Below are 63,094 nucleotides of genomic sequence, written 5' to 3' on the forward strand. Positions count from 1 at the left end.
TTGTGGGTTCGATCCCCAGTTGGGTTGCATGTGAGAGGCAACCAATCAATGTTTCTCTCTCATCGATGTTTCTCTCTCTCTCCCCTTCCTCTCTCTAAAATCAATTTTTTTTAAATGAAATAAAAATAAATGAAATACTAGACCATGAGCATCAAGGGACAGTACATCAAGAACTTCCCATTATAAACTGGATTCTATCAGACCTGCCAAGTCATAAAGCCAGGTGCAGCCAGCAGTATTTCATTGTAAGATGGAAATGGTAACTGAGCTTGGTTTGCTAATGGGTCAGCTTGGTATGTGGGTGGAAGCTGAAAATGGACAGTGGCTGCCTGACAGTTACACCCAGGAGCTGCCTTGAAAGACAGTAGGAAGCCAGGGAAAGCAAGAGAAAAATCTTCCCAATGAGCAGAGCTGCAGGTGGTGCACCTGGTTATGGAAGGAGAGCTATATGCAGGAGAGTATACATTCCTGGGCCGTGGCCAGTGGTCTAGCTGGCTGGTCAGAGGACTGGAAAAGAAAAGTCTGGAAGACTGAGGGCAAGAAAGTCTGGGAAGAGGCATATGGATGGACATTTTAGGAGTAGGCACAAAGCATGAAAGCCTTTTGTATCACACATTAGTACCCACCACAAAGCATCTACCATAGAAGAAACCTGAACACACAAGTAGATTAAGTGACTCAGCCACTTTGTCATTGGCCATCCTGGAACTGGCTTAATAGGCACATCAAGGAGTTGGTCACAATGGCAAAGACGGAGGCTATGCATAGGCCCAACAGCATGGCCTCCGTGTACCATCGCTATTCTAGCTACTGCTACCTCTGAATGTCCAATCTGCCAGCAAGAGACCAATGCCGAGTCCCAGATATGAGGAGATCAACCAGCCACTTGATGGCAAATCAACTATATTAGGCCTTTTCCATCCCGAGAGAGCCAGCAGTTCATCTTCACAGGGACAGAGCTCTATTCTGGGAATAAGTTAGTTAGTCTTTTCTGCCCACAGAACCTGAGACAGCACCAATATCCAGAAGTTCAGACCTGATCATCAGGTATGGAATTCCATCCAGCATGGCTTCCAACCAGCGCGTCCATTTCACAGGGAAGGAAGTTAGGGAGTGGGCCCATGATATTAGGATCAACTGGTTATCTATATACTGCACCATTTGGAAACTGCCAACCTCAAAGAGCACTGGAATGGCCTACTGAAGGCACAACTGAAGCACTAGCTTCAATAATCTGAGGCAATAATATGCAAGGATGGGGGAGTGCCATCCTTCAGGATCTAATGCATTAAATCAGAGACCTGTATGTGGTACTGTGTGTCCCTAAGGAAGAACACATAGGCCCCAAAACCAAGAAGCAGGAATGGCCACAGTTACAATCACTTCCAAAGACCCATTGAGGGAGACTGTGCTTCCTGATCCTTGAACTCTGGGTTCTGCAGGGTTGGAAGTGCTGGTCCCCAGAAAGCGCACTCTCTTGCGAGGGAACTAAGTTCTATAGGTCCCAGTACCCTGCCATCAGGGTCATTTGGACCACTTGTGTCTAAGGACCAGCAGACCAAAAAAAAAAAGAGTCACCATCTTGGCAAGATCATTAAACCTGAACAGCAGAAGGTGGCAGGGCTGCCTTTATACATCAGGAATGGGTAAAACACATGTGAAGCCCCTGGCTTCTCAGCAAAATTACTGATTCCAAGTCTAGGACAGAAGATGTACAAGAAGAGCCTGTAGCATCTTGAAATACCAGAAAGCAACCACTAGTCATCTCAGGAGCCAACTTAAAGAGGCTCCCAACAGCCAAATAAGAACAATAATAATAATAATTGCAATGGAATGAAACCATCAACTACATTTAAACCCGAGTTCATCATCGTATTTTTTTAAATGCCACCTTCTGAGGATAACAGGGAGCCAACTCCAGTTCGTTATCTTAAAAGTTGAGTAAATAAAATTACACACTTAACCTGCTTTTCCTATACAAACTCTGAGAGATCAAATAGATGAGGGGCAGCATTTCCTAATAAAATTATTTCATCTAATAAATTAAAACAAAACGATAGGTTAGAATATCTCTATGTTGCATTGCCCCCACCCAAGTAAATTACTTACAGGATGTAGGCATTGAGCATCAATGGCTGCTAACATCAAAAAAGTAAACACCATCCCTCACCGGTTTGGCTCAATGGATGGAGTGTCTGCCTGTAGACTGAAAGGTCCCGGGTTTGATTCCAGTCAAGGGTACATGCCTGGGTTGCAGGCTCGATCCCTGGTGGAGGGTGTGCAGGAGGCAGCCAATCAATGATTCTCTCTCATCATTGATGTTTCTCTCTCTCTCCCTCCCTTTCCCTTCCTCTCTGAAATCAATAAAAATATATATTTTTTAAAAAATATATATTTTTTAAAAAATATATATTTTTTAAAAAGTAAACACCAGACATGATGTGCCTCCTGATAAATGAGCATAAGACCATCTAGAGTTCATCAAACCGGCAGATCAGGTCTCTGGATCTAGCTGCTCATTTGCAGAAAACGCAGAGATGATGGAGCACAGTAAACTGCACCCTAGCATAAAATTAGCAAAATCCAGACTGGAAAACTACAGATCAATGGCCCAGGTTCTTCAACAGATAAACTGTAAAAAAAAAGGGGGGGGAGGGTGTGTGTGTAGAAGGAGCCCTTTAGATTAAACAAAACTTAAAAGCTGTATCAAGTTTTTTAAAAATGAGGCTGAAAACTATAGTGTGTAAGGATACACACTTGGGTGATAAAACAATAAAGAAACTTGCCGTGGCCAGGTTTTCTCAGTGGTTAGAGCATCAGCCCTCGGACTGAAAGGTTGCGGGTTTGAGTCCGGTCAAGGGCATGTACCTCAATTGCAGGCTTGATCCCTGGCCCTGGTCAACCAATCAATGTGTCACTGTCATATCAACGTTTCTTTCTCTCTCTCTCTCTCCCTTCCTTCCACTCCCTCTAAAAATCAATGAAACTGTCATATCAATGTTTCTTTCTCTGTCTCTCCCTTCCTTCCACTCCCTCTAAAAATCAATGAAAAAAATATCCCCGGGTGAGAATTAACAAAAACAATAAAGAAACTCAAGTAAGTGATTATTACTATAATGTCAAGAAGTTGAATGGAGGGAGGTAGCTGGGACTGGGATGGGGAGCAGGGGAACATGGAGTTCTGGGGAGACTGGTAAAGCTCTATTCTTGACCTGTCTGTATGCTCCCCTGTCTGTCTCAGACTCTTCTCTAGCACTAGACTTCCTATAATCTTCACTATCTAGCACCTTCACAGCTCCATCCATGCCTTTGCTCCTGCTGTTCTCTCTACATGTATCTCACTCCCCCACAGCACTTGCCTCTCAGCTCCTTAAGGACAAGAGGTCTGGATCTCAAGTCAGGAACCAGAACAGGGCTTGGGTGCTCCCCTGTCTGTCTCAGACTCTTCTCTAGCACTAGACTTCCTATAATCTTCACTATCTAGCACCTTCACAGCTCCATCCATGCCTTTGCTCCTGCTGTTCTCTCTACATGTATCTCACTCCCCCACAGCACTTGCCTCTCAGCTCCTTAAGGACAAGAGGTCTGGATCTCAAGTCAGGAACCAGAACAGGGCTTAATACGATAGGTTAATTATAACCACCAACATTTATCAAGCACTTAGTATACACCTTATCCTATTGCAAGCATACAGGTAGAGCCATTTAGTCCTCACAACAACCCTATGATGCAGGCACTATTATCATTCCCATTTTATAGATGACTGACATTCGGGAGTTATGTAGCTTGCTCTAGATGACAGTAACAGAGCAAGGATTCAACCTAAGAACTTTGGCTCCGTAGTCTTAACCACTGCCAATGAATTCACTTATTCCACAGATTCTTATTGGTTACCTACCATGTGCCAGTTGCTACTTAGTGAACAAAGCAGACCATGTCCCTCCCTTATAAAATACACATTTAGAATTAGCAATTAATGAGTATAATGATTGTGTTAGGAAGGAAAATAAAACAAAATGAGGGGGTAAAAAGTGACTGACCTGTTGGTATTTTAGAGCAGTCAAGGTAGGTCTCTCTGATGACATCTGAGCAGAGACCTGCATCAAATAAGGGAGTAGTGGTCAATGGAAAAGCCACAAGCCTAGAGTGAGAGTTCTGGTAACTACAAACTGCTTATGAAATAGTGTGGCCTTAGGCAAGTGATTAAACTCTGAGTTTGCTTTCCTCACCTGTAAACCAGGGATAATCTACAGAGTTGTGAGGAAAGAGGTGTGTGTGTAAAGCATGACTTAAGGACACCTCTGGCCTAGGCCCATAAGAGCCATAACATAGATGAGGTCCATGCTGCCCTTCTCACCCAGCCAGAAATCCCCCTTCCTGCTCCAGAAGCTCCACTTCCAAAAAAACCTGAAGACTCCCCTTGGCCTTCAGTTAGACAGCTGTAGTACAGCCCACTAACGCCCCCTGCCTGCAGGATGCTGCACTGCAGCTGTCTTAGGAGCCTCCAGTCCCCTTGGTCATCTCTTTAAAAAGCCTTATCTGGCACTCACCACCTGCCAGACACCAGGGACTAAATGAACAAGAGACCCTCTCTGCCCTCTAGGCGCTCAGGCTAGGAAGTGGCCCCAACATTAAGGCAGCAATGAAAAATGAAGGAAATGCCAACATCGAAGCAACTATAGGAGCACAATGAGGGAATGATCAACCGTGCCCACAGGAATTAAGGAAGGCTTTATGATGGGTGACTCCTAAGTACACCTTGAACAATGAACAGGAAGTGGGCACGAGGGGAGGCAGAGTGAACAGCACATGCTGAAATCAGGGAAACACAAGAAGATATTGGTTTGAGGTGTTCTACCTGATCATTGCCTCCATAAAGCAGCTTGGTTGAAGAGCTGGTTCCCAACACTCTCATAAAGCTACACCTGCCATCCCAGGAAAAGTAAGCCCCTGTCTCAAGAAAGAGCTTTTTTCCTGAGGGCTGACAGGATCTCAAGTGGCCTATGTTCCCACCCCTACCCCTCAAGAAATGGCCCATCCTGCCTGTCAAGTGACGATCTTTGCAACCTTGGCCAGGTGTTTGCCCCTGTCTAGCCCAGTGATGGCGAATCTTTTGAGCTCGGCGTGTCAGCATTTTGAAAAACCCTAACTTAACTCTGGTGCCGTGTCACATATAGAAATTTTTTGATATTTGCAACCATAGTAAAACAACGACTTATTTAAATGCCATTTAACAAAGAAAAATCAAACAAAAAAATGAGTTTGGAGGTCACATCTGACACGCATGTCATAGGTTCGCCATCACTGGTCTAGCCTTTTTCTTTGTAGAGTAGGAAAATAACCCCCGTGTGCATCCCTCTCAAATAACCATGTGAGTTAACAGCTGTGAAAGCTCCTAGTGCTGCAGCGGGAAGGACCCAGGAGACACCACCCCTCAGAGGCATCCTGGGCAGTCCACAGTCCTGAGCCAGCGAGCCAGCGGGGAGAGGGGAGAGAAGCGATGCTGCAGCCCGGTCCTCAGTGGTGAGACCACACTGCACCCTCTGCCGCCCACTGCTCATAAACCCCCATAAAAATCAGGGACCATGCAGTTTTGTTTCAGGTGTTTTATTAAGTGGGCCATACTGTAGCTGGTTTCTAAGTTGCAAAACAACATAAATTTAACAATAATATAGCCAGTTAGAATGTGACAAGCTTTTTCTTTCCTTAAAAAAAGAAAAAAAGAAAGACTTAAAACACACAATGGAGGGTTAAATAAATAATATGGGGGGAAAGGAAAACCTGTTAAAACATGCTTGTTTACTTCTGCGCAACTGCGTGCCAAGAGGAAACGTGATTTTTCTGCATAATGAAACATCTTAGCATGTCTTCTTCCCAAATAATACTGACAAAAAAAAAAGAAAAGAAAAGATGTGGACTGACTTGTCAGTGCTTGAAGAGGCACTACTAAAAATCCCTTTGATTGGAGCTGAGGGCTTCCACTCAGCACACCTGTGTGTGGCCCAGGAAAGCCAAATATCCATAATAATGTTAATATAGAAAACATTAGTTAAAAACGATGTGGAATGGCCTCACTGACGCAGCAGGGCAAGGAAGCAGAACTCCCCTGCACGCGGTGCCAACCTCAGTCCAGGGAGGCCGCAGGCTCCCAGCACGCGGCCACAGCGAGGGAGGGCACCAGCTTCAAAATAAGCGGCACCAACCTCGTCTCCCTCTCCCTATCACTCTTTCACATGAAAGTGTGTAAAAAGCAAATCAGCAAATAAACTCTAAAATAGATTATTTATTCCAAAAATCCTCTAGTTTTCTTTTTACAGTGAGTGTACATCTCCGTCTCCTGCACAACTCGCTTAAGTCCTTGGGGAAGACGGGTCAGAGCTGCAGGGTGAGTCTTTCTCAGTCCTGTTGCTAGCTGGTGCTGAGAGGTCAGATGTCGATGCCCTTGACCAGGGACGTCTCTAGCGTGATATTGAACTCCTGCAATGTCTGCAGCACGCGGATCAAGGAATTGACAAGAGTGTGGTCTTTGATCAGCGCCACATCCTCATACATGTGTGCGGTGATGGGGCAGTCAGCCAACAGGGCAATCCAGTGGTGTAGGAGGTGATCTCTGGCAGGGCAGGATCAGTCCAGGTGGGTCAGAGGGAAAGAAAGGGAGACAGTTAGTGCAAGGCCAAGGGGAAACCTTGAACAAAGTCTGAAGCTGGAGAAGTGGATAGCTCCCCACAACCCCCTTTTTCCTCCAATAAGGGCTTGGGAAAGAGGCCTTACACAGCAATAAGAGACTCCTACTGAGGGCTGCCCTGCCCCAGGACACCAGCCCAACCCGACCCAAATCAGCCCTGACATCTGCCACCAGGCCTGCTCCTCTTTAGATAACCCCGCCACCAAACAGACACCAAGTCCAGTCAGCACCACTACATCCATCTCAACAGCCAGTCTCTAACCAATAGCAGCCAATCCTTCCTCCCCACAGCTACCACCACCAGGAGTGATACTGAGAGCTAACATCCACATAGAGCTCGGCATGTACCAAGCACTGTTATAAGGTATTTAACCGTCATTCCACCCTATGATATGATATAATGCCGTTAGTGCTGTTATAATCCCTACTTTATACAAGAAGAAATTGAGGAGCATAGAGGTTAAATAGCTTCTCCAAGATCACACGGTTATTAAGTGGCTGATGTGGGATGTGAATCCCACACCAACTCCCTGCCTTTTGTGCCTGAACAAACTATTGCTTTAGGTTCATTAGGGCTTCATGCTCTCACCTGACCTACTAGACTAGCCCCTAACGATCTTGCCCACTCTCATGCACACCATCCATGAGATCAAATTAGTATCATTTCAGTCCCCTGGTTAAACAACTCTATCCTAACAGGGAAGGATCCTCTGGCTCAGGTCCTTAGCGCCTCCTCCCTGAAGCCTTCTCTGATCTTTCTCCTCTGTATTTCCAGCATACCGTATAATATAAATGTGTACCTCTTGTTGGGCTCTCACAACCTCCTGCCTTGTACTGTATTTAATTGGGACAAGTAAACTTCCACACGGTAGAGGCATGTTTCATTCAGCTCTATTCACACCATCTCTATTCCCACCATCACGAGGCCTGGCACATTCATATGTTTGTTGAAGGAATGACTATATATACTCTTTTAAATTTCTCCAGTGGGGTGGTTTTATTCCTTCCATCAACATGTGGCTCTTGGGCCTGGTTGGTATGGCTTATTCATTGAGCTTTGACCTATAAACCGGGAGGTCACAGTTCTATCCCAGTCAGGGCACATGCCCGGATTATGGGCTTGATCCCCGGGGGCGGGGGGGGGGGGGGGTGCAGGAGGCGGCCAACTGCTCAATGATTCTCTCTCACATTGATATTTCTCTCTCTCTCTCCCTCTCCCTTCCTCTCTGAAATCAATATATATAATGTATATATATTTTTAATGTGGCTCTTCTTCCCCAGCTACACACACTCTCACCCCCACCTCCACAGATCCCCACCCATATGCATGGTACATAAAGGAAATTAAGGGGCTCTAGGAAGTCCTCTAAGGCCTCACCTGCCCAAGAATGCCTGGTCATCAGCCACTCCCCACCCCTGCACCACACTAGGACTCCAGCACCACTTCCAAGGCTGGCTGCTATGTACTCTGGGCTTGAGGCTGCAGTACCTGGCTCCCAAGCACACCAGCATCTGGAATTTGCCATCCTTGCCAATGTTCCGGGGAGTATTGTTGATAGCAGTGACAAATCGGCAGAAATTCCGGGCCCTTGTATGCCAATTTTCCTCAGGAACAACTTCATTCTGCTCCAAAGTCTCATAATAGGTTTGTGCTTTTTCTGTGAAGAGGAGAAAGCTTGCCGATGACAAAGCCTCTTAAAGCCGACCTGTCTCTGACTGTCCTGCAGGCCACCAGCCGTGGGCATCTCAATGTTGATGATGTAAGTAACTTAATGAGAATAACATGAGTGTTCTAATGTCACTCATCACCTTTCAAAATGATTCCTATATTCCTTATCCTTATTTTTAAAATTTACGTGGCCCCTGATATAAAGATGCTACTTTCTCTAGTCTTAAGATTTCTAAAAAACTCTTGAAGGAGAAGCTCCTTGCATAAAAATTCTCTAAATGGGCGCAACACAGGGCTTGGGCTGGCCTTCTAGATCTCCAAGACAAGAGTGTGAGGACTCATGACTAAGCCTGTGCTATACAACAGATGCTTAGAGAGAACCTTCTCCATCTGGTTCTCAGGAGGTGAGGGGTGAAGGTGGGGAGAACTTCTGTCATTACCTTTGGGGAAAGGCAGGGCAAACAACAGATCTGAGAGTTACCTGATTTGGCTTCTGTACCTCAGACCCCAGGGGTTAGCACCCACGTTATGCTGGTGAGTCCCCATGTCTCTCCATGCTTTCCCACCACACATCCTAGTCCAACTCACCCAGGAAATCCCAAATGAAGACATTTTTGAAGAGACGGGGCGATTTAAATCCATGCTGGAAAGCCTGTTCCAGAGCCGAGACAAGGCCACACTCTCCACAAAGCAACAGCGTCAGACTGCCTCTCTAGTAAGGAAACGGGAGAGTGACAGGCTTGCCTCAAGCTGCCCTCCCACCACTGCATCCCCAAACCCACAACCCACAGCTAAGAGGGCAGCAAAAGACAGGCAGGGACCTTGTCTGTTCCCCTAGCACCTGGCACAGTGCCTGGCTCAGAACAGCTCTCAGTGAATAGCTATTGAGTAAATGAATAAATGAATAGATGATGAATGTGGGTTCCCACCAGGGGGACAAAGCCAATGTGGCCATTATTCAGGGAGACGGGCAAATCCTGAAGAAAATAGGAATACACACTGTTCACTAGAGGCCCCAGGACTCTGTTGGGCCATTAGTGTGTAAGGAAAACAGGGTAACCCAAGCAGAGATCCCCAGAGGAAAAAATCTGCTCAGTCTCAAACTGAGGCACACACTCTACACTCCAGGCCAGGGGTGGGCAAACTTTTTGACTCGAGGGCCACAATGGGTTCTTAAACGACCGGAGGGCCGGAACAAAAGCATGGATGGAGTGTTTGTGTGAACTAATATAAATTCAAAGTAAACATCATTACATAAAAGGGTACGGTCTTTTTTTTTTTTAGTTTTATTCATTTCAAACGGGCCGGATCCGGCCCACGGGCCGTAGTTTGCCCACGGCTGCTCCAGGCTGTCCAAGCACATGGGCCAAGAACAGTATTATTCTCTCTCACTCAATGTAAGGCCCTGGGCTGGAGGACAGGAAGGCTTACCTCTTTCTCAGGCTTATGGAAGTGCTTCACGATGCCATTGACTGCCTCCCCAATGGACTCCTGGATCTGCCCAGTGTTCAGCTCTGATAAAAATCAAGCAGACACCCCTCACCAATCTCAGAGGCTAACAGTGCTTAGCTGCCTGAGCAGGAAACTGAGGACACCGTGAGGGCTCATGGGAGAGGTAGGGCAGCCTGACCTTGGCAAAAGTAGCTCTCACCCACCAAACTTTGCTGAGCTAGCTCTTCCTAAAATCTTGGGGAGGAAAGCAAAGTCAATACCTTCGAGTTCTGTCTCTAAGAGATGCTGGTAAAGTTTATTTTCCATTTACCCTGGAACATTTGGCAACCAAAAGAGGGCCAAGACTTGGCTGTGAAGCCCAGGAACCAGGAAAGAGAAGGCCTGGCAGTAGACCCCTCACCTCTCTAGGATCACATACAAATAGTACGGAGGCCCCAGGCCAGCCTCCAAAAGCACTCCCTCTCCTTACAGGCCTCTACGGAGAGTGTTAGATCCCCTGAGGCTGCTTTGGTGGCAGAGGTGGTTCCTGAGGCAGCTCACAGGCTGGGATTTGGGCTAACATATCAGGGCTCCCAGAGATCTGCCCACATTTCCCAGGCTGGGTAGCATGAGGGCCCAGCCTCTCTTCCCACTTACTAGGCTTGTTGTTGGGTGAGATGGTAACAAGCCTGCGGATGACGCTGGGGGACTGCTGCAGGGGCGGGGTCCGACACGGCCTCTCGTCCACCTCGGGCTGGGATGTGAGCAGCTCTCCCACTAGGACCCGCTCCAGGCTTCCGTCGTCCATGCCCTTCCCCAGCCACCGGCCGCAGGGGAACCTACAGGTGGGGCAATGGCCTGTCAGAGCTGCCAGCTCCTCCCCTGCCTGTCCCCCTACTTCTCAGAAAGAGCCATCAACAAAGCCATCCCTGAGGATCCCTCAAGGGCCTGCTCATCCATCCCATGTGCACAATCAGGGAGTGATGGGTGGCCTGGAATCTGTCACAGCAATGTCACACATCTTCCCTTGATAAACCCTCCTCCTATTTTTTTTTCAGGTGCATGAGCAGAGCCAAATAGGAAGTTGCCCCAGCCTATCACAGCCTAAACAGCCTCCTTGAGAACTCCACATACCCAAGCATCAAACACAGCCCCTGGTGGTACCCTTGCCCCAGCATTTTAGAGCACAGCTGAGGGAACACTTACTTGTAGGTATGTCCTGTGATCTCATTCCTGACCATCACATACTCCACCAGCCATTTGGCATACAGCCCAGAGTTATCATGGCCTATCTGCACAGTAGTGAGCTTCCCCAGGTTCTGGCACTATGAGAGAACAGCCAAATAGAGAAGATGAGGTAGGAAAAGGAAGTAGGAAAAATTAGTGACACTCCTTGGAGGCAGACATCTGACTGGCTGCCTGCAACCTGGCAGGGACAGAGCTCATGGTTCCACCTGTCACCAAAGCCAACAGTACAATACCATCTCATGAGGGGCCGATGGCTGCTACCTACAGAGAGAACAGGGCCCAGGAGCCCGCAGCTCTGGAAATGGGATAGCAGTCTGAGGTCCAGAGGTCTCTGTGAACATTTGGGCCCAGCAGCTGAAAGAACTCTTGGGGATTTCTCAGCACACCATGGACAGGGAGGTATGAAAGTTCAGATGGGTAAGTGCTTTCCAGCCAGAGACTATTTAGACAGGGCAGGCTCCCCGCTCCTTGGGTCAGCCCTTGGCTCCGATCATCTCAGGACAGGAGAGCCGTGCTGATACATAACACTGTATAGAGCAAAGCCTCCAAAAACCTCTGCAGAAAGCTCCAGAAAAGCAACTGTTGCAAACTCAAGAGCTTAGAGTGTGGTTCCCGGACAACACGTACCTCGAAGGTCATCTCCAACACGTTCCTGGGAATCTGCAGGATCTGTGTCTCACCCAATTCTCCCGAGATGCAAATCCATGGGTTGGCAGTGAACATGGAGCCCCCCAGCTTCTTGCTCGGTACAATCAGGATGTGGTAGGGGATCACTGTTTAGAGGAAGCCACAAAGGCATGGAGGAGGATCAGGAATCCCTCCCATACCTGAAAGGGCCTGACCTGCTCCAGGCATGCTCACATGATAGCAGCCCCAGCACAGCCAGAGCTGCAAGTCACCAGGAGCTAGTCTCCGGCTGGCTCAGAATATTAGCCAACCCTCCCATCAATCTCACTCCCCCTCGGGTTACCCCAAACATCAAAGATCCAAGCCCATATGCAGGCTCAGAGCTAAGTCAACCTGTTCCTTAAATAACATCACCAACTCAACATTGTACTGAATTGCTTTTCAGAGCACTTCCATCTATCATCTCTTGCACTCTAATAACAATCTCAGGAGAGGACATGCAGGTATTCCGTTGCCTTTTCTGAGGCACTGAGAGGGAATTCGTTTCCCTTGGGTCTCCTAAATTCTAGTTCAGTGCTGCTTCTACTGAAGCCTACAGCCCTCTTCTCTGAGAGGGATGACGGATGTCATGTAGAAACAAAAGTGCACGCTGTAACATTCAGCTGACCATTTGGGACCACAGAATTTCCATCCTAGAACCATGGCCCAATTTGTCTGCAACCTTGTGGAGAAGGCCCCTGTGCTAGTAAATGCTGCTGTGACGGACTCAAAGCCTTACTTGGCCACATTTTGGCACTGTGCCAAGGTTGAGCTGATTCCTCTAACCCTTGCTGAGAGCCTGGAAAAAAAAATAGCCACTAGTACTCAAAATGGTAGCTTCAAACAGCTCAGTTAAGGAAGCTCTGCTGAGTAGTTTGGTGGCCACTGAGGTGTGGATGTGATTTTATGTTGCGAGATCATAGGCAAGCGTGGCATCATTGACTCTAACGTCTGAAGACCAATCTTTAACATCTGCTTCTTTTTGGTCTATTATTTGAATGTTCTTGGACCATGAGTGATCAGAACGGTATTTGAATTTAAAAAGATATGTAACAAAAGAGTCCACACCACACCACTGAGGCTGTTGAGTCACTGGCCAAACAATTAGTCATGGGACAAATTCAGAGACGACCCCCCACCCAACATCCTGGCACCAAAGAAAGATGAGGCTCCAGGGGCCGCCTTAGACTATTCTGAACCCTCTTCCTCACTCTGCAAATAGGGAGACTGAGGCCCACAGGAGGGGCAGACTCTGCTCACAGAAACATAATGAGTTAGGGTCTGGACCCAAACCTTCATGGCTATGTGGAAGAGTTGCTTGTCCCTGGGGGCAGTTCTGAAACCTTCTGTGATACTGAATAATGACTCTCTCAGCCCAAAACCAAAGGGAAATTTCTTTACAGGTATCTAGAGGGCAGTGAACTTCCCCACCACACCCAATCCGATCCATCACCTGAGGCTTCCAGGGCAGTGCCTAGAACAACAGTGACAACACGATGGCCAAAAAGACTGAGCTCCCCAGTTCAGAGCAACAATAAGCAGCTTTGGAGAAAAACAACCTCCAAGGAGGGCATTGCACCTCTCTCCCACAGAAGCAAAAGGCAAATCAAAAGTACAAGTGATCATCTTTTTTCTTAAAAAGGGGACAGTGAGTTAGCCTCAGGCAGGCTCATGAAGACAGGAACTAAGAAGGCTAGTGGGGAGCACAGGGCTACTCACGGATAGTTGTGAAGACATTGGTGAAGCAAAAGTAATCGACGGCATTGAAAGAGAGGAGGTGATAGAGGAACTGCTCCTTCTCGTCATCACAGCGCAGGAAGGCATAACGCTTGTACAACTTTCTGTCGGAGAGGAAGCAATACATCAGTCTCCCAGCCAAGAGGAGAGGAAAGAGACTAGAATTACTCAGTTCTGGAAGGAGCCAGCTAGGGGAAGAATGAGATGTCAAGCCTTAAGTTCTTTAGAGCTCCCTGAAAAAGGAACAAAGCCAGTTACTCTAACTGAGGGCTAGAGGGAAAGTGGCTTAAGCTATAGCAGGAACAACAACAACAACCAAACTCTACCCTGTGTCCAAGGGTTGATGTTACTACAATGTAGTGTCAGAGGTCTTGGGATCTCCTTCCTTAAACTGAGAGCCCAAATGCAATTTTCTCTGGGAAAGACACAGGCCCTCTCAGGCATCTTGCTAGGGCTTCACCTAGTGTGTGGTGTTGGAGGAGCAACAACAAGAGATCTGCGATCAACACTCATTCCCAGGCCAAGTCTCAGATCCCAGCTGACCTGAGACCCACGAGTCAGAAAACTGCTCTGAATGTGAATGTAAGCCAGGGACCCTTCAGAGACAATAAAGGGCAATGAAGGGAATGAGCCAGGTCACAGACCAGGGAGAGCTATGCAGACCATGTCCTTCCCCTTTTCTAACTTTCTCCCATCTCCACCCCGCATCCCCACTGCTTACTCATCAAAGACCAACTCCTTTGTCTGACATTGCAGGCCTTCTGCAACTGCTCAGCAATGATACCTTCTCCAAGGAGAGGGGACACAGAGAGCCAAATGTACAGGCCCTCAGCACAGAGGAATGCACACACACAAAAAACAAAAGAATGTAACTATCCTGGTTGCCAAGACTGCAATCATCATGGCCAAAGAGGTATGGGATTCAGTATACCTGTCAGGTTCTACCTAGTCAGGTTTATAAGGTACTTTCAATAGATACTTCACCAAACAAGGCCTACTATGTGCAGGTGCTAGAGAGGAAAGCACCTACCCTCAAATACAGTCTAGGTGAATTAATCAGGTAAAGGCCACAGTATAAGACTGCCCATAATGAGTTGCCAAATGCAAGGCTCTCTGGAAATTTAAAGAGCCATAAGCTTCAATGTTCCTAGAACAAGAGGGGCCTGAAGGACAGCACAAATTTAAACAGGCACATAGGAAGAGGATAGCAGAATGTGGAAACCAGTTTGACTAGGGTTGAGGGCTCAGAAAAGTGATCAGTTAGCAATGAGCCTGAAAAGTTAGGCTAGAGTCAAATGAAGGAAGGCCCTAAATATTTAAGCCAAAGGGCCCTGCCAGCATGGCTCAGTGGTTGAGCATCGACTTATGAACCAGAAGGTCACAGTTCAATTCCCAATTGGGGCATATACCTGGGTTTCAGGTTCAATCCCCAGTGTGCGGAGTGCAGAAGGCAGCTAATCAATGATTCTCTCTCATCATTGATGTTTCTATCTCTCTCTCTCTCCTTTCCTCTCTGAAATCAATAAAAATATATTTAAATGTAAAATATATTTTTATATATTTAAGCCAATATCTGCAAATCTGCCCTACAAATAATAGGTTCCTACAACTTGCCCTAGAAGTAAAGGTCCAGAGAGGAAGAGCAAGGACTTGGTTACTGTGGGCTTGCCCTGGGCCCAGGAGAGAACAGAAGAGATAAGGGTATATATATATTTTATAAGTTTCCTTGTAATTCTCCAATCCTTCAGGAAAGAGACAGAAAAAATGCCTGTGATATACAAGTCACCAGAGTGCATAGAGAGGAGGAGCCCCCAAACTCTGAGGTAGCCAATGAGGACCCCATCCTTCTCACTACTCTATGAGAAAGCCATTTTGGGCATGCCGATTGGGAAGGTAGGGAGAACAAATACAGCAGAATTATTCTTCTGCAGATAGAAGTGGAAATGCTTCAAAACCTTCATACACAATTTGAGTTTAGCTGAATACAGCAGTGATGACATACTGACTACCCCCCCTTCCCACACAGGGGTTTCTAATCCCCCCAGCATTCCTGAGAGCCTGTTCTACTCCAGGTGGAGTGGCCTTACTTGGTGAGCTCATGGTCTGAGAGAAGCTGCTTCAGGTGTCTGGAAAGTAACTTTTTTTCCATGGAGAGTCGCACCCATGCTCTGGCCTTTCCCACGTCAGTCTTGATTTCCCCGATGTTCTGGATATGCCTGAAGGGGAAATGGGAAAAAGTGAGGGTGGGTGGGAGATGAACTCACTACCAATACCTCCCCCGTAAAGCCAAAGGAGACCTAGAGAGACAGCTCTATCCACCCCTGGGAGAGTACATCTCTCTTATTCTATAAATCCTGGGCTTCCATGTAGCTTTGCCAGATAGGCACGCCTGGCAAAGGATGGGGGTTGGGGGTGACAGTACAGCTCTCAAAAAAAGTCAGGTTAACCCCAGAGCCCTTAGGCCTGGAGATACTCTGATATAATTCTCCAAAAATGTCAGGAAACCCACCTGCTCTATAAACACATCATAAAGCACAAGACCAATGAGAAGGGCTTCCTGGTTAACTGAGATGCTGTGGAAGCACGGGTCACTGAGACCCTGCTCCATAACGCGGACACCTAAGCAGCAACTGGAAACAGGATTTCAGTGGCTTATTATGTCTGAGCCCACACTGACCTCATATCCTGAATGAGGGAGATTCTCAAGGGAGACATGACTGAGCTGGCATCGGATTTCCTCCGTTCTGAATCAACAAGTATTCCTAGAACAAAGAAACTGGTCATTTCTAAGATCGGACTATCCAAATAGCTAACTACCCTTCTAATCTAAAATCACATATTTCTACAGGAAACAGTTATTTTTCTTTAACACTTTGAACAATCATTTCATAATATTTATTAAGTACACACTAGGTTTCAGATTTAATACTTGTATGCATATTATCACATCTAATTATTTAATAACTTATGAGATAACCAAAGAAGGTATCATAGAGGGAACCGAAATTCAGACAGGTTAGCTGCTTTGCCCAGTCACCAAGTGGCAAAGTCAGATCCTTGGCTCCTAACCCACACATTCTCATCATAATGCATAGAAGGTAGTGCTTCCACTTGGAGGCACTACTTTTGTCCTGCTCTTGCCTCAAAATAGGCTACAAAAGAGCCAACAGGATGTGTAAAAAAACACATGTTGCAGAAAACCAGACCTCTAGATATAATACCTTTATATCTGCATATCTGGCCCAACGTTTAAAACTTACTACCCTGATTACTCGGCTGTTGAGAATTTTCGGCTATAGTTTATCCCTTAGCAATAACTTCAATAGTCTTCCTGAGAAGACTCTCATATCCAGAAAGTGAACCAAAAAACTCTTAAAAGGCTACTTAGGAAGCTCTTGTACCTCATTTTCAGTCAATTATTCTCCCCACTTTCAGTGCTAGTTGAGGTCAACGAATTCAAGAGCAAAGACAACTCTGAGTTCATGCCTATCTTTTAACCCCCATTTAAACTGATCTTTATCATTAGGATAAGAACATCCAAGAAAGGTGAACAAACTCCTGGGCAGAGAGAGAAGAATGAAAGAGGTGTGAAGAGGAGATGTTGACAAGAAGTAGAGGAAGGAGGAGGACTGTCCTGGAAGGGACACTGTAGAATGGTCTAAAGAACACAAGATTAGGAGACAAGAGAACGGCTCTTAATCTGGCCTCTTCTATCAATTCACTGGGTGATCTCTAGTAAATTCAATTCCTCTCTCAATCCCAGTTTCCTCCTCTTGTAAATAAGGGGCTGGACTAGGATGATCTCTGGGGTCCCTGATAACTCTGATATTTTCATTAAATCAGAAACAGAAAGGAAGTGTAAGGAATTATTCACACCAGGCCTTAAGGTAGGACATTGCAAACAGGCTCCCTTACTTGATAGGATAGATCATCTCAATGCCCATCTAAGAGAAATAAAACAAAAGACTCTGAAAACAGTTTGCTCCAAACACAAGACATTAGTACCACCCAAATTCATTTAAAACTTAAACTCATTCTAATGAGACATACCTTGCTGATATGTCTTCTATTTCACTGATCAAAAGAGTACATAATGAAAGCAAACTCCATGGCTATGGCATGCTCTGTGGTTCAAAGGACCCGGGGGCTTAATATGTAAAGAAGAAAACATCACAGACCAAAGGCTTCAGTGACCTGAATCACTCCTGCTGTTCTCTCCAGTGGGGGATGGAATGTGGGGGGAGGGCGTTCTCCCCAATGAAGCGGAGACCGTCTTACCTGAGGTACTGAGGCTTCCGGATGTGAGTTTTCTCTGTCGGTTTTCCTGATAATGTAACAGGTGGGACCACAAGGCTGACTTCCCCTGGAACCAATACAAGGGGAAAATATCTATCAGTTTAGATTTCAGAGGCCAAGGCATCCAGTGGACAGAGACAGAGATAATTTAAACATATAGATTCCAGCTTTTGATAAAAAGTACCTGTACAGCAGGTCCTCAAATAACATTTCATTCAATGTTATTTTGTTGTAATGTTGATGAGATGTCACAGAAACTTAACTCTTGTTTATATAAATTGGCCTATGGTAAAACTGGTTTCGTTGTACATCATTTAGCTTAAAGTCTCAGAATCTATCAACAACGTTAAGTGAGGACTTACTGTACCATTTCTTACCTCAGTGTACACCAGATGCAATGTATACACATATACATACCCTGCTACTAAAATCCTGGAGAAACATAAAAAACAGAAAAGAGAAAAGGTCCCCACTGGGAAGGAGGAGGGCATGGTCAGAAAGAGATGTCAATGAACCAGTGGATGAGAAAAAGTCAAATAACCTCTAAATGGTTTGCTGGTTGAAGGTCAGCTTAGGTAGAGCATGAGTTTTGCATAGAGAAGCTGATATCCAGTCTACAAGATTGTACGATAGCTCCTGAATTTCCTAAAATACTGACATTCCTGCCCTTAGTGCAGGCTGGGGAGAATAAATCATCACTAAGAGGAGGATTTACTATTGAAGGTATAGTTGAAGAAGCCTGCGGGAAGGTAGGCTGTTACTCTACTGCAAAGCTGAGATATTGCAGTCAGCATAAGAGAACCTTGGCATTTGCAGTTGAAATTATGGGGTGGGGCAAAAGTAAGTTTACAGTTGTGAGTACACAAAACACAGTTTCTTATTCTATTATTATTTGTTAATTATTGTATTATTTCCCATATGAACAACTGCAAACCTACTTTTGTCCCACCCTGTGTTTGAGTCATGTAGTAATTAGTCATTTTATTTTATTTTATTTTATATATCTTTATTGGTTTCAGAGAGGAAGGTAGAGGGAGATAGAGATAAAAACATCAATGATGAGAATAATTGATTGGCTGTTTACCCCCATGCCCCCTACTGGGGATCAAGCCCGCAACCCAGGCTTGTGCCCTTAACCAGAATAGAACCTAGGACCTTTTAGTCCCCAGGCCAATGCTCTATCCACTGAGCTAAACCCACTTTCATCCCTTCTTTCCCCTCCAGGGCTCCAAGTGCCGACAGCTCTGGGCCACACTATGGGCTAAGGCAGTGGTTGGCAAACTGCAAATATCACGTGCGGGCGCACACATACAGTGCAATTGAAACTTCGTGGCCACACTCAAGGGGCCAAAGAGCCGCATGTGGCTCGTGAGCCGCAGTTTGCCGACCACTGGGCTAGGGCACAATTAGTCATTTAGTAAGACACAAATCTGAATAGCACTTGCAAGCCTGATCTAAGGGAGCAATTTGCCTATGGAGTGAGTGAGCCCAGCTAGCCCCCCAGCAACTGCTTTGTCTCTTCTCAGTCATCCTTCAGTACAGAGACTCTCATTATGTGATAAAACCTTTATTTCAGATTCATGGTGAATGTTCCTATACAGTTGATACAATATAAATGTAACATAATGTTTGTTTTAGTAGAATTTATTATAATAGTTTTATAAATAACTTTAGTTCTGCATTTTATGAAAGTAATAATAATGATAGAAGCTACCATGTCTTGCTTAAGGTGTGCTATGAACTATGTTAAATGTTTAAAATATAACATTTTATTTAATGCTCCCCAAAATCCTATAAGGTAGGTACCCCTACCCTCATTTTCTTTAGAAAAGAGCAAATTGGGGATCAGAAAGATTGTAAGAGATCACACAGCTAGTAAGTAGAGTGTTGAAATTCAAGCTTAAGTCCATGTAACCACTACTCTTAATAATGACACTAGGCAGACTGCTTCTGAAAGGGATCATTTACCTTTGAAGTTATACCTTCTGAAGAAAATTTTATGCTCTGGGATAAATTTTTCCCTTGAAAATGTCAATAACCTATTTTGTTTCTACCCATCACTTTGATCTATTTGGGGGGAGGGGGGAATAAAGCATCTGAATGAGAGAAAACCCTCATCAATGGATCAGCAAGCTGTTATCATATGTTTGCTGTATATTTGGATTTCCTACAAGATTTAACCAGCTTAAAACAAAACCCAACTTCAATGGCGATTTAAAAACACACACACACACACACACACACACACACACACACAAAAACATACACATTAAAACTAGAGAAGGCCATTTTTTTTATTCATTGAAATACCAAAACTTTGAAAAAATAGAGGTTCAACAAAAATCAATGAGACTTACAGCTCCCATACACTGTTACTGTTATATTAATAGAATATATGTAGAATACAAAAGCTTAAAATAGCCATGCTCTTTAAGATAGTAATTCAACTTCTAGAAATCCATTCATCCATTCATTTATCAAAACCATTAGAGTAGGCTCCTAAAAGGGCGGGGACTTCGACTTACTCATCACTATAGTCCTAGCATCTAGACTGACTGGAAGGCAGCCTCCCTTATAGGACTGTGTGGATGTGATACAAACTAAATATAGCTGGTCACCTGAGAGCCCTCACATGCCATGCTGCTGAAGAACCAAAGGCAAGAGCAACACCAGGCCACTGTGCCAGAAGGATGCCCGGGCTCACAGTGATTATACTAGCCAAGGAGGGAGGGCAAGGGCAAAAGTGAGAGAGTAGCAGCTGGGCTGAAGCTTAGTAAGAGGGCACTGGGGTCTTTCTAGTGCAAAAGACATGAATTACTCTTTTTCCTCTTTTGCAAAAGGACTGATAGAGACTGCAAGGTTCAATATAGTCTGACTACCCATTCAGGGATGTGGTCACATGACACATAGATAGCACCAGATTCTCCAAGAATGTCAATGCATAAAGGGTGAGAAACAACCCCTTTTCACTTACCAGTCCCCAAATGATAGTAATTATAAAACTATTATGAAAAATCAAACCTCACCTCTTACTGTCAGATAAATATCCTAGAGCAGGATACCCATCTCCTTGGAATATGTCATCGACAGTGAAAGAGTGGTGAGGATTTGCTGCAGACAGCCTTCCATGCAGACCAACACGGCTAATAAGAAAATTTAGGAAGCTAGCAGTAAAAACTGCCGGTTGGTTCTCCCTACTTTATAAGTAGATAAAATAGGCAGTTGGTCAGTAAGGTGCCCCCAGGAAGAGGGAGATAAGATAGTTCTCTGAGAGTGAATTTGGTCACAATCTGTGCATGATCATGCACAGTCTGCATGATGGAGGAGACCAGGTAACCAGGTATAACCTTTGGATTGGAACATCACTGAGGACTGTCTCAGCAGAAGAAAGGTGCTCTACACACAGACCACGAAAATGGAGATTTAAGGAGCATGCTGTAGGAGCCCAACAGAGATAGTCAGGGTCCCTCAGGACATAAGTGCCCTGCCACAGGCACAGGCCCTCACTTCCCTCCAGTGACACTTTAGTGACCCAAAAGCAGAACTCAGAAAATGGAACCTGAACAAAAAAGCCCCCATTTATGTTGTACTGGTTTCTCACCAAACAAGTAGCCTCTGTCCATCCAAACTGAGAGAGGGATCAAATGAATCCCAAAAGAAATCCCCATAATCTCTTGTAGAATATGTTGCCAAGCCTCAGAGGACAGGTTTAGAACATGTGATGATAAGGTTATTTTTTTTAAATGCCTCAAGATTTTTATGGCAAATATTAAAAAGTTTTGAGGGCATGTTTTATCAAAAAGTTCAAAGAGCTTACTTAACCATAGTGTCAGGCTTGCTAAACTTTAAGAAAAATGATAGAATGATTATGTATATTTTACTTATTTGTTTACAAAGAAAAGGAAAGAGCCCTGGTCAGTGTGCTCAGTTGCTTGAGCATCATCATACACACCAAAAGGTTGCCGGTTCGATTCCCAGTCGGGCAACATACCCAAGTTGTGGGTTTGGTCATGGGTCAGGGTGCATACGGAGGCAACTGATCAATGCTTCTCTCTCATATCAAAGTTTTTTTCTCACATCAATGTTTCTCTCTCCCTTCCTCTCTCTAAAATCAGTAAAAACATATTTTTAAAAAATAAAGGAAAGAAACAGAAATCCTTCGTGTAAAACCTAGCATAATCATAGCTGTCATATGTTACATACCCACCACGTGCCAGGTACTTATTTTTATTACATCTAATTATCATAACAACCCTGAAAGGTAGGTTTTATTAATTCTGTATTTTGGACAAGGAAAATTACTGTCAAAAACTGCAAATCACTAGAAGTCACCCAGTGGAGCTAAGATTCAAATACGTCTTTCTGACTCCAAAGCTCATAGTGTTGCTACTACACAACAGGACTCTCAAAATTGTAGGAATGTGACACACAATCTTTAACATTTTTTAAAAAAACTGTAATCGCAATGTTGTTTATAATACTGAAAAATCCAAATAACCTAAATGACCAATGATAAGGGTTTGATTCAAGTATGGCACATCTATACAATAATACATTAATTAAAAACGAGATTTTAGAAGAATAATAACCACAAACATTTACTAAGAATCTCCCAGATACCAGGCTTTGAGCTTAGTGCTTTACATGAATTATCAAATCCTCACAAGAATCCTATGGAGGTGGGTACTTTTAAAATTCCATCATACATATGAGGAAACAGAAACTTAGAAAAGCTAGGTACCTTGATCAGTTTCATAAAATTATTAAGTGGGAATCAAACCCAAGTCTATCTGATTTATAGTCTGAGCTCTTAAATACTGTAATATCATCTAAAAATTAGTTAAGGACATGGAAAAAATAATGAGGTAAAAAAAAGCAAGTTATAAAACATTATTTACAGTATAATCCATTTGGATTTTTTAAACAGCTTTACCAAGATATAATTCATATTACCATAAAATTCATACTTATAAAGTATATAATTTCCTGCACACACAAAAAATCTGGTTTCTAATATATTCAAAGAGTTGTGCAACCATCAACAATACTTAATTTTAGAACATTTTCATCACCCCAAACATACCCATTAGCAGTCACTCCCCAGTCCTCCCTCCCTCCCACCTCTGGCATCTTTTAGTCTTTCTGTCTATGGATTTGCCTAAATGGGTCATACAATATGTGGTCTTTTGTGACTGCTTCTTTCATTTACTATGTTTTCACAGTTCATCGATGTTGTGCCATGTATCCATACTTTATTCTTTTTATTAAATAATATTCCATTATATGGATAGGCCACACACATTTAGTTTATGTATTCATCAGCTGATGGACATTTGGGATTTTCCACATTGGGCCTATTTGGAATAATGCTGCTATGAACAGTGTGTACATGTTTTTATGTAGACATGTACCCATTTCTCTTGAATACATAGCTAGAAGTGGACTTGCTGGGTCACAACACTATGGTTAACATTTTGAGGAACTGCCAGACCATTTTCCAAAGTGGCTGTACTATTTTACATTCCACCAGCAATGTATGAAGGTTCTAATTTCTCCAAATCCTCACTAACACTTTATCTTTTTTTGTTTTAGTTATCCTAGTGGGTGTGAAAAGTTATCTCATTGTGGTATTGCTGGATTTTTTTAATACACACCTATATATGGGTATACTAGTATGTGCACAAAAAAATGTTTTGAAGGGCAGATGTGGTAGACTGCCTCCAAACCATGAGAATGGAAACTCCAGAAGGGAAGAGATCTTGGTCTGTTTTTGTTGTTGTTGTTTTTGTTTTTGTTGAGAAAGAAACATCAATGATGAGAGAGATTCATTGATCAGCTGCCTCCTGCACACCCCCTTCTGGGGATTGGGCCTGTAACCCATGTATTGGCCCTAGAGCAGAATCGAACCCAGGACCCTTCAGTCCGCAGGCCGACACTCTTATCCACAGAGCCAAACCAGCTAGGGCATCTTGATCTGTTTTGTTTACTAAGGTTATCTCAAGTGCCTACAATAGTTCCTGGAATACTGTAGGCCCTCAATAAATATTTGCTGGATACTTATATATAGTTTCTAATTTGTCCAAAATAAAATTGCTTCTGATAATGTTTCAAGTTCTTTTCAAATTAAGAAATGCATAAAAGTAAAAGTCCATCTTGACTTTTCAAATTAGAGTATTTTGAAATAAGAACATTCTCTGGGTATTAAGCAGTAAAAATCAAACTTACTCAACTTCTCTCAGATCTTTAGATAGTTAAGCTATCCACACGTAAAAGAAATGTTAATGACAGACCTTTATCCACTGGGAATGCACAGCTAATGAAGGACTCTTAGGGTACTAGTATGTTTGGTACTTCTGGGCTTCACGTTCCCTCTTTCTCTATGCTCCATCTCTAGGGCCAGCTGCCAAACAGGATCTATCAGTATGGCCTTAAGCTCTATTTGCAGGACAGAAGCACCACTTTTAAAATGTCTGACAAACACACAGATTTATGAAGTTTATTTTTAAACAAAATAGTTTAGATCCTATTTAATTGTTTGTTTACCTATTTCTAATCTCACTCCATGCACACTATGTACCATTCTCCAAAGCCAGCCAGCTGGAAGAGTATGGGAAAACTAGTAAGTGAAAACAAGAAGATAGTTTGCACAGCAGAAAGGGCTCTACATTCATTACCTGTTTTACTTGGAGTCCATGGCTCCAGATCCTTTCCAAGAGGTCACAAAGGCTGGCAATCAAGGTGTTCTCTTCCACCCCTGTGATGTTGACCTCTCCGTGGCCTAGCTCCACAGCCTCTCGGCCCATCTTCTCCACCAGCATTCTCTTGGTCTACAAGGAATCAGTCAGTAGGATTAGACAACCACAGTGAACAAGGTCACATGCAACTGGAGAGGGTTGTGGCCACCTGCACATCTGTTGGGCTGGGAGGGACAAGATAAGTGAAACCCAGATACATAGAGTATATTTCTTCTCCACCATACAGATATAGGTCAGGTCATGATGAAACGCATTCTTTAAAAGTTTAGTTAAGAAGATAAGAACATAGCAATTACTGTATGACGCTGAACAAGTGATTTCATCACTCTGGATTCAGTTTTTACATTTATGAGATAAAAAGAGTTGAATAAAACCCTCTGGTCATGCTCACTTCATACATTCTGACTCTCACTGCTTAACTGATCTCATTAAACAAAACTTCAAGTGCACAAATACTGCACTTATATGGGGTATCTAAAATAGTCAGACTCACAGAAGCAGGAAATAGAATAGTGGTTACCAGGGGTTGGGGGGAGGAGAATTGTTGCTGGATAGATATGAAGTTTCAGTATGCAGATGAGTAAGTTCTAGAGATCTGTTATACAACATAGTACCTATAATTAACAACAGTATTATGCATTTTAAAATATCTTAAGAGAATAGATATCATATTGTGTTCTTATCACAAAAAAACCAACAAGTGAAAACCACAAAAGAACATAAAATTTTGGGAAGAAACCGATATATTTAGCACCTTGATCATAGTAATAGTATCATGGGTGCATGTGTATATCCAAAGATGTATACATTAAATGTGTGCAATTTTTTGTATATCAATTCTCAATAAAGTTTTTTTTTAAAATGACTGTCTTTGTAGAATTGAGAAAAACACCCCATAACAGCTTAAACTGAGTAACACTCTTTAGCCTGGCACATAGTAGGCATTCATAAATTCTTGTGTCTAGACATATGAAATCATTGCTATCAAATTAAAATAGAGGCAACATTTTCATGTGTGTAAGACAAATCTGCTGAAGACAATTCAACTACAATGATTTCAAAAAATGTTAGATGTCTAAAATTAAAACTGTATCTCTCAGTTTTAAAGAATACATATTTTATCAACAAACTGTGCTTGATCTTGATTAATGGTTTATTTTATGTAAAACAAATATGCCGCCCAGCCAGTGTGGCTCAGTGATTATCAACCTATGAACCAGGAGGTTAGGGTTCGATTCCTGGTCAGGGCACATGCCTGGGTTGTGGGCTCCATCCCCAGTGTGGGGCGTGCAGGAGGCAGCCGATCAATGATTCTCTCTCATTGTTGATGTTTTTCTCTCTCTCCCTCTTGCTTCCTCTCTGAAATCAATAAAAAAAATTTTTTTTTAAAGATGAGAAAAAAAGAAAAAAACAATATGCCTAATTCCAAGTTAACAGGATCTTAAAATTCATACTATCCCATTATATTAACAATATTTTTAAAACCAAGAAAGAACAGTCAGAGCCAAGCCTTGGTCTCACCTTGGCTGCCAAGGGAAATGGCACACACACAGAGGCGTCCACAGCTCACCTTGTTGCGGCATTCCTTCAGCAGGCCCTCTACAAACTTCCAGTTGGTTTGGGCAATCACTGACGGGGAGAGGTTGGACAGTTTGGGCTGGCGGATGGTGCTGCCCATATTCCTGGCTTCTTGGATGTACTTCTACAGCAAACAGAAAAATCAAAGACTCTATCCATGCACACAAAAGACAGGCGACCAGTACTGGTGAGTGCCTGAGGAGGGCACTACCACCCAGCGCTTTCTCACTGCTTCTTTCCAAGGCTCAGATAAAGTTGGGGCAGAAAGTTTAAAGTGTAACTCTGTAGCCCTGGCTGGGTAGTTCAGTTGGTTACAGCATTGTCCCTATTCCCCAAGGTTGCAGGTTCAATACCCGGTCAGGGCACATATACAAGAATCAACCAATGCATGCATAAATAAGTGGAACAACAAATAGGTGTTTCTCTCTCTCTCTAAAAGCAATCAAAGATTTTTTTCCAAATGCAATTCTATATAAAAGGGAAAACCTGAGAAAATATGAATTCTGTTTTCTCTGATGTAAAGCACTTCGTAACTGCTGTAATTACCTTTTCTTTAAAGATACAAAAAAACATAGCTGCAGCTTGTATAGATCAGTTTGTCAACCCAAATCTCAGAGTATTACTGAAAAAAATCATTTTACCTACTAAGCTGGGAGGAATTTAACTCTTCTGCCCATATCAAAGATAACTACTGTTGTCATCATAAAGTATAACAACCTTGCACAAAACAACAACTGCATTTTCTGCAAAGTGCTGGTGATTCTCCACATGCTGTTTGTTTTAACACAGAATGCATATAAATGCAGAGAACTGCACACTGACATCCTCTCAGTATTCCAGGTCACAACAAACACTTTTACCCCAGGCTTCCTTCTTCCCCCATATTTATCCCAGTAGAACATTTCTGTCTGGCCCCTCAATCTGCCCTTACTACCAATCCCCAAGGTTAGGCTTCAATTACTACCTGGACTACTGCTACCTGCCTCCTAATTTGCTAGCTATGTAGCTACTTCTAATACCTCCTTCCTCCAAACATTCTGCCAGTCTTCATTACACAACAATCACCAAGCTTTTGGTCCTGTATTTCCTCTACTTAAAATATTTTTCTTTGTCTCTATAACAATCCTATCATCCTCCAAGGCTTCAAACAGATTTTGACTCCACCAAAAAGTTTTGTTTGATGACTACCCCAGGTAGAACTGACGTCTGCTTTCTCTAATCGGTGATCAAACACTGGCTTGCCTCTTATATGACCCTTTAACAAGACTCTTCTACTAAAGTTATTTGTGTACCTGACTTTGCTCCCTTAATAAACTGGTAGTCCCTGAGCACAAGGCTAACTTCTTGTCATCTTTATATTTCAAAGTGCTTACGACAGTGATTTTGACCAAGAAAATGTGCTCAATAAATACTGCTGAAAGAAGTAATCTGAAGGTGAGGTGGAAAACCCAGGGGAGACTTTAAAAATAACACCAATACCCAACACCCCTTACAGCACACTCGCAAAAACTCTAAGCACAACTGTATCCTATAAAGCAGCAGTTAAAAATTTATAACCATACCTTGTGATTTTAATATATTCCTTTAAAATATAGCAAAGGCAAAATATGTAATTTTCCCATTCACTGAGGTGCCAACCACATATGAAAACAATGCGCTTTATTGGGTTTTATATGTATATAACACAATTTGCAAGGTATTTTCTCAAAGAGAAGTTCCTGAAACAGGTTTCTGAAGGTTAAATTCCCATTTTCACAACTTCTCTGCAACTGAGTCAGGCAGGCAGGGTTTCCAACTTGAGTTTTATAACTAAAAGCTTTACTGGGAACAAGTTATAGTAGAGCTGAAAACTCAGCCTCTAAGCAATGAGGACTCAGGAGGTCAATTCAAGAAGCCTCAACACCCCAGGCACCTGAAGATAACATTCCTCTCCTTTGCTCCTCAAAGAAAAAAAAGTCAAGATTATCTGTTTTAAATTACGATACATAAAAAATAGGGGGAAAGTACTCCCTCCTCCCAGGTTCAGATATTGACAGCATTAACCCAAGTTCAGCTTTTCTTCCTTCTAATTCTAACAGAATTAATTCTTCACTACCATACCACACACAAAAGAAGCCTCACAAATTTTAAAAGGATTTCTCCCAAGTCTCAGGCTCTCATCTCCTGAGGTTCTGTCACACTCCCCCAGGAGTATGATGTATGAGGAGTACTGAAAGGACAGTGAAAGGCTCTCTTCTAAGACTGCCATCATTCCTGAGTCGGCTGTAAACAGGGCCTGGCTCAGAGAGAGGACCTACATGGTTAGTGGCTAGCTGCCATGTGTAAAAACATCATACATCCTGGATTTGTCCTAACCTAGGCCCAGTATCAGGTATCAGGAACTACTCTATTATTAACCCTTCTTTATGGGGAGAGGTCTCTAAATGTGGAGTAGAGGCGACCCCAACAGTCTGCACAGACAATCTCTGCTTAGACCCCATCCCTGTAAGTAACTTCCCTACAACAAATCCCACTATAATCTATAGTAGGGGTAGGGAAACTTTTATCTGCCAAGGGCCATTTGGATATTTATAACATCATTCTCAAGCCATCCAAAATTATCCACTTAAAACTTAGCTGCTATATTTGGTCAAACATGTAATTAACTCACCCCTAATGCCTTGACAGGGCCAGACCAAATGATGTCATTGGACTTATACAGCCCGAAGGCTGGATGTTCTATAGGGGTGGCTGCTTTGTTTTTTGGCCTCAAATAACCTTCTTGGTTCGGTGGTCACTGTACTGTTAGGACACTTGAATCAGACCAGAGGTCAAAAAAATAGGAAAGAGAAAGAGAATGTAGCATGATAATAGGCCCATTCCTTGTCAATCATAAGGTGGCCTACCTCTCTCTGGTCATTGTCTAAACGCAGGTGTTCTGTGTGCTGCTTCTGCCGATCTTTCCGCCTCCACTGGGCAGGGGCATTCCTTTTTGTCCATCTAAAAGAATCAAAACAGGCAATTAACAATATCCCAGTAAAAAGTAAGGTCAGCCCTGGCCGGTGGCTCAGTGGTTAGAGTGCTGGCCCACATACTCCCCATGTTAAACTCAAAGGCTAACACGGGCCATAAAACAAGGTTTAAAGTTTATGTGGCCACAAAAAAAAAAAAAGCAGCAGTTAATGTTAACATAGGTTTATTTTGATAGAGACATACTGAATACAAAGGGCTGAAATAAATAATTATCATAAAATAGAACATTTTAATAAAAATTGATATTTTTCTTGAACATTAACTTACCAGACATTGAATAACTGCACAAATTAATAAGCGTAATGCAAATAAACCTATTTTTCTTGTTCTCTGAAAGCAAAATATCTCCTGTTGCGCACACCAAACAAGTCAGTACAAGACTAATGACATGGCAATCGGCTGCTAAAATATTCGCTGCTGCCTTAGCCTGTTTGGCTCACTGGATAGAGCGTCAGCCTGCGGAATGAAGGGTCCCAGGTTCGATTCCGGTCAAGGGCATGTACCTTGGTTGCGGGCACATCCCCAGTGGGGGGTATGCAGGAGGCAGCTGATCGATGTTTCTCTCTCATTGATGTTTCTAACTCTCTATTCCTCTCCCTTCCTCTCTATAAAATATCAATAAAATATATTTTTTAAAAAATAATAAAATAAAATATTCACTGCTAATATTAATGGAGAGAAATGGTGTACCTGTGTGTAAGGCATGTAAGGGAAATGAATGCAACACAATTATAGTAATCAGTCATTAGCAAACGTTGTAGTTCATTTATATATATAAAAGGCTAAGTGACCGACCATACATCTGTCTGACCAGCCGGTGCATATGACATGCACTGGCAATTTAAAAATAAACATTGACTCGTGCATGCGTGATACATATAAAGCTCTCGCTGGTGCCAATCGCACACGTGTTTCAATCTGTCATTGTTGATCCTGAATTTTGTTGTTTAATTCGAAGACAGTTTCCTGTGATGCCAGCATCTGCAATGACTATTAATAAATCACAAGGACAAACTCTAGACATGTAGGAATATTCCTACCTAAACCCGTTTTTGGACACGGTCAGTTATATGCTGCTTTCTCTTGAGTTCGAAGAGCATGTGACATTAAAGTTAAAGTTGTAAATACTTCATCACAAGGGAAATTAGTCAAGCACTCTGAAAGTGTTTTTACTCCTAATGTGGTATACAGAGAGATATTAGAATAAGTTTAATCAATTTATCAGTCATTGCTTTTATCAATGTTTTTGTATCATGTTTTTCTTGTTTTTATATCGTGTCTTTGTTGTTATAGCATGTTGTTATAGTTTATTTGTTAATCAATTTATATATTATTTTCATATACATTTTACTAATTTTCTTTCATCTCTGACACTTCTATTACAGAGAAAGGGCGAATAGTGATATTAAAATATTTCTTCTAATTAATTTCCTTTCAATGTGCATGAATCTGTACACCGGGCCACTAGTTATTAATAATTATGTATAACAGGATATTGTAAAAATTAAGTTACATACCGTTATATTGGCTGGGCTGCGAGTTTGATATGCTTGCACTAAAGGGTTGTGAGTTCAATTCCCAGTTGGGGCGTGTGTGGGAGGCAATCAATCAATGTGTCTCTCTTACACCTCCCTCTCTTCCACTCTCTCTAAAGATCAATGGAAAAAATAGCCTCTGGTGAGGATTAACAACAAAAAAATTCTTTTTTAAAAAAAAGTAAGGTCAACTGACAGAAGAAAACTGGAATGTCTAGGGACCAGTGCTGGGCACAGAAAACCACCAAAGAGTCACCAGAGATAGCTCAGAGACCTTGGGGAAGAGCAGCTTAAAGATCAATGAGTGGGCAAGAAAAATAACTCCCCAGGGAACACAGACATATCTCTCTTCAAACATCTACATCAAGTTCACATGCAGATCCAAAACTATACTCAGCTCTGTCTGAGCTTTGTTATATCCATCTCCAAACGTAACTAAAGACCAGTAATCCTGCTAAGTTACCTACTTCCAGTTCAGACTCCATTTCAACTACCACTTACTAGAGATAAAATGCCAGTTACATGTTGTATGGGATTTAGTCATGAGATCATTTCAACCATTCTGCAGCCTGGCTTTTTGCAGGTCCTGGGCATGTGGAGCTATCCCAATTGCCACAGTGGAGACAGGAGCTGATGATACTCTGTCACCCATTTTCTTGTTCAAAAAGTGAAAAACCTGGAGAGTTTTGGTCTTCTCCGTATTTGCTTTATAAAATTCAGGGGTCTTCTACCAGCTCAGGCCCAGATACTGGATGGTTAGGGAGCTGAATCAGGGAATCCCGGGGTTGACTCACTTGTTGCTGGCAGGCCCAATGGAAAGCACATCAGACTGCAACTTTGGGAAGAAACCAGGTTCATACTTCCCTTGTCCAATCTTCATGTCAAGTAAATGGGGGTGAACCGCAGTATGGTCTATTTTTGCCAGACGCAGCTCAATTGCTTTCTCTGGATAAGAAAAAAAAATTCAAACTTTAAAAAAATATATCATATTCTGGGCCATATAACACTCAATAAATTTAAAACAATTTGAATAATACAAAATATGTCCTCTGACTACAATAATCATTAAGAACATCTTAAAACTGAATAACACACTTCCAAATAACCCAGCCATCAAAAAAATCAAAAGGGAAATAAGAACTGAATAAAAATAAGAACACAAAATATAAGAATTTGTAGTATGTCATTATTACTTGAAAGAAAATTTATGGCACTAAATGCCTATCTTAGAAAAAGAAGAAAGGTCTCAAATTAATGACCGTGGCTTCCACCTTAAAAAACTAGAAAAAAGACTAGCAAATTAAATTCAAAGTACAAGAAAGGAAATAATAAAGGCCAGAGTGAAATCAATGAAATAAACAGACAAATTAATAAATCCAAAAACTGTTCTTTCAGAAGATCAGTAAAACTAATAAACTGCAAATCAGACTGATAAAAATAGAAAGGAAAAAAACACAAATTACCAAAATCAGTAATGAGAGAAGTGACAGACTCTACAGATACTAATACAGGACATACTACAAAAAAAACTTAATGCCAACAAATTTGACAATAGGTGAAAGGGACAAATTCCTTGAAGGATGCAAACAGCCAAAGCTCACTCAAGAAGGAATAGCTCATCCGAATAGCCCTATTTTTTAAACTGAATCTATAGTTTAAAATCTTCTCACATAAAAAAACAGCAACAACAAAAAAACCCTCCAAGCCCAGAGGGCTTCACTGATGAATTCTGCCAAACATCTAAAGAAAAAGTAGTAGCAAGCTCTCTGGGAAACTGAAGAGGAGAGAATACTTCCTAACTTTTCTTTCAGGCCAACATTATAGTGACACCAAATCAGACAAGATATTACAAACAAACTATGAGCTGATATCCTTCATGAGCATAGATGCAAAAATTCTAAACAAAATTGTAGTAAACTGAACTCAATAATATACAAAAAAACAATACATCATAATCACATAAAGACTTTATCTCAAGAATGCAAGGTTAGTTTACTAGTATACCTTTAAAAATCAATAAATTGCCATATTAACAAACTAAGACTAAAAACCACACAATTATCCCAATAAAAGCCTTAACCAAGAGGGCTGTCATCTTAATGAAAGAACTGAATTGAGAGCTGAAAGGTAAAGATAGAAGGCTAGAGAATGTACTCAATGAAGGCAAATAAAGGCAGGACTTTGTCCAAACTGTCACCAGTTGTATCTTCAAAACTTAGAAAAATGCGCCCTAGCCTGTGTGGCTCAGTTGGTTGGAGAGTCGTCTCAAAGCAACCGATCTCTCTCTTTCTCTCTCTCTCCCCTCTCTCTCTCTCTCTTTCTCTCTCAGAATCAATGAACATATCCTCAGGTGAAGATTAAAAATAAATTTAAAAAGCTATATGTTTAAAACCTATAAAAATGCTTGACATGTTTATTCATTCAGTACATATATTTGTGAGCACTTACCATATGTTAAGCATGTAGTAGGTATCTATCTACACTAATAGAAGAGAAACATGCAAATTGGTGTCACTCCGCTATGCCCACCAGCCAATCAGATGAGTATGCAAATTAACCCAACAGAGACGGCGGTTAATTTGCATACACAGGTGCAGAGCGAAGACTGAAGGCTCTGGCCTGAGTGAAGACTGAAGACTGAAGAGGCTTGGCTTCTCCGCTGCGGCTGCAGTGGAGAAGCCAACCAGCCACGGAGCTGGAGGCTTGGGTTGCCCCCAGCAATGGAGGAAGCCAAGCTTCCAGCCCGCCCTGGCCGCCACTCAAGGGAGAGAACAACAGCAGGCGCAGCCAGGAGCCTGAGAGATCAACACAGGGGCACCTGCTCCAAGCCTCCACACACAGGGCAACTGCTCCGAGCCTACATGGTGCGGCTGGGAGCAGGCCCCCAGTGGACACACACACACATGCGCACACACACACACACACAGGGTGCCTGCTCCGAGCCTCTGTGGCGTGGCTGGGGGCAGCCACCAGTGGACACACACACACACACACACACACACGGGGGCTACTGCTCTGAGCCTCCTACGTGGGTGGGGGCAGGCCCCCAGCAGACACACACACTCACACACACACGGGGCGCCTGCTCCAAGCCTCTGTGGCACGGCTGGGGGCAGCCACCAGCGGACACACACACTCACACACACACACATACACACACACGGGTGCCTGCTCCAAGCCTCAGTGGAGCGGCTGGGGGCAGCCACCAGCGGACACACACACTCACACACACACACATACACACACACGGGTGCCTGCTCCAAGCCTCAGTGGAGCGGCTGGGGGCAGCCACCAGCGGACACACACACTCACACACACACACATACACACACACGGGTGCCTGCTCCAAGCCTCAGTGGAGCGGCTGGGGGCAGCATGGGCCCCCTCCAGGAACGGGCCTAAGCCGTCAGTAGGACATCCACTGAGGGCTCCCAGACTGTGAGAAGGGGCAGGCTGGGCTGAGGGACCCCCAACCCCCTGCATGAATTTCATGCACCGGGCCTCTAGTTTATAATATTTAGTAAATGAATGAACAATATATACAAAATAGCCACAAGAACACTGAACATCCTATAAGAAAGGGAACAAACTACTTAATCTGCACCTCAAACTGAGACTATTCTCTAGCTATACTCATCTAGATGGGGCTTCTATGAACAAAAAGGCCTTTTCAATCATGCATGTAGCAAACCACTTTTTAAAAAATATATTTTTACTGATTTCAGAGAGAGGGGGAGAAGGAGAGAGAGAAACATCAATGATGAGAAAGAATAATTGATCAGCTGCCTCCTACATGCCCCCTACTGGGGATCGAGCCCACAACCTGGCATGTGCCCTTGACTGAAATTGAACCCAGGACCCTGCAGTCAGCAGGCTGATGCTCTATCCACTGAGCCAAACCAGCGAGGGTTAGCAAACCACTTTTAACATCTATCTGTCATAAATACAATGCTAGAAGTTGGGGCAAGAAAATAAGTAAATACAGTCTCTGCTCTTAAATTGTTCCCTATTAATGACAGCTCAAAAGAACAGAGATTACAGAGGGGAGGTAAGAACAAAGCACCACAGGATAGAGGAGGAATCCACCAACTCAGCCTGAGGGCATCAGAGAAGGCTTCACAGAGGAGACATACCAGGTAAGTTTTTGTGGCAAACACTATCAACTGCTTACTCATAACTCATTTGCTCCTTCTTTCTTGCTAATAAAACTCCAACATTGTTCAGGGTAATATTACATCCAATTCACTACTCCCTTTCAGTCTTTCTTGCACTTAAGTATAGTCACATAACATGGTTCTGGCCTATGAGACAACAGAAAGCTTTGGCTGATAGCAGCCTCCCCTCTTCTTACCCTGAATATGAACATAAAAGGCCTCTTGTAGGCCAAGCCAGTGTGGCTCAATTTGGTTCAGCACTGTCCCATTCACCAAGATGCAGGTTTGATTCCTGGTCAGGGCACATGCTCAGGTTGCAGGCAGGGGGCATGCAGGAGGAAGCTGATTGATGTTTCTTTCTCTCTCTCTCTCTCTCTCTCTCTCTCTCTCTCTCTCTTGCACTCGCGCGCTCTCTCTCTAATAAAATGAATAAAAACATATTTTTTAAAATTCCCAGCATGAATATAAGTCGATACACTAAGGATAGCTGGGTAAAGACAGAACCTCAGTTCCTGATTACACTGTCGAGCAGCTGAACCAACACCAGCAACCACCAATTCCTGCATTTCTTGCTAATCTGGGGAAAATATCTCATGTTTCTAGCCCACTGCTAATTAGATTCTCTTCTCTATTACCTAAAGCAGGACCCAATCCCAATTGACACAGTGTTAAAGAATGAAAAGAGCTAACCAGGCAAAAAAGAAAGGAAAGAGCATTTCAGGCTATGGGGAAAACTTAAGCAAAAGCAGAAACGGAAAGAAGCTGGCATGTTTAGGAGCAGGGACACATTAGTGACATAATCCAAGAAGCTAGAAGTACAGCAACAAGGAGGCCTCACCTGCTTCATCCACAGTGGTACACTTCTGGTACATGGATGTGCGGAGAGTAGGCGTCCGAACATTCAACAGTCTGATCTTATCTACTCGGGAATCAAACACCCGGAGCACAGGGTCTTTATCATCATCATCATGAAACATAATTTTATTGTCAATGAAAGAAGCAAACATCTGGGTCTCCAGGAATCTTGAGAGAAAGGGCAAGTAGGGCTCAGGCTGATCTGATAGAAAAGATGCCTGGTGAGACAAGGAAACAGACAGTCATCCATCAACAGAGAAGAGGAAAAAGGGAAAAGGGTATGTCACCTTTAACCAGCAAAGGCAACATACCCAAAGGATCTAATGGGATAATTCTCTGAAGCTTCTAGGTCTTTATGAAAAGCCAACAGCAAAATCTCTTCATCATTTTTTTTTAAACAATGAAGGTAAATCACCTGATAGTAAGAACCAGCACTCTGTTCTAAAGCAACAAGACCTTGCATTTTATCAGCACCAGAAGGATCATGAACTTGTTTCCCACATTTAATCCCCACATTTAATCTTGAACAACATAGGTTTGAACTGCACAGGTCCACTTATACATATATATTTTTCAATAAACATACAATTGGCCCTCCATCCGTATCCCTAGATTTTGCATTTGTGGAGTTAAACAACTGCAGATCGAAAATACTGTTGGGAATCCATGGATGTGGTGGGCTGACAGTATGCCTTTTTCTACATCATTTTTAAACTGGCCGGTGTGGCTCAGTGGTTGAGCGTCACCTATGTACCAGGAGGTTATGGTTCGATTCCCGGTCAGGGCACATGCCTGGGTTGTGGGTTCGATCCCCTCCCCAGTTGTGGGGCATGCAGGAGGCAGCCAATCAATGATTCTCTCTCACCATTGGATGTTTCTATCTCTCTCTTCCTCTCTGAAATCAATAAAAATATTTAAAAATAAGTAAATAAAAATAAAAATGGGACTTGAGCATCTGCAAATTTTGGTATCCACGGGGTCCCGGAATCAAGCACCAACAGATACCAAAGGACATCTGGAGTTTTGGAGGAGTCAAAAGTTATAGACAAATTTCTGACTATGAAGAAGATTGACACCCCTAACCCCCACATTGTTCAAGGGTCATCTGTATTATGAAAGAAAAACTCATTATCAGTTAAATCTTCATTCCTCACCCTCCTCCCCAGCAGATTACACTCACTTTATCAAAGTTTTGCATCTGTTCCCTGTTATTAAACCAGGACTCCTTATCCTGGCTGGGCTGAATGACAAACACCTCATAATCTGCAAACATCTGAGTGAAACGATTTGCAAAAACTTCCCGGATCTGAATGTTTAGCTGATAAATCCTGAGTTCTTCTTCATCACACTGAACTTTAAGATCCTTATTGCTGCTGGGGTCTTCACGCACTTCCAACTATAAAAAAAGAGAAATGACAATTGAGAACACACAAGCTTTACCTTTTATCCCTAAGAAATGCAACTGGTTCGTTCCTCTTCCCTTCCCCCTTATCATTTACTTTGCAGCAAATGGAAATGAGGGAAAAAGAGGAAATGGGAGGAAAAAAAGAAAGGAATTCTGACATGGAGAAGAGATAAATGAGATGTTTCACTTGCAGGTACCCAGTAACTCAGTGAAAGTAATCATTATGGGCAGAGAGAGATTCAGCAATAGAGAAAGGTGCAACTTATCTCAAGGGTCGGGGAAAGAGGGAATCTGGAAGTCAGTACGAAAATGATACTGCAAAGCAACATGGTTAGATTCTAGCTCTACCTACATCTCTTTGATTTTCTCCCACATAACACTTTCCTTATCTTTCTCCCTAAGAATTTTTCCTTATTGTGTTTTTCTTTAACCTTTTTAATACATCTCAATACTTCTCTGCTCTACAACTGGCCATGATTTTTTTTAATTTAAGTATTTTTTAAAAATATATTTCCTTATTGATTTCAGAGAGGAAGGGAGGAGAGAGAGATAGAAACATCAATGATGAGAGAGAATCACTGATTGGCTGCCTCCGGCACCCCCCGCACTGGGGAACGAGCCTGCAACCCAGGCATGTGCCCTTGGCTGGAATCGAACCTGGGACCCTTCAGTCCGCAGGCTGACGCTCTATCCACTGAGCCAAGCCGGCTAGGGCCTGGCCATGATTTTTTAAAAATATTTTCAATTAGAGTTAACATGCAATATTATTTTATATTAGTTTCAAGTGTATAGCATAGTGGTTAGACAATCATGCACTTTACAAAGTATTCCCCTGATATTTCCAGTATCCAACTGGCACCATACATAGTTACTACTAACTGGCCATGATTTTTTTAAAATATCTGCTCAACTAACTAAATAAAGCAGGAAAATGAAATGTTTCACACTTCATTAAGAAATAGCCCAGCAGTCGCCGAAACCGGTTTGGCTCAGTGGATAGAGCGTCGGCCTGCGGACTGAAAGGTCCCAGGTTCGATTCCGGTCAAGGGCATGTACCTGGGTTGCGGGCACATCTCCAGTGGGAGATGTGCAGGAGGCAGCTGGTCGATGTTTCTCTCTCATCGATGTTTCTAACTCTCTATCTCTCTCCCTTCCTCTCTGTAAAAAATCAATAAAATATATTTAAAAAAAAAAAAAAGAAAGAAAGAAATAGCCCAGCAAACCCTGGCCTGTATGGCTCAGTTGGTTGGAGCATTGTCCATGCACTGAAAGGTCCCAGGTTCAATTCCCAGTCAGGGCACATAGGACAGGCAATAGATTAATATATCTCTCTCACACCAATATTTCTGTTTCTTCTCTCTCTCTCTCTCTCTCTCTCTCTCTCTCTCTCTCTCTTCCTCTCTAAAAAAAATAAAATTAAAATAGCCCAACAAAATGATTACACTGGCACATTTTGCTTATATGTAATTTACAAATATAATTTAACAATGAGGATAGGGGAGGGTGAAGAGATGGGTAAAAAAACTGATAGTCTCATCAAAGTCAAACAAGGGAAAGCTAAGTACATCCCTGGAAAGAGCATAGGACTAGAATTCAAGGGGACCAGGGTCCTCAACTCAGCCACTTACTAGGCCAATGTTAGGCAAAGCACTCAGGCTCTCCTCGATTCCTTGAGTCAAAAGAGAGATAAGCCCTTGCCGGTTTGGCTCAGTGGACAGACTGAAGGGTCTGTCAGCCCGCAGACTGAAGGTTCCTGGGTTCGATTCCAGCCAAGGGTATGTACCTCAATAGCAGGCTCAATCCCTGGCTCTGGTTGGGGCACGTGCAGGAGGCAACTAATCAATGTGTCTCTCTGACATCGATGTTTCTCTCTCTGTGTCTCTCCCCCTGCCTTCCACTCTCTCTAAAAAAAAATCAATGGAAAAATATCCTCAGGTGAGGATTAACCAAAAAAAAAAAAAAAGTTAAAAATACCTGCTCTGTATGCTTTAGGCTGCTGAGAAAGAGGGCTGAACACAGAGATTACCAATATCATCTCTCTGAGTCAGTCTGCTGCGTGTTCACATAGGATGAGAGCAGACTCTCTTTAATGCCCAAGTGAGAAAGTACCCAGATTTAACCCCCAACTTAGATTCCAGTAGCTTTTATGAGGATAATATTTTCCAAAGCTGAATCCAGTCTCCCAAACCAGAGCATTCTTTCACTCTGACAAATGTGCCTTTTCCTGAACTGAGTGCTTTCTCACCCCACAACTTATTTACCAGGACAGTACCCTAGCACAGACCAAACCTGTCACAGATTCATACACAGCATCTTACCTTTTCCAGGCTCACCCCAGTCCTCTTGACCAAGGCTTGCAGCCGGGCGATAGTTTCATTCTCCTTGAGGAGCTCATAGGAATGCAAAGGGGAGCCTGCAATGTTCCCATTCCTCTTGTCAGAGACAAGCTCAGAGGCCCGGAGCCTCTTCAGCTTGGAGGCACTCTCACTGCAATGAAGGTTCCCTTCAGGGGGAATGCCAAATGCCATGAGAATCTCAGAGACTTCCTGGACAAACTCCAATTTGTTGGGAAACTGAGGCAAGTCCTCCGGCAGCTCAATGAAGTGGTTGTCAATATCCACAAAGCAGAGGTTAGCCTGGCAGTCAAAAAAAGGATGAGGAGTGTAAACAAAGCACTAAGAAATAGTTTTAGGACGGATAATGAACAAATAGGAAAGAGAAAACATCTGACATGGGCACATATGAAGTACGGTATAAAGAAGATGGGGCTTGCCCTAGCTGGTGTGACTCAGTTGGTTGGAGCATCATCCCATACACCAAAAGTGATGGGTTCGATTCCCAGTCAGAGCACATACCTAAGTTTCAGGTTTGATCCCTGGTGGGGCTGTGTACGGGAGGCAACCAATCAGTTTGATCAATGTTTCTCTTTCTTTCTCTCTCCCTCTCTCTTTTCCCCTCTCTTTAAAAATCAGTAACACACATCCTCAATAAGGGTCTTTTTTAAAAAAAGAAGATGGGGCTCAGGAAGAAAACAGACCTAGGTTCCAATCTTACCCTGCCACTTTCTAGGTGTATGATCTTGAGAAAGTTATTTAACCTCTCTGATTCTGCTTCCTCAGCTATAAAATGGAAATAAAGAGATAAAATCAGAGTGGTAAGGATTATTATCCTGAAGTCTCACAAATAATGCTCATAAATGTTTAATTCATGAATTCTTACAATAGTAAAAAGAACACCAGGAGTAAGTCAAAAAGTCTAGGTTTCAGACCTGACTCTGTCACTATCTCTCTACATGACCCTGAGCGGACCATTATCTCTTTCTGAGCCTCTGTCCTGATTTGGAAGATTTAGTGGCTGCTCATGATGCTTTCTGTGCTTCCTTCTGGCTTTAAGATTGCTTCTGGATAGAGAGACGCTCATACATTGCTGGTGAGGTGGGTAATCTAGACTAACAAAGAACAATTTGGCAATATCTATCTATCCTTATTTTACAAACAAAACTGACACAGAGAGATAAATTTGTCCAAAGTCACACAGCTGGTAAGTAGTAGAGCTGGGATTTGAACTCCACTTACCCTGACTTCAGTCATACCCTCAAGCTCTTAACCATCCACTCTTCCCCTTAGTGGTCATATATATTTCTTGTTCGGTTTAACTGAAATATTTTATAGTTCCTGTCCCTGTTGGAATTGTCTTGCAACTGTAAATCAGAAATGCCTATTACTTTGTATTTATCTTATGTCCATGAACCTGTTCTAGCCAAGATAGGTGTCATTTCCTTCATTGAACTGCACTGCTGTTTAAAAATTTGTCTCTTTCATTCATATAAGAGGAATATTACCTATATCACAGGTTTGTTTTGAGGATTATAAAACAATAAATGTCAAAGACTTAGCACAGTGCCAGGCCCATAGTACATAACAAATGTTAATTAACATTGTTAATGTAGAATATAAAACTTCAATAGATGTATAAATACAGTACTACTAGATAGGAAAATTCCATAATAAAAGATGCTAATGTTGGTATCATCAGATTTCTTAATTTTGCCACTGAAATGAGTGAATTTATACTTCTGATCCCTAGGAAATTTTAAAATGTGTATGTTTTATGTAATACTTTTCATGTTTTTAACCCGCTTTTCTATTGGATTACTTATCATCATTCTTACTGATTTGTAGTTCTGTATTATCTGCTGATGCTAATACTTTGTAGGTTATATGTGTTACACATATCTTGTCATAGTTATCTTTTCATTTTAAGATGTCTTTTTCTTAATTTATAAAATCAAATTTATTAATATTTTATTTTATGCTTTCTGTATCCTATTTATGAAGTCCCTACCCAGATGTCAGAAAGGTACTTATTAATATTTTCTTCCAGAAGATTTAGAGTTTTGCTTTTGACATTTAACTTCTTAATCCATCTCAAGTTTATTTTGTTATGGTGTGAGGTAAGGATCCTTTTCTACTATTTTCCCCTTTGAACAAGCAATTTTTCCAGCTCTGTTATTAAGCAGTCCCTCCTTTGGCATGGTACCTCTATTGTATAACAAAGTGATGGTCCATTGATTTTTTTGTTTATCCCTGTGCCTATTAAGTCTTGCATTCTAAAAGAAAGGCAGGAGGATAACATAAGTCCAGCTTAATATAACTATTTCACAAACTCTCAATCTATCAAAACTATGTTTTAACATGTCTGTGCATGCATTCATTCAATAAACATTTGCTCAATGCATAAATTACTCTGCCTACCAATCTATAACTAAAAAAGAAAACTTTCTTATATCCATGATCCAAAGATTAGGATAAGAATCACTTTAAATTTAGCTTTCTAGAGTATCTCACAAAATAACAACTTTAAGCCCTGCCTAAGTTAAAAGGCCAATAATGTTTAAGATCTAAAAATAGGCTATTTTTGTTTATTCTATTAAGACTTTAAAATTATAAATGCTTTCAGAACAAATAATCTAAAAAGACAGTAAAGACAGAATTAAATTATCTAGGCATAAAGATAACCTACCTGCTTCCTTAGCCCTGTCCATACAGCTAACAGAAGAAAGCACTGTGACCCACCAAAGACACAATGCATGTACCCCATGGGTTCTCCTCTTTTTAGAAGAAAAAAAGCAGTTTGTGCAATAGGAAACACAGAGGTAGCTAAAAAATAATTGCATCCGCTCAACAATGCTTGGTTGGCTTTTCTCCCAATGCTGTGAACCAAATATAGAATGTCTGTAAAGAATTTTATGAACTCCAAATGCTATATCCACACATTGAAGATACACTCCTGATCAGAGGTGGCTAGAGGAGAGGAAGCCACTCAGGCACACCTCACAGATGCAGAGTAAGATAGGTGCCTATGAGTAGATTCCACTAGCCATTTTTTGCAGAGTTGGCTTAAAGGAGATAAAGATAAGAAACCAAAGTAAAAAAAAGGAGGCCATTCACTTGCTAGGCTCATAGAATAGCCTCATGCTATTTCCTGCCAGCACAGGGAGGGCTCTGACAAACAAAAGTGTGCCTCAAACTCCTCATGCACCCCTTTCCTCAGCTGAGACGAGGAGTACTGCAAAACAGACTGGCAGACAAAAGTATTCTGTAAGAGGCACTAAATCCAAGTGATCGGTTTTCCTCAGTTAACCTCCTGCCTTCTTGGGAAAGGCCATGTGAAGACTTAACTGCTCTGAGGTAGTGACCACATAGATCCCCCAAATCCCAAAATCTCTCCCAAATCTCTTCCTGCAAGAGATCACAATGCCCTTTCCCAGCCCTAAGTTCCTAACACCAAATCACAGCCAGCCTGACCTCCTAGTCCAGTGATGGCGAACCTATGACACGCGTGTCAGAGGTGACATGCGAACTCATTTTTTTTGGTTGATTTTTCTTTGTTAAATGGCATTTAAATATATAAAATAAATATCAAAAATATAAATCTTTGTTTTACTATGGTTGCAAATATCAAAAAATTTCTATATGTGACACGGCACCAGAGTTAAGTTAGGGTTTTTCAAAATGCTGACACGCCGAGCTCAAAAGGTTCGCCATCACTGTCCTAGTTTCTCTCCATGTTATTCACTGAAGGGAAGCCCAATCCACAAATTACTGGGTAAAGACACTGAAGGAGTATCCTGAGAAAGACGGGGGAAAGTAGGAGAGAAAGAAGGGCACAAGATAGAAAGAAGTAGCACCCCCTTCTTTACTCATATCTTCTGCTTGCTTCTCCTCACATAGCTGTGGATGAATTGCCTCCTTCCTGAACTCAGACAATGAAACCCAGAAGGGAAGGACAGGACAAAGGATGCCTCACAAAGGAGCCCAGCACTCTCACTTGCTCAGGGCCAGCTGAGATCATGTGTTGGTGTAAAAAGAAACAAAGGGCTTTTCAGACTTTTGATGCTCAAAGATGGAGCAGCAACTGATGAATTCTGACACAGAGGAGGGTCAGGGAATGTACACTCTACACTCTGGATCAGGGGTGGGGAACCATTTTTCTGCCAAGGGCCATTTGGATATTTATAACATCATTCACAGGCCAAAATTATCAACTTAAAAATTAGCCTATTATATTTTGTCAAACATTTAAATAACTCACCCTTAATGCCTTGGCAGGGCCAAACCAAATGATTTCTCGGGCCTTATTTGGCCTGAGGGCTGGACATTCCCCACCCTTGTGATAAAGTCCCTTTTACAGATCAAGCTCACCTTATCCCAGTACCCTGATAATGCCTTTTTGCACAAGTCCAGGTGAATTTCCCTAGTACTGCCTCAAAGCTTCCTTCTAGCAGCATAAATATACCACAGGATGCCCACCAAAATGTTGAAAGTAGTTATCTCTGGGTGGTAAAATTAGAAGTAATTTTTACTTTATTCTTTATGCTTTTGTGCACTGTTAGAATTTTTTACTATATACTAGAGGCCTGGTGCACAAACTCGTGCAGCAGTGGGGTCCCTCAGCCTGGCCTGCGGGATAGGGCCAAAACCGGCTCTCCGACATCCCCTGAGGGGTTCCGGATTGCAAGAAGGTGCAGGCCAGGCCGAGGGACCCCACTGGTGCACGATGGGAGGTTGGCCAGATGGGGAGGGGCTGCAGGAGGGATCCAGGGCATGTCCAGCCCATCTCGCTCAGTCCCGATAGGCCGGACCCCAGCAGCAAGCTAACCTACCAGTTGGAGCGTCTGCCCCCTGGTGGTCAGTGCACGTCATAGCAAGCGGTTGAGTGGCCTTAGCATATCATTAGTATATTACGCTTTGATTGGTTGAACGGCTGACTGGACAACTACACACTTAGCATATTAGGCTTTTATTATATTGGATATACCACTTATGAGACATCCCAAAGTTGTCTTTCAGCAATATTATCATTCTCCATTCATTATGTGTACCCATCGGTAATACACAGATATCCCAGAGGTCATCTGCTAAAAATCAATGTAGAAAATATCCAGTTATGAAACTGCCCCCTGGGTGAAGTGGGACTCTGAAACCCTATAATTGCTTATTAAGTACAGACATGTATTCTATAGTCCCAGTGTCACCACTTCTTCCCAAATAAACCACAGGGAGAATCAAAGAATGCAGCAATGATGGGGAAAACTGCAAAAGTTAAAGCCCCAATACCCAGAACAGTGTGAACTCTCAGGTTTCTCAAACAATCCTGCTAAGAAAACTGCTAATGTCCTCGCAATATCTTCATACAAACATATATATGAAGCACACAAAAAATGATGCTGAGCCTTAGCCAGTTTGGCTTAGTGCATAGAAAGTCAGCCCATGGACTAAAGGGTCCCAGGTTCTATTCCAGTCAAGAGCACATACCTCGGTTGGAAGCTAGATCCCCAGCCCGGTGGTCAGAGTGCGTGCAGGAGGCAACCAGGCAATGTGTCTCTCTCACATCAATGCTTCTGTCTCTCCCCCACCCTTCCACTCTTTCTAAAAATCAATGGAAAAATACCCTTAGATAAGGATTAACAAAAAATAAAATAAAATAAATAAATAAAACGTTCCATTAAAAACAAAAAATTATGCTGAGAGATCCTAGAGGGAACAGAACTTGCCCTAAGTATACAGCAAGCTAATGCCAAAGATTAAAATAAAACTGACAAATCTGGCTTGTTGCCTAGTGACCTATTTATTGGATTATGCATGTACCATGCCTTTTTGGTTTTACAGTTTCAACCATTTTTGTTATTTTTATTTTGACTTTACAAAATTATAATTAGGTTTACTAGGAAGAAATGTCAATATTAAATATGCATTTGTTTAGAATAAACAAAAAAAAATCCCTGTTCTCCAATCTTTGGTATCTACTCTTTATGTATCACAGTGTCCCTAAAAAAATGTATACACATTTTAACAGCTGAGAGCTCAATTTTGAAAATGAAATGTATTTTAATAAACACTGCCTTTATAATTATTCAAAGTGTGTATATACATTTTTTGGAACACCCTATATTTATCAGTAGAGTAGACAAATACATATAAAAACTCAATACTCCCAACAGTTTTCCCCATCATTTAGATATCTTCTTCCTTTATTAATTAATCTTGTCCCATCCAAAACAGCACAAAGCTCTACAGAATCAAAGGAGCAAAAAAGGCAGAAATTTAAAAAGCTACAAGAAGACATTTTAATTCTAAAACCAAAGGAGAGGAAAAAAGAGTACAGAGATGCATTTGACTATAATTTAAATATCATAAATGTGATCTAATTATCAGCAATTTCATCAAGCCTGCTGTCCAGATATGCCTAATAACCTGAATGCTGCTCAGATACAGGCCACCCTTCCACTCTTTCTAAAAATCAATGGAAAAATACCCTTAGATAAGGATTAACAAAAAATAAAATAAAATAAATAAATAAAACGTTCCATTAAAAACAAAAAATTATGCTGAGAGATCCTAGAGGGAACAGAACTTGCCCTAAGTATACAGCAAGCTAATGCCAAAGATTAAAATAAAACTGACAAATCTGGCTTGTTGCCTAGTGACCTATTTATTGGATTATGCATGTACCATGCCTTTTTGGTTTTACAGTTTCAACCATTTTTGTTATTTTTATTTTGACTTTACAAAATTATAATTAGGTTTACTAGGAAGAAATGTCAATATTAAATATGCATTTGTTTAGAATAAACAAAAAAAAATCCCTGTTCTCCAATCTTTGGTATCTACTCTTTATGTATCACAGTGTCCCTAAAAAAATGTATACACATTTTAACAGCTGAGAGCTCAATTTTGAAAATGAAATGTATTTTAATAAACACTGCCTTTATAATTATTCAAAGTGTGTATATACATTTTTTGGAACACCCTATATTTATCAGTAGAGTAGACAAATACATATAAAAACTCAATACTCCCAACAGTTTTCCCCATCATTTAGATATCTTCTTCCTTTATTAATTAATCTTGTCCCATCCAAAACAGCACAAAGCTCTACAGAATCAAAGGAGCAAAAAAGGCAGAAATTTAAAAAGCTACAAGAAGACATTTTAATTCTAAAACCAAAGGAGAGGAAAAAAGAGTACAGAGATGCATTTGACTATAATTTAAATATCATAAATGTGATCTAATTATCAGCAATTTCATCAAGCCTGCTGTCCAGATATGCCTAATAACCTGAATGCTGCTCAGATACAGGCGGTCCCCTTACTCATATTCTTCAGTTACACCCAAAAAATTTCCTCCCCAAAAAAATTCTGATGGAGGAGAGAAAGTCATGTTCCAAAGTCTTCTTCCCAGACCTTTCTAATGTCTAAGAAAATCAGAGTAAGGCCCAGCTGGTGTGGCTCATCGGTTGAGTGTCGACTCAGGAAATAAGAGGTCACCCTTTAGATTCCCATTCAGGGCACATGTTCGGGTTGATCCCCAGTAGTGGGGAAGAGGCAGCCAATCGATGTTGATGTTTTTCTCTCATTGATATTTCTATCTCTCTATCCCTCTCCCTACCTCTCTCTCTAAAAATCAATAAAAGCATATTTTAAAAAAAGAAAGTCACAGTAGGAAAGCCGTCTTCCCAGCTAGTTTCATACCAGTCACAAAATGACCTAAAAAGGTAAGCCAGTTCTATTGGTAATTGTAGGAAAATAAAAAGTAAAACAATCTTATTTAAAAGCATGCTTTAAATCTATCTAAAATGAACTAGGAAATAAACATGTAAATACAAATTTTTAATCAATTCTTTTGGTATTTAAAATAGGGAAGAAGAGCAGGCCACCCTCACAGCAAGAGAAGCATTCTCTCAAGGCCTTCCTATACAGAACAAGGAAAGTTTATGAAGCTGACTCTGTACCACAAGAATCACAATGATCAAGTCAACTTTTATAGATCAACTGTGGCCTGTAAAAGAAAACCACTGATTTATTAATATATAGCTGATTACTAGAGTATATATAAAACTAGAGGCCCCGTGCACAAAAATTTGTGCACTCGGGGGAGGGGGGTCCCTCAGCCCGGCCTGTGCCCTCTCACAGTCTGGGACCCCTCGGGGGATGTCCACCTGCTGGGGGATCGGGCCTAAGATGGAAGTCAGACATCCCTCTGGCAGCCCAGGAGCCCTCGGGGGATGTCCACTTGCCAGCGGGGAGCAGGCCTAAGCTGCAGTCGGAGATCCTTAGCGCTGCTGAGGAGGCAGGAGAGGCTCCCGCCACCACTGCTGTGCTGGCAGCCGTCAGCCTGGCTTGTGGCTGAGCAGAGCTCCAGCGTCTGCCCCCTGGTGGTCAGTGTCATAGTGACCAGTCATTCCCAGTCATTCTGCTGTTAGGGTCAATTTGCATATTACCCTTTTATTATATAGGATGGAGGCCTGGTGCACAGGTGGGGGCGGCTGGGGTGCCTGGCCAGCCTGGGGGAGGGGCTGAGGGCCGTTTTCAGGCTGGCCATACCCCCTTCAGGGTGGGGGTCCCCGCTGGGGTGCCTGGCCAGCCTAGGTGAGGGGCTGATGGCTGTTTGCAGGCTGGTCAAGCCCCCCAGTGGGGACCCTCACCCCATGGGGGTGTGGCCAGCCTGGGTGAGGGGCTGAGGGCTTTTTTCATGCTGACCACACCCCCTTCAGGGTGGGGGTCCCCACTAGGGTGCCTGGCCAGCCTGGGTAAGGGGCTAAAGGCCGTGTTCAGGCTGGCCACACCCCCTTCAGGGTGTGGGTCCCCACTGAGGTGCCTGGCCAGCCTGGGTGAGGGGCTGAAGGCCATTTTCAGGCTGGCCACACCCCCCAGTGACCCAAGCTCCCAGCCTCTCCTTTTTTTCTTTCTTTCTTTTTCCTGGGATTTATTTATCTTCTATAATTGAAACTTTGTAGCCTTGAGCAGAGCCCAGTGCCCGGGGGCAACCCAAGCCTCCTGCTCACTTCAGCTCCGTGGCCGCCGCCATCTTTGTGACGGAGTGACAGAGTGATGGTTAATTTGCATATTGCTCTTTTATTAGATGGGATTCTATTTTGTGGATTTCCTTAAAATAAAAGAGGCAGAAGGTATAGAAATAAAAAATAATATAAAATATAACGTATAACTATTGAAGCTCTGGGCACTGAGAACATACAAATTCCTTATGCTACTCTTTTGTATATGTTTAAAGTTTTATATAATAAAAAGAGTTTCTAATAAATACCTTTAAAAGTGTGTGAAGTACTGTGTTTGAAAACCTGTATGAAAAAGGCAATTCACAACTGTATAAACACAGAGATATGTCATGTGATAAAAATGACCATTGTTTCTGGAATGATATAAACCGAGCTAAATGTTCATTGTTTTTTACTTTTTTCCTGGAAAGTTATTAATGTTCCCCAAAATAAAAGAAAAACTTGGTGACACCACAGTGGGCATATTCCAAAAGCCCTTCTCTCGCAATCCTAGATTGGGCCAAGGGCATCAGCACTCAAGCTCCACATTTCTCTCACCTCTTGAGGCAGCTCCAGCTTTGACCGGTCATCCAGGCCATTGGAATGCAAGCCCATCAGGTATGGAACAGGAGCATCTAAGAAATGTAGGAGAGAAGCCGGGAGAATAGGGACATAGACATGCTGCCACTGGAAAGGAAACATGAGAGCTGTAATTGTCTCCGCCACAGTCATCAGTCTCTGGTAATCTAGGCCAAAAAAAACACACACATAAACCAAACAGTCAAAAATGAGGCACTTGCTTCTCAAATAGTAAGTTAAAATTACAATGTCACATTTAGAAAGGATCAGAGTAAACTTCAGCAAGGGTATGCGTGTGAATACCTAGTGGGTGTCAGAGACCTCAACAGATCACAAGTTGAAATATACCCTCCTACATACAGGTCCCTGCTTATAATAAAATTTAATGTGAAAATATTATAGGAATCATAAATAGCACCTTGTTAAACCAGAATGTTAAGTAGATTCTCTTAAGTGGAAGTGAAATGAAAAGAACAGTAGTCTGGGTCTCCGTTCATTCAGCATGGAAGCCCAAACAGGCCTTTTAGTACTCAGATATGTCTGCATTCTGTAAGAAGCTACAACCTTTCCTGAATGAGAACAGCACAAAGGGGTTATTTTAACACTTCCCTAGAACTTGAAAGACCCACAAGACTTGACTTTAATGACTCAAAATTCTTGTTTTAGGTCAAAGACAGAGCGGAGGGGAAGGCTTGTGCTCAAAGTTTAGCTCTTCTTCAGAATGCAATTTCTAGAACTGTTTTATTATTTTTAAATGAGTAATAAATACATTGGCAAAGCCAATAAAATGGACCAGTTAAAATTGAAACTAAAAAAATTACTATTCATAAATGGTATGTCCCTTTTTCAGGCAAAAAGGGGCAACGCAGGAACATACATTTTAAAATCATCCTTCGGGAATGGCTGGCTTCAAATGAGCTTTCATAAAGGTTAGTGGTTTCATGTACTAAAAACCCACCCCATCATTTAAAATCACAGCTTGGTTCATAAAGAAGTTATAAGTAACAAGAAGCTTTCCAGAAAATGAGGAAGACTGAGTAGGAACAGAAACTGGTATGTATCAACTAGGTAGAAGTTTAACAAAGAATCCTATATCTGCTTACTAATGCTTTGAAAGTTATCACCCTGCTCATGGCTAAGGAAAGAAGAACAAGACCTGGAAATCATTTTGTTATTTTTTTAACTAGTTATGCAAATATAGCAATTATTGACTAAAACAGGGGTCCTCAAACTGCGGCCCGCCGAAAACATTTATCCGGCCCGCTGGGTGTTTTTGCCGCCGCTGCCTGTCCTGCTTAGCAGCCGACTCGTCCCGGGCCCGCAGTGCGCATGTGTGGAATGTCTGAGCGACAGTGAACTGGCCCCCTGTTTAAAAAGTTTGAGGACCTCTGATTTATATATTAATATTTCATTTGTTTGGGGGAAACTGACTTTATTAATTCATTAATATTTGGAAAATCCAAATGTTTACTTTTCTGAAACTGTTGACATTTATTAAATCTTTACACACAGCATTCTATTTTTTATGTTGACTCATTTCAGAAGAGCCTGTTTGAATTAATTTTCAAGTGGGGGCTTGTTTCTAAATTCTAGAAGTAGAGTTTAAGTCACTTTGTATTTATTACTCATAATCTAAATTGTGAGAAATTTAAATTATGGATTTTTCTAAGACAAGTATCTTATCAGTATTTCAAACTTTGCTCATTATTTCAGTTGTTTCTAACTATCTCTCTCCCTTCCTCTGTGAAAAATCAATAAAATATATTTTTTAAAAAAATTAAAAAAAAAAGTTTGAGGACCTCTGGACTAAAACTTCATCGTTTACAACATTTTGTTGCTGTTGTTAATCCTCACCCAAGGATATATATTTTTTCCATTAAGAGAGAGAGGAAGGGAGGAAGGGGGAGAGAAAGAAACATCAATGTGAGAAAAACACATTGATTGGTTGCCTCCTGCACGCACCCCAATCAGGCTAGGGATCAAACCCACGACCCTTCAGTTCACAGGCCAGCGCTCTAACCACTGAACTACCGGCCAAGGCCATAGTCTCTAACATTTTTATTACACTACAGAAAAGTGCATCAAGGAAGATGATCTGACTGGGTGGTGAGTGCACAATGCAATATGCAGATTATGTATCATAGTAATGTACACTTGAAATCTATCTGACCCTATTAGCCAATGTCACCCCAATAAATTTAATTTTAAAATTAAATTAACACATGTGTGTACTCAATGTTTACATAAAAATAGTGCATTATTTAAAAATATTTGGGAGGAGGGCATTAAAATAATTAAAAGATCATGGGGGTAGAACTCTAGATCAAAAAAGAGGAAAACTTACAACTTTCTCTGCATTGTTTGTCCACATATTATTTGTTTTTTAAAACTATAATTTTCATTAGGAATACACAAAAAATTTGATCTGTGGCAATCACAGGAGAGAAAGAGGGAAGATTTCTTTTTACTACCTTTAGAATTGTTTTAAGTATATGCCTTGAGCATACATTATTTTTGCAATAAAAAACTAATGTCAACAATTTGTTTGTACTAATTGAACCTATAACTGGATTATATAATTTAGCCAAATAGTATGCAAACAAGTGGTGAAATACAAGGGCAAAAGAAAGAACAGTTTCTGTGAAAACAAAAGTCAATGCTTTAAAAAGATTCAGTAATACAAAGTCGCTAAAGTACTATAGTGAATTAGGAATATCTTGAGGCAATAAAGTGCAAACTAGGGAAAACTGCAACAATCTACAGGTAGCCTCCATTCTGGTTCTTTTGCAATGTTCTTAAGTTCTAGCTCCATTTTTTAAAAAACGGTATCTGCTAGGGGTGGGAGTGACAGGGAGAGGTCAATGGGGGAGGGGGGAGGAGACATATGTAATACTTTAAACAATAAAGAGTTTAAATTTTAAAAAAAGATATCTGGCACCCTGGCCGCTGTTGTTCAGTGGTTAGAGCAGTGGTTCTCAACCTTCTGGCCCTTTAAGTACAGTTCCTCATGTTGTGACCCAACCATAAAATTATTTTCGTTGCTACTTTGTAACTGTAATGTTGCTACTGTTACGAATCGTAATGTAAATATCTGGTATGCAGGATGGTCTTAGGCCACCCCTGTGAAAGGGTCGTTCGACCACCAAAGGGGTCGCGACCCACAGGTTGAGAACCGCTGGGTTAGAGCATCATCCCACGTACCAAAGGGTCATGGCTTCATGGCTTCCTCGTTAAGGGCACATACCTGGGTTGCAGGTTTGATCCCTGGCCCTAGTCAGGGCCAGAGCAGGAGGCAACCAATCAATGTCTCTCTCTCACATCCATGTTTCTCTTTCTCCCTGCCTCTCTCTTTCTCTCTCTCTCCTTCCACTCTTAAAAATCAATGGGAAAAATATCCTCGGGTGAGGATTAACAACAAAAAGAACTGGTATCCCTCTCATGGTCCATTGGTTTGCCATCTACCACATACCTGTAAAAGATCTGAGTTTTGCTCAAATTGTAACAACCCTAGACCTTTACAGTCAGCCCCACTGTATCCGATATGAAAAGGGAGGCCCTATGCAAGAAGAGAGCTCTAGTAAGCACTGACTTACGCTGTGAGTAGAGCAGAATCTGAAACTCCAGAAGAGCACAAGTAAAAAGCTGAAACACATTCTCCACCCCAAGCAGTTCAAAGACCTCTTTGACAGGAAAGTCGAATAGGGGAAGCTCATTGGTACTTGGTCTCTGGCAGATTATTGGCCCATAGACCCCAGAAAACTTCAAGGACCGGCCGGGAGGTGGGAGTGGCACCTCGTAGAGTACGTTGTATATGTAGCTCTCAAGGGGCAGTGGAGGGGGCTGAGGTGAAGTGACTGCCTGGTGAAGTTGTTCCAGAACACTCCGACATGCTTTCATGAAGGACATGGGCGTGATGAGGCAGATGCACTTAGAGACATACAACGTGTCCCGGCTAATGTCATAGGAGTTGAAGCGCTGCAGCTTGGTCCCAGGAGTGCCTTCACCATCCTCCATGTCACTGGGGTCTCGGCCATCAGCAGGATGAGCATGTATGACATCATACTCAGCATTATGCATGTGGTAGAGCGTCTGCATTGCACTGCAGATCTGCTTGCTAGTCACCTCCTCATAAAATGTGAGGGCAAACCCAAATGTCCGAGAGCCATCCTCCCTTGTGATAATAAAGGCATGGAACTGTGGCTCTCTGGGATCAGCCTGGGTCTTGAATGCTAGCCCTTTGGGCATGCATAGCTGCAAAGACAAGGGAACAAGTGGTGAGAATACTCACTGCTGACCCTCTTTTCAGAACACCCACCACTATTTCTTTACTTATAGTGCACCCACTTTCTGGGTGTTTGGGATATCAAGATCACACAGCTAAATACCTGTCCTAAAGGTCTCCCATTCTAAGTAAGATATACAAGTAAATAAAATGATAATGCAGTTATCAGGGCTATAGAGAAGTATATACAAAGTGCTAGGGGAAGAAAGAACAGACAACTCAGTCTAGGAACATCAGAAAAGGCTTCACAGATGAGGTTATGTTACAATTCATCAGGTAGACAAGGAAAAGAAGGGTATTTGAGGGACAGGAAAAATGCACAAAGGAAAGGAGGAAAAAGAAAGCAGCATGATAGCACATATTGAGAGATGATGCTAGAAATATATCTAAAAATCAGATTGATATAACTTTGTATCTAAAAATAAAATAAACTTTTAGACTCTATCAGCTCACAGAATTTTGTCATCAATAAAACCTTCTTTCTATTCATAGAAAAAAGGGTGCTCATTTCATACAAAGCAAGGAGATGACATAATCAGGATAAAGATGTACTTTTTTCACTTTAACTCAGATGGATTATATAAAGAAACTTGGAAAGCTAATCAAATTGACTTGAATCAATCAGTCCCCATTTACATTTTACACAATCCTGGCTACACAAACGAACTACCAGCAGCCTGGATTAACAAATACAATGACCTACATTATGTTATATCAATTAGCCTTGACCTTGACTTCCCAAAGCCTAGGTGTTTTTAGAATATAACATGAAATAAGCACTGGACTAGGCATTTAAAAACTTGAGGCTCTCCAAGACTGTTAAAAGTAATAGTGTTTTTATACATGTCCTACCTAAAATGATGATGAAACAAAAATAGTCATTTCTGTCATATAACTCAGACATGTATAACACAGATTGAGATTACTTTTAAACCTAACTCTTATGTAATCCCAATGCTATAAGCAACCAACAGTTCAGTACCACACAAAAAGAGTCTGCTGACCCATTACTATATATTTGTCTGACACAATAGAAACACACTGTGACTTTTAGTATTTTGATATATGTATTCTGAATATCTGATATACTGATCAAAATGCAGAATCATGAGCAATATACATACAACCCCTTTTTTAAAATTTGCTCTTGTAAATTCTCATATTTGTGGTTAACAAATACTAACCATTCCCACTGCATCTTGGTCAAAGGGATTCCATTCTACATTCTCAGGATATCGTGCCAGGACCTTAGATTTGAATGTTCGTCTTAATGGTGTCTGCTCAAAATTTTCACCTACAAGAAAAAGAAAGAAGTAAATCATCTCCACAAAGTCCCTTGCAATCTCAGGGTTATGAATGTCTGAGCTTGGTAGTCCAGCAATGTACAGAAATAAAGGCAAAGCAAGTACAGAAATGCCAGCCATCTAAGAATAGGAAAGGTATTAAAGTTATTAGGTAAGTAAAGATGCTGAAAGTTTAGCATGGTTAATATTGGACACCACTAGCTATCATTCCTTTTCATTAAAATGAAAATAATTACTACAAACGCTACAGTTAATTTTCTTGGGAGAGAGGGGAGAAAGCACAAGGAAAGATAAAGAATTATATCCATCTCTTTTTTTCTGAATGCCATATTTAGTTTGCTTAAAGTTAACTAATAACAGCATTGAAGCATAAATGTTTTTAAGGTCAGAATGAAATATGCATTTCTATGCTCTCTTTAAAAATACAAAGGAACTAAAAGATTCAAGAACAGCAAGAAAGCAGATTTTAATGAAAATCTAACAAGCTATTTTATCAATTCAAAATCATTCGAAATTTCTGAAATTCTCCTTTGTTTCCCCCTTCTTCCTCCTAAAAACATTACAGCATATTGAAAACAGAGCATTACAGTGAAAAGAGGAAGAACCAAAGAACCCACCACCTAGAGGGATACAAATGTGAAAAATCTACTAGTCAAATAGGCACAAGAAAGTTAGAAGGTCAAAGGGCACAAAATGCCACCAGAGAGACATATTTAGAGGCACCAGAAAGCTTTGGGTAGTCTCAATTTTGTTTTGTTTTTACCTTCAGTTGTACTGGAAATGAAAGGGCTGGCACCATCCCTGGCTTTAGAAGCCTGTATGTACTGGCATAATGCTATATGACAAATGAAATAACAGAGTATTACAATAAAGTAGTGTGATTCAAACTTTTTGACCATGACTCCAGTATGAAATAAATTTTTCATCATGAAGCAATAAACACACACATGTGTATATCTATATTTACCTAAAACAAAAATTTCACAAAATACTTACCCTCTCATAATTTCTGCTCTATATCATTAAAACTAAATATGCTAATTGCTGACCTACTAATGGTTACAATTCAATTTGAAAAACATTACAATATAGTATAATGGGATGAAGGGCTCAACCAGTATCAAAGTACTACAAAGTCACTAGTGATTTATCCAAAAGTATGCTACCCAAAATATTGCTTTTCCTTAGGGGTTATGGAGTAGGGAACAAATTAAATGTGCCTAAATATGTCAAACAAATAAATTTATTAGGAGTCATAGAAAAATATGTAGGAAATATGATCAAGGACAATTCAATTGAATTCTATATCTGTTTATTGAGCAATTGAATTCTATATCTATTTATTTATGCTATTCAAGGGCCTTAAGTACTGTGGGGGTTAAAAATAATCCAGATGAGCAACTATTCTTAAGGACCTTACTATCAAATATATATAGGGAAAATAACATATACAAATAACCATTCACAGGGAGGTTCTTATCAGGGAGGCTCCAAATCTTCAGTTTATTTGGTCTAACTATTCAGACAAACTTGTAGAATCCAGTTCACATGCCCTAGTTGATATAATAAATTGTGTTCCAACTATAGTTTTTATAAGTTGGTTTGAAACCCAAAGGGGCTGGCGATTACTAAGAAAGATGCATTATTCACCAATACTGAATTGGGGTGACCTAAAGTCAGACAGTCCTTCACTCTAAATCATCCCAGAGACATTGAAAAAAAATTTTTTTTAAGTATATTTTGGCCCTGGCCAGTATGGCTCAGTTGGTTGAGTGTCATCCCATGCACCAAAGGGGTTTCAGGTTCAATACCCAGTCAAGGTGTGTGTGAGAGGCAACCGATCGATGTTTCTCCTCTTCTCTCTTCTCTTCTCTTTTCTTGTCTCTCTTTCTCTCCCTCCCTCTCCCTTTTTCTCTCTAAAAAACACTTTTTAAAGAATATTTTGTAATAATTCTAAGGCACCTGTTCCAGAAACTAATAATGTTACTGCTTTTAAAACAAAACCTTCACTTCCATTCTCTCAGGTTTTGTCCATCATCATTGTAAGCCCACTGATTCATAATTTTCAACTTCTGACAATTTTCAACTTTCTTTCTGTTAGTAAAGCAAGTACCACAATTTCAATTCCTCCCATTTCCTGATCCCTTCTTCCAAACTGACTTTTCTGAAACTCTTTTCCAATAAATTGCATCTCTTAAATGACATTTGGTAATCCTCACTAAAGAACACTGGCAAAATCAGCAGGCAGCTGGTACCAGCAGTAGCAATAAAGCCCTACAACACTGCAGAGCTGGTCTCGGAGCTTTCAGTGACACCTGCAAAGAGCCCACCCATTCCAATCTGCACTTATAGTACAAAGTAATTAAACAGCAAGCAGACGACATAATGATCTTGTCTACAGTCTGAGATTCTCAGAATGTATTTTTAAACTGTATTCAGTTCTGAGAGAAGATAAGAATTTCTTCCTGCTAAGCTTCTTCACTTTTAATTGTCAGTTTGCTCATTTCTTCCTTATTAGACTAGAAAATCCCCTCATCAAAAACCACAAAATGTATGAACCTACAGTAAGTCCTCACTTAATGTCATCAATAGGTTCTTGGAAACTGCAACTTTAAGCAAAAAGACGTATAATGAAACTAATTTTACAATAGGACAATTGATATAAACTAGAATTAAGCTCCTTTTGCATATTTCTGGTCACAAAAACATCACTAAACTTCTAAATAAAGACCCAAGACACTTCTAATATTAAACACTGAAATGTGAAATATATATATATGTGTATGTGTGTGTGAATATATATGTATATATGTGTGTATATATGAAAGATTAATACAAACAAGTAAGATCATTATTTCCCAACCCACTTATTCCCATTCAGGGTTGCAGGTGGCCATCTGACAGAGCAAAGCAGTACCCAACCCTGAACAGGACGCCATTCCATTGCAGGGAGCATTAACACCCATACTCACTCAGACTGAGGCAATGTAGACAAGCCAATTCACCTGACATGAACATCTTTGGAATGTGGGAGGAAACCACAGTATCCAGAGAAAGCTCATGCAGATATGGGGAGAATGTGCCAACTCCACACAGACAGTAGCCCCAGACCAAAATCAATTATTTTTTCATCAATGTTATAATGAAATGACATTGAATGAAACTACATTATTTGAGGACATGCTGTATATAGGAATCAGGGCAGTTACCACTGCCCAATTTGAAAGCCTTTAGAAAAAGATATTTTCCTAAGATGGCAACGAAGTGCCTCCTAAGAAATAATGAGCATTGAAATGATGAAGGGGATTACTTAAGGAGATAATTTTAAAAAAAAAGATGAAGCAGAGGTAAACATGATGAGCTGAACTGTTGCATAGACAAAGAAGAAGGGGAAGCTATGAATTACAGGGAGAAATGGTCTTTAGATCCTCTGTCCTCACCACCACCTCTCCACCTCCTGCTGCTTCTTCAAACAAGCTGAATAAAGAAGTCTTAAAGATAAAGAGTCCGGTTCTGAGTAGAGGCACCACAGAGAGTGCCAACCTTAAAGAAAAATCCTTCTGTGTATTAGATTGGGCCTATCAACAGGAGCATAGCATTTTCACTGCGAGGGAAAAGGGAGGTGTACTAAGAAGAGTTATGAGGCCCCTGAGAACAAATCATATTTATCATAGCCACCCTATAAAGAGTGTGAGAAAAGTAATAGACAAAAGAGATTCACAAAACTAAGATTTTTTTTTATTAAAAAAACAATTGGCCCTGGCCGGTTTGGCTCAGTGGATAGAGTGTCGGCCTGCGGACTCAAGGGTCCCAGGTTCGATTCTGGTCAGGGGCATGTACCTTGATTGCGGGCACATACCCAGTAGGGAGTGTGCAGGAGGCAGCTGATCGATGTTTCTAACTCTCTATCCCTCTCCCTTCCTCTCTGTAAAAAAATCAATAAAATATATTTTTTTTAAAAATTGAATTTTTCATCATTTTACTGAGGGCTGAGTTTTGAGCACTAGAGCAGTGGTTCTCAACCTTGGCTGCACATTAGAATCACCTGGGAATCTTTTTTAAATCCTGATTTCTGGGCCTCATCCTCCGGAAATTCTGTTTCTTTGTTACTAATGTTGTGGCCCCACCCCATAACAAAGAAACAGAATTTCGGGAGGATGAGGCCCAGAAATCAGGATTTTAAAAAGATTCCCAGGTGATTCTAATGTGCAGCCAAGGTTGAGAACCACTGCACTAGAGACTTAATGCCTCAAGAACACCAACCTTAGCCCTAACTCCTGAAACCTGTATGCATATCACAAGCTAATCCTCAATTATTTAGAGCTTTGAAAAAGTAAACAAGCCAGGCTGGTGTAGCTCAGTGGATTGAGTCATCTCATGGACCAAGAGGTCCCAGATTCGATTCCCGGGGTGTGGGCTCAATCCCCAGTAGGGGGCGTGCTGGAGGCAGTCGATTGATGTGTTTCTCGTTGATGTTTCTATCTCTCCCTCTCCCTTCCTATCTAAAAATGAATAAAAACATATTTTGAAAAAAGTTAAACAATATTAGGAATATGACATCACAACCACAACTGTCCTATTGTCCTAGAAATAATAAGCTATTATTTGCCCAACACATACAGAGTATACAAATATTGGTAGGTCTGGATATCGAAACTAAGGCCCATTTCTAGCAGCTAGATTAAAATTAGTCAAATAGGTGTCTATCTTTGTGAATCTGCCACCAGGAAAGTACAGTTCAGATAAATCATTGCAGATTTTTTTTTAAGCTTGCATGCTTTGCAAAGACTTTCTAATAGGTTCTTTGTTTACTTGTTCTGCTTTGACCAAGCCAGAAACAAACTGACATTTGTATTGCTATTTGCCTGTTGTTACTTGTTTGATTTGAATAACCCTAAATGAGAGATGCTTATGCTGAAAAGCTTCAAAGCCTAAAGTCTCTGAAGATTTATAAAAATTTGTATAAATATAAATTTTGTTTAAATATAAATACGTTTATATTTAATATGTGCATTTTTCTGGGGAGAGAACACAATTTTCATCAGTCTCAAAGAGTCCCATGACCCAGAAAGGTTAGAAACCACAGCTCCAAGTGTTTCTTCTAATTTGGGCAGGAAACATTTTGATCACTTACAGATTAACCTAAATGGGCAGGTTTTCATAGAATCTAAAATAGAACGTATGTACTACTAAATAACTACTTTCTAGGTAAACAAAAAATAATAATTGACTTTGTCAATAGAATAATTTTTATCTATGATCAAGGTTTTGCTTCCAGTTATGGCAAAGTAGCTCCTATGAGACCAACTCTCTTGCACATATATATATGAACTCTGGACAAAATATTTTTTTAAAAAACAACTATCCAAAGGTACTGAAGAAGAAAAAGCATGCAGATTCTGAAGTAGGAAGGAGGGTCAACACTTGGAAGAAGGTAACAACACTGGTTTCCCTTATTATGGCTTTTGGCCAAGGAAGTCTCAGTCTGTACCATGAGAGGTGGCTAAAATTCAGACAAAAGCCCACAGTCTTACTAGCTTGAAGAACCTGAATACAGACTATAAAGCAACCACTGCAGCTGGCAAGTGAGGGTGGGAAATTCCAGAGAAAGTCAGAAAGGAGATGCCCCAACCCATGTATAAACTCTGTCCAAGTCTCTGGATGAACCTGGAACCATGCATGCATGGAGCAGACCCCAAGCAACCAAGTTAGGACTAAAAAAACTAATAGAGATTTAAGCTGCTGCTTACTACAGGGGAATAGAGTTTATCAAAACAACCAAAATTCAATGCTCTTTGTTGGAAGTTAACAGAATCCAGAGTCTCTACAACATAGGTATCTCAATATCAAGAACACAGTCCAAAACTGCTCAGCATATAAAGAAACAGGAAAACATTAATCTCTTGAAGAGTCAATCAACAGAAACCAACCCTGCGTTGACCCAAATATTGGAATTACCACACAGGATTTCAAAAGAGCTAGATCATAATAATGAAAAAATAGATCTCAACAGAGAAACAGACAGTAACTCAGTGGATGGGCTTAACAGCAGATTAAAGATGCAGAAGAATTAGTGAACTTAAAAATAAATTCACAAAAATTATCCAATCTGAAAAACAGAGAGGGAAAAAAACTGGGGGGAGGGGGGGGGGGAATCCCAGCAGAGAGGACCCGAGAAATCTGTGGGTTAACAAGTTTAACATACATATAATTGGAGCCCCAGAAGGAAAGGAGAGCAAATGAGATAGAAAACAATATTTTTAGAAGTAGTGAAAAAAAAAACAACCACAAAATTTTCCCAAATTTGGTAAAAGATATTGTGAAATAATTGAAATAGACAGGTATCTGCCCCAGTTCCTAGCACAGAGTTCCTGAAACCCTTGTGATTTCCTAAGTGATAAAAACACTAACAGCATCTCTTATTCTAATATTAGTCTTTGACCTCGTCCCTGACATAAGGCTCCTAAAACCCGTGTAAATTCCTAAGTGATAAGAGCATTAGGAGCATCTTTTATTCCATTGAGGTGACTCTGTGTAAAGCCCCTAGATGGCTCCTGGATGGGGGCTAGTCCAAACGCTGATTAGAAGCTTGGAATTTTCAGTCCCACCCCTCATCCTCCATAGAGGGAAGAGAGAATAGAAAAGGAGTTAATAATTGATTATGCCTACATGAAGGTTCCATAAAATCCCAACAGTGTGAAGTTCAGAGAGCTTCCAGGCAGGCAAACACATCCATACATACCCAAACTCCACAGGGACAGAAGCTCCTGCACTCAGGACCTTCCAGACCTCATCCTATGTATCTCTTCATCTGGCTGTTCATCTGTATCCTTTATCACACCCTTTAATAAACTGGTAAACACAAGTGTTTCCCTGAGTTCTGAGAGCACTCTAGCAAATTAATCAAACCCCAGGCGGGGCTGTCTTTGGAAGCTCAATGGTCAGAAGCACAGGTGATAACCTGGTATATTTGAGACTGCTGTTTGAATGGAGGCAGTCCTTGAGACTGAGTCCTTAACCTGTAGGATCTGTTGGTATCTCCAGGTTGACAGTGTCAGGACTGTAGGGCACCCAGCTACTGATCAGAGAATTGCTTGTTGGTGACCAAAAGTGTCAGAGTGAAATATTCTTTTTTTTTCCTTTCCTTTTTGTGAAGTGTTCTTCGTAAGTAGTAAAGGAGATACACAGGCAAAATACACAGCATAGAAGAACTGGGTTTTTCCCTACCTACAAAGGAAAAAGCTGGTTTTTTTCCTTTTCAAATCTAAATTTACAGATTCAAGAATTTCAGTGGATCCCAAGCAGGATAAATACAAAACAAACAAACAACAAAACATATATAGGTACATCATAGTCAGATTTTGGGAAGAAAAGAGGGAGGGGGAGAAAAGAAAAAAAACTAAAGAAAAAGAATCTTGAAAGGAGCCAGAAAAAAAGAGTACATTACTTTAAGGAGAAAAAAAATAACTGAAATTACCACTGCCTTCTCATCAGAAACAATGGAGGTTAGAAAATATGGACCAACACCTTACAAGTAATAAGGGGGGGGGGGGGGCAGAAAATCTTGTAAATCCAAAATTCTATTAATAGAAATAAAAGAACCTTAAAAAATGAAGACAAGCCCTGGCCGGTGTGGCTCAGTTGGCTGGAGCGTGGTCTTGAACTCTTGAACTCCCTAAAAGTAGTTGTTCAATTCCTGGTCCAGGCACAGACCCAGCAATGCAGGTTTGATCCGAAATGGGAGGCAACCTACCATGTTTCTTTCACACTCTCTTCTCTCTCTCTCTCTCTCTCTCTCTCTCTCTCTCTCGTTCGCTCTCTCTCTCTCCTCTTCCTTCCCCTTCTCTAAAATCAATAAAAGCATATCCTTAGTTGAGAATTTTTTCTTTAATGAAGACAAAAATAAAAACATTTTTAAGTAAAGCAAAACTAAGAGAATTCATCACCTGCAGACCTGCACTACTAGTACAAGAGTGAGAAAAGTCCATCCCAATATATTATATACTGTCTAATTTCATTTATATAACATTTGTGGGAGGGAGCAAGATGGCGGCATAGGTAAACACCGGAGACTGCTGCCGCAAACAACCACTTCAAAATTACAACTAAAAGACGGAACAGACATCACCCAGAACCACAGGAAGGGTGGCTGAGGAGAGACTCTTCAACTAGAAGGAAAGACAACAGCATACCGAGGCTCAGAGGAGGCGCAGTGTGGAAAATATAAAGGTGCGCGCGCAAAGCGGGCTGGTGGCTGAGGGCGCGGTTGTCGTTTTCAATCAGGAGGGAGTCTCAGACTCTGAGCTCCAGATCCAGGCAAGTCTCTAGGGACTCAGACTCAAATGGGAGAAGCGGGATTGTCTGGCATCAGTTGGAATGTGAGGGCAGCTTTCTCTCCGAGGTTTGCAGCGGTTCCTGGGGTTCTGAGAAGCAGAGCCTCTGGGAACGGGACTGAGAGCAGCCATAACTGCTCCCTCCGCTCGCCCTGTTGATCCCGCCCCGCCCAAGCCCTGCGCAGAGCCATTTGCCGGATAGCCTCAGGCAAAGGCTAGATTAACACCTCTCC

General features: G+C 41.6%; 1 protein-coding gene and 1 pseudogene across 1 annotated transcript; one reads left to right on the forward strand and one right to left on the reverse strand.

The window, feature by feature from the left end:
* Nucleotides 1-5,591: 5,591 nt before the first annotated feature.
* Nucleotides 5,592-55,442, reverse strand: DENND5A (DENN/MADD domain containing 5A). Its single transcript, XM_014545851.1, has 22 exons — nucleotides 55,292-55,442; nucleotides 54,409-54,518; nucleotides 52,536-53,193; nucleotides 48,922-49,109; nucleotides 39,345-39,662; nucleotides 36,802-37,017; nucleotides 35,605-35,839; nucleotides 31,407-31,557; nucleotides 28,951-29,044; nucleotides 26,058-26,189; nucleotides 24,407-24,559; nucleotides 17,715-17,799; nucleotides 16,114-16,198; nucleotides 15,524-15,652; nucleotides 13,419-13,540; nucleotides 11,661-11,806; nucleotides 10,992-11,110; nucleotides 10,443-10,624; nucleotides 9,786-9,868; nucleotides 8,943-9,066; nucleotides 8,175-8,343; nucleotides 5,592-6,610 (listed from the first exon to the last, which is right to left on the reverse strand). The coding sequence occupies exons 1-22, from the start codon at nucleotides 55,425-55,427 to the stop codon at nucleotides 6,427-6,429; spliced, it is 3,819 nt and encodes a 1,272-aa protein (XP_014401337.1). The 5' UTR covers nucleotides 55,428-55,442; the 3' UTR covers nucleotides 5,592-6,426.
* Nucleotides 11,855-12,736, forward strand: LOC102241984 (annotated as a pseudogene).
* Nucleotides 55,443-63,094: the final 7,652 nt, after the last annotated feature.

The sequence above is a fragment of the Myotis brandtii genome, unplaced genomic scaffold, assembly GCF_000412655.1.
Source record: "Myotis brandtii unplaced genomic scaffold, ASM41265v1 scaffold422, whole genome shotgun sequence".
Taxonomy (NCBI): domain Eukaryota; kingdom Metazoa; phylum Chordata; class Mammalia; order Chiroptera; family Vespertilionidae; genus Myotis; species Myotis brandtii.

Bases quoted from the DNA above. Each gene is read 5' to 3' on its own strand.
- DENND5A (XM_014545851.1), bottom strand. From the start codon at position 55,427: ATGGTCAAAAAGTTTGAATCACACTACTTTATTGTAATACTCTGTTAT. The intron at 29,045-31,406 runs GTGAGTCAACCC...TGATTCTTTTAG, and splicing joins ATTGGGCCTGCCAGCAACAA to ATGGACAAAAAGGAATGCCC. The intron at 6,611-8,174 runs GTACTGCAGCCT...CTGCCCTGCCAG, and splicing joins CTGGTGTGCTTGGGAGCCAG to AGATCACCTCCTACACCACT.